The sequence below is a fragment of the Haemaphysalis longicornis genome, unplaced genomic scaffold (assembly GCF_048455015.1).
Source record: "Haemaphysalis longicornis isolate Haplotype H1 unplaced genomic scaffold, Haemaphysalis longicornis Haplotype H1 scaffold_4, whole genome shotgun sequence".
Lineage (NCBI taxonomy): Eukaryota > Metazoa > Arthropoda > Arachnida > Ixodida > Ixodidae > Haemaphysalis > Haemaphysalis longicornis.
Window position 1 is genome coordinate 196,460,057 of NW_027526361.1, and position 72,089 is coordinate 196,532,145.

Sequence of the window (72,089 nt, forward strand, 5' to 3'; positions counted from 1 at the left end):
TATAAACAAAGGAAAACACTTTCGGTAAAGAATATACCGGAAGATCCTCCAATACGTTTTCATTGTACGTTCAGTGAACATATCGTACGCAACTGTATTTGTTTCGCAGAGCTCAGAAAACCTGCAAGGCGCTTGGTAAACTTAATTTGTTTTCACCATGTTCCGACCGCTCTGGTACTGTGGCAGCGACTCAAAAAGATATCCCGAAGATAAAGGTGGTTCTCAACGCACGCATTGACCGGGGGCGGCTGCCATACCCAAGATTGCAGTTTCTCGAGCTTCTAAGCCACCCCGACGGAGGTCCTAGAAACGTGGCACTTCAGTTATGGTGAAAACACCGCAGTCTGTGAAAAGGTCGCGGTTGATTGGTGCTCTCTTCGCTGAAAAAAAAACACTGTGTTTCCGAAAAAGAATATCTTACACGAACACAATGGCCCTGTTGGGCCGTTTATACAAAGTTGTGCCTTCGCTATGAAATTTGCACTATGCATAGACGAGCTTCAAGTCAGCAGAACGCTGCTCCACGTAAAGCAAACGTTCACAAAGTTTCCGCATATTTAAATTCACGAAAATGCTCGAAAACAAACAATGCCAGTCGACCACGGGGATATAATATGGTAGCAGTGGGGCTTACTTGTGTACATTGACGTTTGCATTACTAAGAAACGGTTCCAGACTTAAACGCAAAATCTCATTGCTGGCGGGTATTATTAGTAGTGATCGTTACAATGGACATTGATTAGTGCGACCGCTAGTTTTCATGCAAGCATCCGCAAGCCGCACTGCGAGCGAAGCGAAGCTGGTGGGTTTCGCGATTAAACTTAGCCCAACCTGACGGAGCGCGCCATCCCTACACGGCAAGTATCCAAGTATCCTCCAACTATCCTGTCAGGACGTCTCCCGAACCTTAACATAACAGTAATTATTATTACTGTTAGGTAGGCCAATATAATTCACTTGTTTACAAACCTAGAGAGTTTATTTTCGTAACACGTAGCAAATAATTTGTGGTTGCGAATTCTGAACGAGTAAAAACTGTGTTCGTTTACCAGTTCTCACAAAGGAGTTTTTGTAGTGAAAGCAACGTCGGGCAGCCTTCGCGGGGTGACCAGTTTTGACCTTGAGAGCTAGAGGTCAAACCACTCCACCTTCCGCAAGCGCCCGTGTTGGAGCAGCACCCGATGACAGGGAGAGATGGGCGATGAGGGAACGGATAAGCGCGGGACTCGTGCCGCCGCTTGGCGAAGGAAGCGGAGGACGCCGCTGCCGCAGCGATAAGTGCGCCCGACGAAGGAAGGCCGCGTGCGCGCAGAGCCGTGTGCGATGGAGTAGGACGAACATCCAGCTGTGGTCGCTCGTACAGCGGCGATGCTTAAAAACGCCGTGAAGCGAAAAAGAGGAAACACGCTACTGTTGTGTCCACCTTCGCTACCTTCAAGTCTTGCGCGTTATTGCGAGCTTCCTTCATTTTCTTCTTCCGCCTCTGAGCTACAAAGTGTCCAGGTACGCGCACACGCTCAAAGTCGACATCTTGCTGCAAGCTGTGTATGGCTAGGGTTCCTGGAATTTGCCTTGTGAGACAGACAAACGCCGCGAAAAAAACTCCTCGCGACAAAAACAACTTTATCATGAATATTTGTCAGAAAACGGAAGCAACCATGCTTTTATCTCAATCTCCGCTCCGCGCCCCAAAAAAACACATGCTTTGTAATGGGTAGCTACGACGACTAAAACATTACTCCAAGTTTTATTTACTTGTCATGATTAGTTATTTCACAGGGAAGTTGGAAGCGTCATTGCAATGGCATCTAACGTAGGAGTATGGTTGCATAAAACGGCTGCAACTGTGGTTTATCAAAAGTTTCCCTGAACGAATTACCGATCGGCCGTTAAGACGGCTTTATCATTAAGCGAAAATTCATTTACTTGTAACAATTATTTAAGAGGGAAGTTGCAAACATTAAAAAAGTTCTAACGTTACAGTATTGTTTCTGCTGTTAATACGTCATCGTCTACGCAGGGTGTAGGCTAGAGAAAACGATGTAACTCTCGTTTTATCGAAGCGATCTAGAAAGAAATATTACCTGTATTAGCAGCTAAGATTAATCGAACGTTACATATAACTTTACAGACATAACTTTACAAATAGTATTCACCAATCCAGATTTATTGGTTTTTCATCTCTACCGTAGGGTAACAGCTTTAAAGTAATTAGTTTTAGTGTCGGATTCACGTTTTAAACTTGTCTTGTCGTTCAAGAGCAAATATTAGGACATCTAAAGAAGAGCTTAGAAGATTTTGCGTTGAACACACTGCCTCCCAAAAACGTTGTGCAGTTTTTCTATCCCCTGCAAAGGTTGGCAGAGGGGGATTACGCCGTAGACAGCGCCTGTCACACGTTCCCCGTGCCGTCAAAAGAATCGGACTCAACTGCCGAAGCTCTGTATTGCGTCTCTCAAATGGGGTGTCTGGGATCGGGTGTTAATCCCAGGGTCCCTTAAGAGCCGCGCACATGTTTGTGTGTTTTGTTAATGTCGACCCCAATTTGAAGGTATTGGTGCCGACGAAGGAGACGTAATCTCCAGAGTGGTCTTTGTTAATGTTTTTTGTCATGATGTCAAAAAAGCACGGCTGTCTTAGTGAAACGGCTTCCCTTCAGTGAACCGAGCGGTGCGTTGCGTTTTTATGAACTCCATATTGCTCCTCTGTACGCCGGGGCCAATCTCCAAATGTCATTGTAGGACGTGAACCTTTAAATGTACCTCTTAAATGTGGCTTTCTTTATTAGCCATGAAATTATCCTTTACAGTTTATCCTTGCAGCTTATTCTTGCTACAGCGTAGCGTTGTTGGATATATGGGTGCGACTCGCGTACACACTAAACTTTTTTACGCCCTTTTGGCCAAAAAAGGTGTAAAATAATTGAAAAAAGGGTGTTGGGAGGCCCTCACACCCTTTTTCTCGAATCTCCACACCCTTTTTCGTAGCTCTCCACCCTTTTTGCGTGAAAAAAAGGGTGTTGACCAACCTCAACACCCTGTTTTTAGGAAGGGTGTTGAAAGGGTGTGGGAAAGGTGTTCAGCTCTTCATTGATTGAGGCCATGCATGCAATATAATTTCAAAAAGACATCCCATTGCACCATCCTCCCAACCTCGTCAGAAATGTTCAAAAGAAAAAAAAAAAAGCTGCCAAATTCAATAAAAAGCATCGGCAGCACCGACGTTGAAACAGGAAAAAATATCAGCCCTTGCTTGTTACGACTTCGACAGAATAACACTCCCCCTCCCACTTTTTGTTTTCTACAGCCTTGCACGGAGCACAGCACAGCCTTGAACTGTGACATCTGTATCATCATTCCGTCGTTCCCTGTTCCTCTCCTGCCCCACCAGCACAATCATAGCCCTCTCTGACTACAGTCATTCTCGTCACTCAGTGGAGTTATAACGTACTAGCAATCACAATTTTATTCCATTCTTATTGTTAGCGACCGTAAATATTGTGTACAAATGCAATAAACAGACCACATAGTTTCTCCTGCAGAAACAACGTTGGAGAACAAGGCAGATATCAAAAGAAAACAAAAGTTGGGGAGGTAGGGGCATGAAATCGGGCGCTAAATAAACAGACGCCAAATAATAATACGATTACTTACACTAGAACACTGCCAAATTTCATTGCGCAGTGTTATCTTACTATCTGCTGCTTTTTTTAACGTTCAAATCGAGCGCCAAAAGCTTCAGTTCGCGTTTTGTGTTTGTAAACTTTAAATATCTAAGCTTCTTTATTATAATACACACAATAAATAATAAACCTAAAGATTATGTTATATTCAGTAAAAGAGGCAATTATTTGTTGTTGTCGTTTTAATTTGTTTACGCAACTCCCTGCCAACGGCCGATTCCCTGAGTACGGCGCGCGGCGGCGTGGCCGGATTCCGGAACAGATACCCCGTGACCCGTCTTATGTGTTTACAGTGGTGTGCGGTTAAACAAGCGCAGTTATTATGATTAATTGGGCACCTCGTCGTCTTCGGTTGTGTCTGTCGTGTTCGACTTCGCGATGGAGTATTTGAGAACAACTTTGCCACCTGAAGACGGCTAATTTCGTTGGCGCTTGCCTCTGAACGTCGCTCGCTCTTCTGCGTCGGCTCCTCTCGGTAAGCTGTCTCGTCACATTTGCCGCCTTTCTTTTCACTGGATGTCGTTTGTAGCTGTCATCGCCGCTTTAAGGATTCGTTAACAGGAGCACGCGTGTGTGAATTGTTTAACTGAACTGGCGAGGTTGAACCTAGAGGGCTCGTCTCTAGAAAGGCGATGTGCGAAAGATTGTGGTGCTTGCATTGAGCGCTAAACGCACTGGCGCTCAGTAACGCCGTGGCGCTCAGTAACTCAGTAACGTTTCCCATTCCGCAGCACTATATTGAACAGCTTCAGAGTTCACCACTGCGAACCACGTCTTACGCGTAGTTTATCAGAACACGGGCGGCTACTCCTCTAAACTGTGCTGCGCAGCGTTTTCGGCTTCGTTGATCACCGCAGTCGTTTGTGCCGTGTTGGGAATTGCGAAGGAGAATCGTTTGCGAGCGAATGTGCGCGCCTCGCAAGCTTCGTTGCGTTTGCGGCGAGCCACCTCCCCATGTGTACGGTGCCGCGGTACGCGGGCAGTGATTTTGGCTGAATGTTGTGTTGCCCGAGACGTAACATTCGTGCACCTAATCATTTCCATTCTTGCATGTGTGGTAATCATGTGTCATCCCGTTTTAGATCTCTGGACGGTCTGAGCGCATCACGTCCCTCCATTCAACCGGACAAGAGCCACAAGCATTGTCAACAGTGTTTGGCCGCCAGAACGTAAGTTTTCAAACACAGTTTTGGTAGCACAGTGGGCTATCATACTTGAATATTGTTCGATCACTTGTATGTACAAGTTCTCTCCCCCGTAACAATTATTGGTGTTTCATGCATAACCTAACATGTAGGCGCTCAATGGCAACCTTTATTGTTAATTTCGGAAAACTCAAAGTTTCACCCAAAATCATAATGTGGGCGTAGCAGTTAATCACCATGTATACGAACTTCCTGGTGTTAGTCATGTTTACGGTGAAGCCATATTTCTTAGGTGGTGACACAAAAATGTTATTACCTTTGTAGTTTAGTCTTCGATAAAGCCTTACCAGTTCTGTTTTCAGCTATTTTTTGGATGTTTATCATGTGAATTGACAGTCCTTGCAGTCCACTTTTTCAAATAGTTATGTAACTGCCTGTACCATTTAAACATGCCTGATTGGGGTTCTGAAGGCTGCGATTTACGCACGCTAGTGCTGTACCGCCAATAAACAAACATCCTTCCACAAAGAAAAAGATTTGAAAAATGTAAAGTATCCGCAGCATTATTCTTAACTGGAACATGCTAATTGTTAGGCCTGGGGCTTTTCCTGAAAGCACTGTGGATGTTATGAGAGAGGAAAACCACTCAAACACATCTGCCAAGGCTGTTGCTGCTCCAAGATGCGTGCAAGCATTGAGTCTTCTGAGCAATACATTACACCCTTTTTTTTAAACAACCGACGTGCATGCTGAACATACTCCTGATTGGGCGTTTGCCAGGCGCAAGGAATTTTTTTTCGGGGGGGGGGGGGGGGGAGCCGTGGTCGACCAAAAGATGGGACGGGGAAATATGTAGGCAAGGCATCTTGCGCGTTGTTTTGCAAACGATGCTAGAAATAACTGACTTTAACATGCGATTTGTGTATGCTCAACGCTAACTGTAAAGCCCACCTTAAAGGAGCCATGAAGAGAAAATGCAAGTTGGTTTTATTCGAAAGATTTGGGGTTTTATAGTGCCCCCAGCGCTTGTCTGGATACAAACGGTGCTTTATTCACTGAGAAATTAAACAATTTAGGTTAAAATTTTGATTTTCCCGCTCAATCGTGCGTTTTCGTGGTCCCAAATGACATCACAGGAACCGACCGCTCTGCAGCCTAGAGTACCTTCATTCACGCATCCGCCGTACAGGGCAGAGACACGTATACGCTGGCGCTGCCATTTTCGGTTGCTCGCTCGCCGCCGAAGCAAGTCATTGTGTCAAAACCGCGCTAAAATTATCGCCGCAACGCGGTTTACTGAAGAAGTTTGAATCATATTGTCTGTTTCGCGTTGCTAGGTCTCGTGGGAAACGAAAAGAATAACGCGTTGAGCCTGTTGGCCCAATTGCGGCGGCACGGGACCGTTCAAAGGTTGTCTCCACCCTGTACAGCGGTGTTGGTTTGTTCCCGCGTTTTTTTTACGTTCTGTAACCTAGATGGCGCCACCATACCGTGGCAAGCGTTTGGTTTGTTTTTGCCCGCATTTAAATCTGGCTTGTTTTTGTTCTGGGAGAAAATATTCGTTCCCTGAAACAGTGCTCGCTCGACAAATGGGGTCACGTAAGACACCGTTGCTTGCGTCAATCGGCCAGTGTCGTCTGAGACAACCCCAAGCCCCGCAGTGCTGTGCACAGCTAAACCAAGCATGCTGTGCGCAGTACGAACAGCAGAACGCATCAGTACTTCTATGTTTACATGTGCTTTCGTAACTTCCACTGTTTGTCCCATCATTCTTATTGCTTTGTAAAGAATGTGCCCTAAATTTAAGCGCAAATCGCCCATTCGTCTAGTTTGTAAGCTCTACCTAATTGGCGTCTGCTTCTGCCAGCCTCCGCCAATCCCAGAGCTTAGCTCATGTGACATTATAGGTTCTGTTGCGGGAAATGAGCTGGTGGGTCGCATCACCATTCCCGTTTTTCCTAATTATGTAGCTTATTTGAGCGAAGTTTACGTTAAAAGTGGTGTCAGTATGATTCTAACGAGACAATCTTTTGAATGAACCAAACTTGTGTTTTCTCTTCATGGCTCCTTTAAGGAGCTTAGATGGTGATGATAATTAGGATCACCTAAATTCCCGTTCGCTGGTCTATGGGCAGACCACGGGCGAATCATTCGTCCGCAGAGCAGGTGGTTAGGCGGACCCGCGCTCGTGAGCGTGATCATGAGTGCGCTCGTGAGTGGCGCGCGGTCCCCGAAGTTCGTCGGGAGGAAGTGGAGGCCAACACTGAATGTTTGCTATCAAGATTCTCGTGTTTTAGATTTTCCTTTAGAAAAGGGACTATTAAGTTTTCTTGTCAGCTATGAAGTACAGTCGAGCACGATTTGAAGGTTATCGCGCCAGCATCGAGCGGCCAAAAGTGCCACCAGCCCACGGTTTCGTTTCGGAACCATGAAAATCGAGATTTCGCACTCTTCGCTCCCTTGTTGGCTGTTCCATGATACAACAATGGCCCGCACGACTGACTTGCCACCCTTTGGGTTTCAAGCTGTACATTCGTTGTTATCAAGCACAGACTTGGACTTGGTTGCCCTTTATTACGCCGACGATAACGAAACTTGCATGGAATATTTGCTAAAGCTGGTGTTCTTTCTGCTTCGTTTGAAAGAGTAGCTTTCCCGCGACAACCATCGAATCGCAGTGGACTGTACATGCGGCGCATTCGTATATTATGGCGGTGAAGCTAGCAAACGTGCGTCTTCGTCCTTAAGTAATCGCCTTTTGTTATTTTTTGTGCTAGTAACGTGAGTAGTACACTTGCGCTAAGCAGAACACCTTATTGCACTGCTGTTGAATGTTGAGGTTGTTGCACGTTTCTTAAATTTCATTATATTTCTATCTGTTAAATCGAAACAGACATGGCTTCAGTAAAATTCCGGTTAAGCAAATACAGAATGCTGATTCTAACCAAGAGGGAGGTCAAGGAAACAGTGGAATAGTGCCAAAAAAACAAAGCTCCGCAATAAGGAGAATTGTGTAGTTTTGTTGATGTGGAGGAAATACAACATGGGCAGAGCAATGCTTTTTATGCAGCAGAAATTATGGATCTGCAATAGTCAATGAAATGCGATGTCAGTAGAAAAATAAACATATCAAGGATTGATAGTTGACTGAACAAAATACAGCGACATGCTCTGTCATGTGATTATACTTTGTACCAGTGTAAAGACAAGGAATGACACGCTCCCGACCACATGTAAGCCTATATGCGGCTTTTCCTGCTGTTCTGCCATTCCCCGGCCGTGCTGTTCCGCCATTGAAACAGTGGGGCTGTTTTGATCGGCTCGCGGCAGCTTCCCGGTGCTTGTCGGTGTATCCGGCGCGAAATGCAGCCGGGCTGTATATATTGACAGGTACAGCATCTGGAGCGGGCGCAGGGATCAGACGTTGACATAGTCCTTGTTTTCAGCTTTATGTGAGCAAGAATGTCCTTAAAACTGCAGGTAACTTCAGGCGGGTTTTCAGGCTGCCTAAACCGCACCCCAGCCTTGGCATAAAACATTATGAAGAAGGGGGGGGGGAAGCACCTGGACCCCCCCCCCCCGGCTACGCCCTTGGCGTGTGCTTATTCTTTCTTGCATCCACCACATTCGAGTCGTCACGTTGAATTGGGAATGCTGGAATCCAGCATATGCTGGCAAGATACGAGAGCTTGAACACAACCCACTTGCCCGCAATGAGTTTTCAAAGATCTCCACCACCTGAAGGTACTGAAGTGAGATGTAAGCATTGCCTGAAAACCATTCCAGATAAGGGTACGAAATCATAGTTATGGGCCTTTCTCGCCCATTTACGTGTTTTGAACAAAAAAAGTGCCATTTAAAGGTAACACGTCGTTCCCTGCCGATTTCTGATGCCTGATTAAGTTTGTGGGCATAAATGTAGCAGCTTTCTCACATGTCTAACGTGTATGCAGGCTTGTTAGGAGTGAAGTAGGTAAAAATTGAAAGGTTTGATTGTAGTTGTGTATAGATTACCTACATTGTTTTCATTCCTAGAAAAGAAAAATTGAGGTAACCTGCCAATTGTTCTGCATTGCTGCATTTTATTATGCTTGTATGATTCGTAGAACCTGCAGGAGTTCAGCTGCTTGTTAAAGGAAAAATGAACAATGGTACAAAAAGAAGAGCATCTACTAAATAAAAATCTTCACAATCGCAGGATGCCAACGGTCCACCTACCAACTTGCGTCCTCCATTGTTTCTGCTGGCTGGAGCGGCGCATGGAGCATTTTTCAGCTTCTCGAAGTTTGTGATCAAGCGGTGCCCCAAGTGAAGGATGCCGCAGACGGATCTTCTGTTTTAATGCCACAATTTCATGTGCTGAGCACTTACTCGTAAGGCATTTTAAATATTCATCATCCCAGAGGGTATGTTACCTTCGTCTTGGGTGGAATGTGGCTGCAATCAGGTTATTTGTGACAGAAACAAGTGAACCACGTGGGGAGAGTCATTGAGGCCTTGTTGATTGCGCATGCTTCTGAAATAACGTTTTCATTCAGCTGAATACTTTCTAAATATTACAATTTGTGAACAAAATATGATAAAAGTCATGATTAGTTGTACTACAGTGCAGGAAAGAAATGCCAGCACATGTTTTAAGAGCCTCTTATATTTCAGGTCATTGGCTGGTGAGCAATAAAACAGAACTCAAAATTGTTTAAAGTGAAATTAAATATTTGTTGTCACCAGTGCATGACCCGTAGTAAAAGCTATCTGGTCTCCCAATTTCAAATGAGACAGGAAATGCCAAAAAAAATAAGGAAATAAACAAGACAGCTTGCTATAATAAACTATAATAACTATATTAATAAACTATAATAAACTATAACTTGCTATAATGTCCATAAAGTGGTTGCTTGCTACAATAAACCAATTCAAAGAATTGCTCAATGTCTATAAAGTGGTGATTCAGGTGGGTTAGTTCGGTGTTGATGAAATACAAGCAGGCACTCGCCTGGTCAAAAACAAATAAAGACATTTTGGGGCCCCTACTGGTCCCTTGATCACAATGAAAGGGGGGTGAAAGGTCTCGATTATTTATAGGTTCGGTGGCGCAGAGTGCGCATGTGTATCTCGGGGAGATTACCCCGCGACCGGTTAATCGTGTTTTTAGTTGGTTGAATATGCACTGATTCTAAAAGTAGTGTCGACAGGCGCTTCTCTGATGCGATTATGCTTGCGGAATCCCAATTGATGACGTGGTCAGTAGCCAGGTGATGATCCGCCAAGGCATTTCAGCTTACATTGCCATTTTTGACATCGTTCTGGTGCTATTGAATTCTTCTTTTAAAAATTTCCAGTGAACTATGTAGGATGCATCGCTATCCTTGCATGGAATTTTGTAGGCAACTCCGGGGAATCTTGAATTTTCTAAAGGGTCCTTCACGCGTACCAGCTTCTGCTTAAGCCTTTTCGTTGGCACGTGTGCAGTTTTAACGCCATATGTGCCAAACACCCTTGCAAGAGCTTCACTGATGCCTTGCGTGTAGGGGACGGCAGCGCGTTTTTGCCTGTCTTCTTCAGGAACCCTTTCGGAGGAGGCAACTGAAGCCCGCAATTGTTGCGTCCTCACAAGCTTTGAAGGGTAGCCGTTACTGCGAAGGTCCTTCCTTACCACGGCTAGCTCTTGCTTGCGCAGACCAGGCTCAGAGCAGATTCGTGATGCGCGTGAGAAGAGTGCAGCGGCGACGGAGCGTTTTTGGCCTATAGGATGCGCAGAGTCGAACCCCAGGTATCTACCCGTGTGGGTCGGCTTTCGATACACAGTGGTTGTAAATCCTTTGGCCGACCGTCTCACAAGTACGTCGAGGAAGGCGATCTGTCCATTATTTTCCTGTTCCATGGTGAACTGGTTGCTTGGAACACAAGAGTTTAGATGCTCAATTAAAGGCATTACGTCTCGGCGGTGGATCACACAAAAACAGTCGTCTACTTAGCAGACAAAGATCTTGGGGCCGTCTTGTACGAGCATAGCGCAGAATTTTCTAGAGCCTCTAAGGCAATATTCGCACAGACTGCTGAAATAGAATCTCCCATCGCTGTTCCAAACTGCTGCTTGTAACATTATACGTTGAAAACAAAACGTGTTCTGCAGGCCAAATTCCAGGCAAAATTACGCGTTCCGGAGTTGCAAGGATCTACTCGAGAACGATGCATCTCTGCCTTCACGTTCGCCAATTGAGACGCAAGACTTATATTGTCTCCTGGAATTTGGCCTGCAGAACACATATATTTTGTTTTCAACGGACCAGCGGTTTCGAACAGGGATGGGAGCTTCCGTTTCAGCAGTCTGTGCGAATATTGCCTTAGAGGCTCTAGAAAATTCTGCGCTATACTCGTACAAGACGGCCCCAAGATGTTTGTCTGCTACGTAGACGACTGTTTTTGTGTGATCCACCGCCGAGACGTAATGCCTTTATTTGAGCATCTAAACTATTGTGTTACAAGCATCCAGTTCACCATAGAACAGGAAAATAATGGACAGATCACCTTCTTCGACGTACTTGTGAGACGTTCGGCCAAAGGATTTACAACCAGTGTGTATCGAAAGCCGACCCACACGAGTAGATACCTGGGGTTCGACTCTGCGCATCCTATAGGCCAAAAACGCTCCGTCGCCGCTGCACTCTTCTCACGCGCATCACGAATCTGCTCTGAGCCTGGTCTGCGCAAGCAAGAGCTAGCCGTGGTAAGGAAGGACCTTCGCAGCAATGGCTACCCTTCAAAGCTTGTGAGGACGCAACAATTGCGGGCTTCAGTTGCCTCCCCCGAAAGGGTTCCTGAAAAATACAGGCAAAACCGCGCTGCCGTCCTCTACACGCAAGGCATCAGTGAAGCTCTTGCAAGGGTGTCTGGCACATATGGCGTTAAAATTGCACACGTGCCAACGAACAGGCTTAATCAGAAGCTGGTACGCGTGAAGGACCCTTTAGAAAAAACAAGATTCCCCGGTGTTGCCTACAAAATTCCATGCAAGGATTGCGACGCATCCTACATAGGTGAAATCGAGAGCATGATGGAATCCCGTCTGGCCGGGAGGGTACGTTAGGAACGAAAAAGAGACGCCGACCAGTCCAAAAAAAACGTACTGACGTTTGGGCTTCCAGCACCGAAGCCTTGTTCACAATAAATGCATCACCAGAAGTGGGTCGTTTAAGTGGGCTTCTATAATCGCTGCAAAGAGCGTGAGTAGATCGGGTTTATATTTCCGTCGTTACGATTGACTGTGTTAGATGTGGTCTGAATGATTAGTGATTCCAGATGTAGCCGTGATAGTCACTTTTTCTGTAGCGACGATTCTTGCATTGTCCTAATCAATCTTGTGGTCATTCACGATGGCGTGTTTGGCTAAAGCATTGTTGCGGACGCTTTTATTCTTTACTTCACGTGCGTGCTGCTGCCGATGATTCTTATAATTTCCTGATTCCCCGATATACACGCCGCTGCAGTCTGCACAAGGTATCTCGTATACCACACCTGGGAAGCGCTCCTTGTGCAAGCGGTCCTTGACTCTCACGAGCTCATGGCGCATCTTTTTGGCTGGAACGTGGGCCACCTGCACGTCATATTCCCGTAGGATACGTGCCAAACATTTACTTGTTCCTGGAAGGTAATGCACAGGAGCTCGCTTCATCGGGCAGGAGGCACGTCCAGTTGTCCCCGTCGTGTCAGTTGGCGTTCTGTTGTGTTTATAATGTGCCTCGGGTAACCGCAGCTAGCCAGGTCGTCCCGTACCTTTGCCGTGTCCACCGCCGCATCCTCGGGCTTCGAGCACGATCTTTTCGCACGCTGCAGTAGCGTGCTAACAACAGCCGTCTTGCGGGAAGAGGGGTGCACGGAGTTGAAGTTCAGGTAGCGGTCTGTGTGCGTTTCCTTGCGGTACACGCTGAAACGTAGCCTCTGGCCCTGCCGAGACTCGAGGACGTCCAGGAAGGGAAGTTTGCCATCGGCGCCCTCTTCTGACGTGAACTGAATGGCACGTTCCATACTGTTGAGGTGGGCCAGCAAGCTGTTCGCCGCGTCTTTCTGAACGACGCCGAAACATTCGTCGACATAACGCAAGAACACTTTTGGTTGAGGGGCAAAGGAGGCTAGCGCGCGTGCTTCCAGCGCTTCCATGGTCAGGTTCGCCGCCGTGACCGAAATAGCGGCACCCATTGGAGTCTCCTGCCTTTGCTTGTAAAAATGGCCTATAAAGAAGTACGTATTGTTCAGGCAAAAATCTAGAAGCCTGCGTAGTTCTGGCTCATCCATCGGTGATCTCTTGGGCGTTTGATCAGCCTCGAGAGCAGCGGTGCATAGGTTGACAGCCAGGTCAATCGGAATGCTCGTGAAAAGGGACTTCACGTCAAAGAACACCATCAAGTCGTCTTTCTCGATCACGGTGTTGCGAGTCTTCTCGACAAAATCGAAAGAATTACGAATGTGAGTGGTCCCTTTACCGACGAGCGGAGCCAGAACTTGGTGCAGGGCCACCTGTCGAAGTTCCTGCACTAAGTTCTGGCGCCGCTCGTCGGTAAAGGGACCACTCACATTCGTAATTCTTTCGATTTTGTCGAGAAGACTCGCAACACCGTGATCGAGAAAGACGACTTGATGGTGTCCTTCGACGTGAAGTCCCTTTTCACGAGCATTCCGATTGACCTGGCTGTCAACCTATGCACCGCTGCTCTCAAGGCTGATCAGACGTTGCCTAAGAGATCACCGATGGATGTGCCAGAACTACGTAGGATTCTAGATTTTTGCCTCAACAATACGTACTTCGTCTTTATAGGCCATTTTTACAAGCAAAGGCAGGAGACTCCAATGGGTGCCGCTATTTCGGTCACGGCGGCGAACCTGACTATGGAAGCGCTGGAAGCACGCGCGCTAGCCTCCTTTGCCCCTCAACCAAAAGTGTTCTTGCGTTATGTCGACGATTGTTTCGGCGTCGTTCAGAAAGACGCGGCGAACAGCTTGCTGGCCCACCTCAACAGTATGGAACGTGCCATTCAGTTCACGTCAGAAGAGGGGGCCAATGGCAAACTTCCCTTCCTGGACGTCCTCGTGTCTCGGCAGGGCCAGAGGCTACGTTTCAGCGTGTACCGCAAGGAAACGCACACAGGCCGCTACCTGAACTTCAACTCCGTGCACCCCGCTTCCCGCAAGACGGCTGTTGTTAGAACGCTACTGCAGCGTGCGAAAAGATTGTGCTCGAAGCCCGAGGATGCGGCGGTGGACACGGCAAAGGTACGGGACGACCTGGCTAGCTGCGGTTACCCTAGGCACTTTAAAAACGCAACGGAACGCCAACTGCCCCGATGAAGTGAGCTCCTGTGCCCTACCTTCCAGGAACAAGTGAATGTTTGGCACGTATCCTACGGGAATATGACGTGCAGGTGGCCCACGTTCCAGCCAAAAAGATGCGCCATGAGCTCGTGAGAGTCAAGGACCGCTTGCCCATGGAGCGCTTCCCCGGTGTGGTATACGAGATACCTTGTGCAGACTGCAGTGGCGTGTATATCGGGAAATCAGGAAATTATAAGAATCGTCTGCAGCAGTACGCACGCGACGTAAAGAATAAAAGCGTCCGCAACAATGCTTTAGCCGAACACGCCGTCGTGAATGACCACAAGATTGATTGGGACAATGCAAGAATCGTCGCTACAGAAAAAGTGACAGCACCATGGCTACATCTGGAATCACTAATCATTCAGACCACATCTAACACAGTCAATCGTAACGACGGAAATCTAAACCCGATCTACGCACGCTCTTTGCAGCGATTATTTAAGCCCACTTAAACGACCCACTTCTGGTGATGCATTTATTGTGAACAAGGCTTCCGTGCTGGAAGCCCAAACGTCAGTACGTTTTGTTTGGACTGGTCGGCGTCTCTTTTTCGTTCCTAATCCTACATAGGTGAAACTGGAAATTTTTAAAAGAATTCAATAGCACCAGAACGATGTCAAAAAAGGCAATGCAAGTTGAATTGCCTCGGCGGATCATCACCTGGCTACTGACCACTCCATCGATTAGGATTCCGCAAGCATAATCGCATCAGAGAAGCGCCTGTCAACACGACTACTTTTAGGATCAGAGCCAATTCAACCAACTAAAAACACGATTAACCGGTAGCGGGGTAATCTCCCCGAGATATACATGCGCAATCTGCGCCACCGAACCTATAGATAGTCGCGACCTTTCACCCCCTCTTCATTGTGAACAAGGGGCCAGTAGGGGCCCCAAGGCGTCTTTATTTATTTGTTTTTGACCAGGCGAGTGCCTGCTTGTATTTCATCAATGAATCACCCTCCCCTGACGAGTTTTCGTCGAACCTTGGACTCTGTTTGGTGTCAGTGGGTTTACACAGCCAACTTGTGGGGACGCACATAAGCTCTTAACAAATGAGCTGCGTAGTGGCTATGCACTAGCCATGGTTTTTATTAGTTGCCTTGATGTATATGATCTTCTGTCGCAGTGTTTTAGGTAGCTCACTCGCACATTATTCCTTTGTTTTTGGACATTGTGGAGTGTCCAATGTATATTCGTTCTATTTCTGATTTTTATTGCAACTGTAAATATGTCAGGAGTCCCGTACTGTGTGCATGAAGGCAGCCTAAATAAAAAAAATTGGCTGCCTTGTCTTTGCTTAGAGGGGCCATGCAGACAACACACAAGTTTGATTCATTCGACAGATTGCCTCGTTAGAATCATACTGACACCATTTTTAGCTGCACTTCACTCGAATAAGCTATATAATTAGGAAAAAGGGAATGGCCATGCGACCCACTAGCTCATTTCCCACAGCAGTACCTATGATGTCATATGTCCCCAGCTGTGCGATTGGCTGAGGCCGGCAAAAGCAAACGCAAATTGGGCAGGCCTTATAAGCATGCCGAATGAGCTATTTGCGCTTAAATGTAATGCATATTCATTTTACAGCAGTAAAAATGGGGCAGTAAACAATGAAAGTTACGAAAATACGCGTACACATACAAGTACCGATGCGCACTGCTGTTGGTACGGCGTGCACTATGCTTGTTTTAGCTGCACAGCACTCCGCCGCTTTGGAGTTGGCTTGCACGGCCCTGGCCGATTGGCATAGGCGATGTTGTCTTACGTGACCCTGTTTGTCGAGGATACCTCATGTTTCACAAAACCATTACTTTCTACAGTAACGAAAACAAGCCAGGTGCAGACGCGGTCAAAAACAAAGCAATGGCAAACAACGGTTTGGGGATGAGTATGGTAGCTCCACCTGGGAGGACTGATGGCTAGCAAGGCTGCAGACCCGAGTGACGCAGTAGTTTGTTTGATTACATGCACTTATGGCTTCATTGCTGACATCCCAAAAACACACGATATGGTGGGAGAATCAGACTTTTAACCTAAATTAATTTCTCAGTGAATGCAGCATCATTTGCTGAAGCGGTGGGGCACTATAAAACAGGAAATATTTCGAACGAAGCGAACTTCTATGTTGTCCGAATGGCCCCTTTAATGCACTGTATTGTATTTTTGGTTCCTGTAGTGATGTCACCATGAAGGAACCGCAGTAGACAAAGTTAATGTTAGCGCTTTACCATGCATTTTTTTTTGTGTTTGATGGAAACAAATATAATACTCTAACCAAGGACTTTATCCGAAGCGTTCCCAACGTTTCGGAACCTACTCGGCTCCTTCATTAGAACTGTCTATGTTTGACCAAGAGCCATAGTTCTACATATAAACAATTTTTTTGTTTGCTGCAGCGGATCAGAGGCTAGGGCACAAATAGGGGGTAGAACAGCTAGATATCTGTTCATCTTTCGCCGGCTTGCTTTGGTGTGACAACTGTATCTAGTTGTCAATTCCAATTTGTTGTGGTCAGTTTTTCTCAACTAAATTGTAGCTTTTTTAAAGATTATGGAAGGTTTTGTGGGCCTAAAGGGTTGCCGCATTGCATGTTTGGCCTATGTAGCGTTGAAAGCGGATATTTTGCTTCAAAGTGGAATGTTGGCCTAGCATCATGGTCCTGTGGTTGCTGCTCACTTTCATTCATGCCGTTATTTTTTATATTATCACTTAAAATTAAAAGTTAACCAATCTGCTGTCATTTTAATTTTGTCACCTGCTTTATACTTTCTTTTTTTTCAACTGTGTAAGGAGTGACAATTCGTCTTTTTATGATACCAAGGCATCGAACTGTGCTAGTTGGTACATGTTTCAATGGATGAAAAACCAGTGGAAAACACAGGGTACGGAAGAGAACGACGGGATAAGCTTGTCCTGTTGTTCTCTTTTAACTGTGTCCTGTGTTTACCGCTGGTTTTTCATCCATTCAATTTTCATGAATTTGTTCAACAGTGATTAGTTTAAGTGCTCAAGCAATTTTTGGCTTGAAGGTTCCCTGTAGCATTTTTATAAGTGCTCTCTGCTCTTTTTTTACCCAAGACCCCATTACCAGCCTTAATGAGATTGTCTTTTGTAGACATGAAGTTGAAATAAGTATTTGTTTGCATTGCTTTGCATATTTTGAAAGAATTGCTTGCTCACTTTCTTTCAACCCTGTTTCTTAATCCTGCTTAAAGCATTTTTCCATGTTTATTTTTTTTCAGAACCAGGAAGGGTGCTCATCCTCGGTTCTTGCTGAAGCACCAGTATCTGTACTTCACACGTGAGCTTTGAACACACAGTAATTATGGTATGAAACATTTTACCAGTATTAGCTTGCTTTGTAGATGTCAAAGCTCTCGACAGTGTAGTACATTGTCTGGTGTAGTGCACAATCTCTCTATAACAGCACCCGCTGGGTGCTGTTGTAGAGAATAATTTTGTGGCTATAATACTTGAGATTATTTTAAAATGTACATCAAATACTAGTAAGAATAGCTTTCTAAATTGGTGGCCATTTTCCTGGTGGAGGCAGAAAGTGAAAATACCCATGTGTGGAGATTTAAGTCCACAATAAATATCCCAAAGTTGCAAAGCTAATCCAGAGCCCTCCTCGCGGTGCACTTAATATCCCATGTGCAGCTTTGTGTAAAAACAGCCAGAAATGTATGATCAATTTAAATTGATTTTAATGTTTCTAAATGCAAGTATTCTAAGTTTAAGCTGCCTTATTTAGTAAAATATTTTCTAACAATTGCATAGCTACCAAAGGTTTGCAGAAAAGCTTTCATTGGTTTTGCACCTTCTCAGCGAAACAAAAATGTCATTAAGAAAAGCAGAAAAAACCTAAATATGGCAAGTAGCAACAGTAAAGCTGCTAATAAAAAAGATGCTAAATGTTTTATTGATAATATTGCTGATTTTACTTCTAGTCAACTCTTAAAAGGGCTATAGACGGGTTTGATGGTTCCCATGACGCACCTCGTAATACTAGACGAAACTAATGGGCACTGGCTGTTGGCTTTTCATTTGCAACATCCAAAAATGACCCCACATCCACCAGCAGGGACATAATGCAAGGCACCATGCACAAGCTAGACTCATGATAAAATACTGCTATAACAACAATGTCATCACATTTCAACCAGGGAACCCATATGCATTGTTCTGTGATGTTTACAGTTCTTGGTATTGCTATGTGGGGTCATTTTTCATGAAGCAAAAAGAATAATGTAAAATAAAATAAGTGGCAGTGGGGACCCAACTTTTATGGGTAGAATAAAGCCACAGTACGTGGGGAAGTATACATATTGTATTTGGTCTGCCTTAATATTGAGCTTTTCTGCTCAGCTCAAGAATAAGGCACTAAACATTGCGAGTAGCTACCGTGATTGGAAGTTTGATAAAATGCTGAGAAGCCAAGGGTTTTAAGGTTCGAAGAACTTTTGTGCAGTTGATTTGTTGCACGCCTTCTTGCTTTCACTGCATAACACGTTTATGCTGTGCAGTGAAGCTCGAAGGATGTGCGCGGCAGTATAGCAAAATGAACATAAAATTGAATTTTTAACACCGTTTCGAATAATCAACATCCTCTAATGATACAACTTCTGTACTGCGATTTGGCTGTAATATTAGACTTTATAAATGGATGTTTCAAAAATCGGTGGGTCAGAAAGTTCAAGTAAATTATCAGCTGACATTGAGCTTTAATGGAATGTCTCATAGAACGGAGCTTGGAAAGCACGAATGTTTCAAACCGTAATTGTGTGTCATACTGTGCCATATGTGGCTGCACACCTGCAGCGCCATTTGTGAACCGAGGATGATGCACCCTTTTTGTACCCCTTTAGGTGGGTGCTTTTGCAGGAAAAGCTCCTACCTATGATATTTCGGGCAGAAAAGGGTGCTCCTGCGGCGAAAGAATCCAAGCACCCTAAAGGGTGTGCTTGGATTCTGGCGGTACTTGTCCGTGCTAAGCGCATGATATGGTTTGGACACTCCAAGCTCTAGCCCGCCGAACGCAAAGTAATGCCTTGACTCCAACGCGAGTGCTTTTAATAACAACTTTGATGACACCACTGTTGAGAATCAGTTGAAACGGAGCAGGCGACGCACGTCGGTGTTATATTTTTCTTCGGCGTGCGGCCGCAGTGGCACGAGCCGTGCGATCAGCCATGTTCGTGGCTATTTTAGTGTTGCCAAACGAAGAAATTGACAGCTAAACTTTTCAATGAATACCCGCTATAGGATGGGTCAAAGGTAAATGTTCTTTATAGTTCAGACTCCTGTGTCCACCTCATTGCATTCGGAGGGAAGGAAGTTCATAATTGCTTGTGTCTTGATATTTGGTATGTGCTTGGCTGTAAAGTTTTAAGAGAAGTTGCCAAAATGTTTATTAATAGACACCTCAATCATAGTTTATGGTTGTGAATTAGTTTTAGTCTCAGGATTCATGCACAGAATTTTGCAAACATTCTTGTTTCTTTTTTTGTGTTGCAACATTTACTGTCGATTGTAAAAGTTTGTTCGGAAAACGTGGTTTCATTCGGCTTGAGTCTCAAGATTTTTGACACAAAAGAAATTGTGCAATTTATGGTCAATAGAACTTATAAATGTGGTTGTCTGCCTTTCAAAAAAGTTGTGACGACAAATACCAATATAAGTTCTTTACGGGTGCACATCACATGGGATATTGTTTTTGGAAGCTACCACCAGAAAACATGATTGCAATTGTGGTGGGGGTCCAGTTCTGTCTAGTTGTATCACTTGAATGCTAATGTGTAGTGAGCACACTGATTACGGTTTTCAGTGGTCCCTCTAGTGCACCAATGTTGTGATCGTCACGTGCATGAAATTGGGAAGTTCTATTATTTCTTCTTTTTTGGTTCAGACTACTACGTTTTTTTTGTGTGTCATGTCAAGTTAACCGATATTACAAGATATCCGAGTTTGATGCCACGAGGGATCACTGTATATATAACTTAAAATTGTGCCATTAGTCATAAATTGTTGCATTTCATTTACTTACAGAGCCTCCAGACATACACCTGTCGCCATGAATTGCATTAGGACACCATGGTGATAGGTCGCAAGCCTCCAAGGCTATGGTGATGACATGCGCAACACCATGGTACTGCGCATGCCATCACCTTTAAAAAACGGTGTGAGGATGCTCAACACCCTTTATTTAGGGTGTTGAGCGTCCTCACCACCCTTTAAGGGTGTTGAGCATCCTCAACACCTTTTTTTTGTTCTTACACCCTTTTTTCGTCCGTACACCCTTTTTTGGCGAAAACACCTTTTAAAGGTGTTAGCCATGGGACAAGGTTTTTACACCCTTTTCGGCCAAAAAGGGTGTAAAAAAGTTTAGTGTGTATGTGAATCTAGCAAGAAACAATCAAGGCAGCAAGATGGGGGCATAGTGCGAACCAGTGCGAAACCGGCCGACACAACTGCCGTTGAGCAATTAATACCGGTGACCGGTTCTGCCTTAGTATGTTTGACGCAAGTTCCAAACTGCGGTGATCTTTGGGGACAACCAAAAATGGCAGCATCTCCACTCCGTGGATGATGGCGAGAAAGCGGAATACAGGGACTCGAAATGACATCCAATTTGCCCCCCGATTGACATCAGATTGGCGCCACGACCGTCATTCTATTTGAGCCGTGAGTTGCACCTTGATAATTCCCTAAAGAGAAGTGCAACTCACGGCTAATATCGCATTTCGCTTGATGGTGGAGTGCAAACGGATGTACGCGGACGGACATCGGGAGGTCCCATGGTACTCTGCATCGTTACAGCCGAGTGAGTAAGCCGTTTGGCTTTCGCTTATTAACTAACAGGTAGTAGCCCGATGGGTAAGACGACTGACACTAACTCTGTCTGGTCTACCAGGCACAGGCTCGAATTCTCCATGTGCCTGCTTGATTTTTTGCGATTGTAAATGCTATGGGAACGGACCCGGACGGATATTGTGCGGTCCTTAGGTACTCCGCACCTAAAAGCGGTGTTTGCACACCCCGTACTTTAAATAAGAGGCTGCCCGAATGCTGCTAGGGGTAGGGGTGAATTTTAGTGAATTTGTACACTAACATTCAATAATTGTTCCAGATACTGTCTTTTTCTTAAAACAAGTCGTCGCTAACAGGAAAACAGGTTACAAAGAACGCATACGAATATTTCAGAAATATGCTATTGTCTTCCACGCAATGGAAGTGAGGATTCTCGATGTGACTACACATTAGATTCTTGATGTGACCGCACATTGGATAATTAGTTTCCCCTGGCAGAATTATGTCCCTTTGTCATGCCGAATACCAGGCACTACCTCCGGTGCTAGTAGGTGTATTTATTACTTTCTTCGTTTACAATACAAGGAAAGAGTAAAAGAGAAAGCCCGGATATTAAAGTTTTATCTTGCGGGCCATTCGCGGGTCTCAATTTTTTTTAATGGACGCATTCTTGGCTCCCGCTCCCCTGACTATAATATTGTTGTTAACATATATCTTTCATGTTAAAATCCTATAATAAACGCAAACCCAAGAACCGAAACTGTTTATTGACATCTAAATATTTCGGCAATGCAGCCAAAAAGACTACACAGCCTTAGCGAAGGGTCTGCGGCCCTTACGGGAAACTTTCCTTTTGCACGAAAAAAGCCTAACTGAAAATGCAATGTTGAACAATACCACACTAAAACAGAGTTAAGAGCAGAGCATATATATATATATATATATATATATATATATACATATAGGGAGTAGTAGAACTTTGAAGATGGTAGAGAACACAAAAGAAGAAAAACTTCGAACAAGGTAAAAGCACGATTGTGGCCTACGTTTCAGCAAAGAGAACTTGCTTTCCTCAGGGAACTGCCTTTCCTCAGAACTTGCTTCCCTGAGGAAAGCAAGTTCTCTTTGCTGAAACGTAGGCAAAAATCGTGCTTTTACCTTGTTCGAAGTTTTTCTTCTTTTGTGTATATATATATATATATATATATATATATATATATATATATATGTAAGTATATATATGTAGCGAATCAGAATAGGAAATGAGGGGCTCGTTCAAAATAACACACAAATAAGAGTTATATATAACGCAGAAATAACTCTTAGGGCTGTGTATATATATATATATATATATATATATATATATATATATATATATATATATATATATATATATATATATATATATATATATATATATATATATATACATACAGAAAGATAGGTCGGCAGTCTACAACGCCAAAGGGGGCATAGGGGTGTGGTTAGGTTCTTTTTTTTGTACTACGGTTAATGACGTTAATATTTTTTTTAAATATACGGAAGAAAGAAAGAAAGAAAAACACGCGCCCAGAGTGGGGACCGAACCCAGGCCTTTCGATTAGATCTCGAATGCCTTACCTATTCGGCTATCTGGGCGACTGTGTTCTCCTTCACTTTCTGGGCTATTTATATTTTACTAGAAGTGTAGCCCAGAAAGTGAAGGAGAACACAGTAGCCCAGATAGCCGAATTGGTAAGGCATTAGAGATCTAATCGAAAGGCGTGGGTTCGGTCCCCACACTGGGCGCTTGTTTTTCTTTCTTTCTTTCTTCCGTATATTTAAAAAAAAATTAACTTCATTAACCCTAGGACAAAAAAAAAGAACCTAACCACACCCCTATGCCCCCATTGGCGTTGTAGACTTCTGACCTATCTTTCTGTATTTCCCCAACGAGCCCCTCATTTCCTTACTATATTATTCTGCGAAAGCCTAGTGAGGGTCTCGGTTCTGGCAGCCTTGATGCCTAGGTAGCATAAGAGGGCTTCCCGCCAGTTGCCCGCTCATGACAGGCTGTAGACGTTCTAGTCACGCCCCGGGGGTTGAAAAGAAGGTCCCCTTCTGCCCGTGTAGTCTGAGTGGCGCTGGCTACCACCCTCGAGCGTCAGATACACTTCTAGTAAAATATAAATAGCCCAGAAAGTGAAGGAGAACACAGTCGCCCAGATAGCCGAATTGGTAAGGCATTCGAGATCTAATCGAAAGGCGTGGGTTCGGTCCCCACTCTGGGCAAGTGTTTTTCTTTCTTTCTTTCTTCTGTATATTTAAAAAGAAATGAACTTCATTAACCCTAGGACAAAAAAAAAGAACCTAACCACACCCCTATGCCCCCTTTGGCGTTGTAGACTGCCGACCTATCTTTCTGTATTTCCCCAACGAGCCCCTCATTTTCTTACTATATTATTCTGCGAAAGCCTAGCGAGGGTCTCGGTTCTGGCAGCCTTGATGCCTAGGTAGCATAAGAGGGCTTCCCGCCAGTTGCCCGCTCATGACAGGCTGTAGACGTTCTAGTCACGCCCCGGGGGTTGAAAAGAAGGTCCCCTTCTCCCCGTGTATTCTGAGTGGTGCTGCCTACCACCCTCAAGCGTCAGATAAACTTCTAGTAAAATATAAATAGCCCAGAAAGTGAAGGAGAACCCAGTCGCCCAGATAGCCGAATTGGTAAGGCATTCCAGATCTAATCGAAAGGCGTGGGTTCGGTCCCCACTCTGGGCGCGTGTTTTTCTTTCTTTCTTTCTTCCGTATATTTAAAAAAAAACATTATTTTCATTAACCGTAGTACCAAAAAAAAGAACCTAACCACACCCCTATGGCCCCTTTGGCGTGGTAGACTGCCGACCTATCTTTCTGTATTTCCCCAACGAGCCCCTCATTTCCTTACTATATTATTCTGCGAAAACCTAGCGAGGGTCTCGGTTCTGGAAGCCTTGATGCCTAGGTAGCATAAGAGGGCTTCCCGCCAGTTGCCCGCTCATGACAGGCTGTAGACGTTCTAGTCACGCCCCGGGGGTTGAAAAGAAGGTCCCCTTCTCCCCGTGTAGTCTGAGTGGCGCTGCCTACCACCCTCAAGCGTCAGATACACTTCTAGTAAAATATAAATAGCCCAGAAAGTGAAGGAGAACCCAGTCGCCCAGATAGCCGAATTGGTAAGGCATTCGAGATCTAATCGAAAGGCGTGGGTTCGGTCCCCACTCTGGGCGCGTGTTTTTCTTTCTTTCTTTCTTCCATATATTTAAAAAAAATATTAATTTCATTAACCGTAGTACAAAAAAAAGAACCTAACCACACCCCTATGCCCCCTTTGGCGTTGTAGACTGCCGACCTATCTTTCTGTATTTCCCCAACGAGCCCTTCATTTCCTTACTATATTATTCTGCGAAAGCCTAGCGAGAGTCTCGGTTCTGGCAGCCTTGATGCCTAGGTAGCATAAGAGAGCTTCCCGCCAGTTGCCCGCTCATGACAGGCTGTAGACGTTCTAGTCACGCCCCGGGGGTTGAAAAGAAGGTCCCCTTCTCCCCGTGTAGTCTGAGTGGCGCTGGCTACCACCCTCGAGCGTCAGAAACACTTCTAGTAAAATATAAATAGCCCAGAAAGTGAAGGAGAACACAGTCGCCGAGATAGCCGAATTGGTAAGGCATTCGAGATCTAATCGAAAGGCGCGGGTTCGGTCCCCACTCTGGGCGCGTGTTTTTCTTTCTTTCTTTCTTCCGTATATTTAAAAAAAATATTATTTTCATTAACCGTAGTACAAAAAAAAAGAACCTAACCACACCCCTATGCCCCCTTTGCCGTTGTAGACTGCCGACCTATCTTTCTGTATTTCCCCTACGAGCCCCTCATTTCCTTACTATATTATTCTGCAAAAGCCTAGCGAGAGTCTCGGTTCTGGCAGCCTTGATGCCTAGGTAGCATAAGAGAGCTTCCCGCCAGTTGCCCGCTCATGACAGGCTGTAGACGTTCTAGTCACGCCCCGGGGGTTGAAAAGAAGGTCCCCTTCTCCCCGTGTAGTCTGAGTGGCGCTGGCTACCACCCTCGAGCGTCAGATACACTTCTAGTAAAATATAAATAGCCCAGAAAGTGAAGGAGAACACAGTCGCCCAGATAGCCGAATTGGTAAGGCATTCGAGATCTAATCGAAAGGCGTGGGTTCGGTCCCCACTCTGGGCGCGTGTTTTTCTTTCTTTCTTTCTTCCGTATATTTAAAAAAAACATTATTTTCATTAACCGTAGTACAAAAAAAAAGAACCTAACCACACCCCTATGGCCCCTTTGGCGTTGTAGACTGCCGACCTATCTTTCTGTATTTCCCCAACGAGCCCCTCATTTCCTTACTATATTATTCTGCGAAAGCCTAGCGAGGGTCTCGGTTCTGGCAGCCTTGATGCCTAGGTAGCATAAGAGGGCTTCCCGCCAGTGGCCCGCTCATGACAGGCTGTAGACGTTCTAGTCACGCCCCGGGGGTTGAAAAGAAGGTCCCCTTCTCCCCGTGTAGTCTGAGTGGCGCTGGCTACCACCCTCAAGCGTCAGATACACTTCTAGTAAAATATAAATAGCCCAGAAAGTGAAGGAGAACACAGGCGCCCAGATAGCCGACTTGGTAAGGCATTCGAGATCTAATCGAAAGGCGTGGGTTCGGTCCCCAATCTGGGCGCGTGTTTTTCTTTCTTTCTTTCTTCCGTATATTTAAAAAAAATATTATTTTCATAAACCATAGTACAAAAAAAAGAACCTAACCACACTCCTATGCCCCCTTTGGCGTTGCAGACTGCCGACCTATCTTTCTGTATTTCCCCAACGAGCCCCTCATTTCCTTACTATTTTATTCTGCGAAAGCCTAGCGAGGGTCTCGGTTCTGGCAGCCTTGATGCCTAGGTAGCATAAGAGGGCTTCCCGCCAGTTGCCCGCTCATGACAGGCTGTAGACGTTCTAGTCACGCCCCGGGGGTGGAAAAGAAGGTCCCCTTCTCCCCGTGTAGTCTGAGTGGCACTGCCTACCACCCTCAAGCGTCAGATACACCTCTAGTAAAATATAAATAGCCCAGAAAGTGAAGGAGAACCCAGTCGCCCAGATAGCCGAATTGGTAAGGCATTCGAGATCTAATCGAAAGGCGTGGGTTCGGTCCCCACTCTGGGCGCGTGTTTTTCTTTCTTTCTTTCTTCCGTATATTTAAAAAAATATTATTTTCATTAACCATAGTACAAAAAAAAAGAACCTAACCACACCCCTATGCCCCCTTTGGCGTTGTAGACTGCCGACCTATCTTTCTGTATTTCCCCAACGAGCCCCTCATTTCCTTACTATATTATTCTGCGAAAGCCTAGCGAGAGTCTCGGTTCTGGCAGCCTTGATGCCTAGGTAGCATAAGAGGGCTTCCCGCCAGTTGCCCGCTCATGACAGGCTGTAGACGTTCTAGTCACGCCCCGGGGGTTGAAAAGAAGGTACCCTTCTCCCCGTGTAGTCTGAGTGGTGCTGCCTACCACCCTCAAGCGTCAGATACACTTCTAGTAAAATATAAATAGCCCAGAAAGTGAAGGAGAACACAGTCGCCCAGATAGCCGAATTGGTAAGGCATTCGAGATCTAATCGAAAGGCGTGGGTTCGGTCCCCACTCTGGGCAAGTGTTTTTCTTTCTTTCTTTCTTCTGTATATTTAAAAAGAAATGAACTTCATTAACCCTAGGACAAAAAAAAAGAACCTAACCACACCCCTATGCCCCCTTTGGCGTTGTAGACTGCCGACCTATCTTTCTGTATTTCCCCAACGAGCCCCTCATTTTCTTACTATATTATTCTGCGAAAGCCTAGCGAGGGTCTCGGTTCTGGCAGCCTTGATGCCTAGGTAGCATAAGAGGGCTTCCCGCCAGTTGCCCGCTCATGACAGGCTGTAGACGTTCTAGTCACGCCCCGGGGGTTGAAAAGAAGGTCCCCTTCTCCCCGTGTATTCTGAGTGGTGCTGCCTACCACCCTCAAGCGTCAGATAAACTTCTAGTAAAATATAAATAGCCCAGAAAGTGAAGGAGAACCCAGTCGCCCAGATAGCCGAATTGGTAAGGCATTCCAGATCTAATCGAAAGGCGTGGGTTCGGTCCCCACTCTGGGCGCGTGTTTTTCTTTCTTTCTTTCTTCCGTATATTTAAAAAAAAACATTATTTTCATTACCCGTAGTACCAAAAAAAAGAACCTAACCACACCCCTATGGCCCCTTTGGCGTGGTAGACTGCCGACCTATCTTTCTGTATTTCCCCAACGAGCCCCTCATTTCCTTACTATATTATTCTGCGAAAACCTAGCGAGGGTCTCGGTTCTGGAAGCCTTGATGCCTAGGTAGCATAAGAGGGCTTCCCGCCAGTTGCCCGCTCATGACAGGCTGTAGACGTTCTAGTCACGCCCCGGGGGTTGAAAAGAAGGTCCCCTTCTCCCCGTGTAGTCTGAGTGGCGCTGCCTACCACCCTCAAGCGTCAGATACACTTCTAGTAAAATATAAATAGCCCAGAAAGTGAAGGAGAACCCAGTCGCCCAGATAGCCGAATTGGTAAGGCATTCGAGATTTAATCGAAAGGCGTGGGTTCGGTCCCCACTCTGGGCGCGTGTTTTTCTTTCTTTCTTTCTTCCATATATTTAAAAAAAATATTAATTTCATTAACCGTAGTACAAAAAAAAAGAACCTAACCACACCCCTATGCCCCCTTTGGCGTTGTAGACTGCCGACCTATCTTTCTGTATTTCCCCAGCGAGCCCATCATTTCCTTACTATATTATTCTGCGAAAGCCTAGCGAGAGTCTCGGTTCTGGCAGCCTTGATGCCTAGGTAGCATAAGAGAGCTTCCCGCCAGTTGCCCGCTCATGACAGGCTGTAGACGTTCTAGTCACGCCCCGGGGGTTGAAAAGAAGGTCCCCTTCTCCCCGTGTAGTCTGAGTGGCGCTGGCTACCACCCTCGAGCGTCAGAAACACTTCTAGTAAAATATAAATAGCCCAGAAAGTGAAGGAGAACACAGTCGCCGAGATAGCCGAATTGGTAAGGCATTCGAGATCTAATCGAAAGGCGTGGGTTCGGTCCCCACTCTGGGCGCGTGTTTTTCTTTCTTTCTTTCTTCCGTATATTTAAAAAAAACATTATTTTCATTAACCGTAGTACAAAAAAAAAGAACCTAACCACACCCCTATGGCCCCTTTGGCGTTGTAGACTGCCGACCTATCTTTCTGTATTTCCCCAACGAGCCCCTCATTTCCTTACTATATTATTCTGCGAAAGCCTAGCGAGGGTCTCGGTTCTGGCAGCCTTGATGCCTAGGTAGCATAAGAGGGCTTCCCGCCAGTGGCCCGCTCATGACAGGCTGTAGACGTTCTAGTCACGCCCCGGGGGTTGAAAAGAAGGTCCCCTTCTCCCCGTGTAGTCTGAGTGGCGCTGGCTACCACCCTCAAGCGTCAGATACACTTCTAGTAAAATATAAATAGCCCAGAAAGTGAAGGAGAACACAGTCGCCCAGATAGCCGACTTGGTAAGGCATTCGAGATCTAATCGAAAGGCGTGGGTTCGGTCCCCAATCTGGGCGCGTGTTTTTCTTTCTTTCTTTCTTCCGTATATTTAAAAAAAATATTATTTTCATAAACCATAGTACAAAAAAAAAGAACCTAACCACACTCCTATGCCCCCTTTGGCGTTGCAGACTGCCAACCTATCTTTCTGTATTTCCCCAACGAGCCCCTCATTTCCTTACTATTTTATTCTGCGAAAGCCTAGCGAGGGTCTCGGTTCTGGCAGCCTTGATGCCTAGGTAGCATAAGAGGGCTTCCCGCCAGTTGCCCGCTCATGACAGGCTGTAGACGTTCTAGTCACGCCCCGGGGGTTGAAAAGAAGGTCCCCTTCTCCCCGTGTAGTCTGAGTGGCACTGCCTACCACCCTCAAGCGTCAGATACATCTCTAGTAAAATATAAATAGCCCAGAAAGTGAAGGAGAACCCAGTCGCCCAGATAGCCGAATTGGTAAGGCATTCGAGATCTAATCGAAAGGCGTGGGTTCGGTCCCCACTCTGGGCGCGTGTTTTTCTTTCTTTCTTTCTTCCGTATATTTAAAAAAATATTATTTTCATTAACCATAGTACAAAAAAAAAGAACCTAACCACACCCCTATGCCCCCTTTGGCGTTGTAGACTGCCGACCTATCTTTCTGTATTTCCCCAACGAGCCCCTCATTTCCTTACTATATTATTCTGCGAAAGCCTAGCGAGAGTCTCGGTTCTGGCAGCCTTGATGCCTAGGTAGCATAAGAGGGCTTCCCGCCAGTTGCCCGCTCATGACAGGCTGTAGACGTTCTAGTCACGCCCCGGGGGTTGAAAAGAAGGTCCCCTTCTCCCCGTGTAGTCTGAGTGGTGCTGCCTACCACCCTCAAGCGTCAGATACACTTCTAGTAAAATATAAATAGCCCAGAAAGTGAAGCAGAACCCAGTCGCCCAGATAGCCGAATTGGTAAGGCATTCCAGATCTAATCGAAAGGCGTGGGTTCGGGCCCCACTCTGGGCGCGTGTTTTTCTTTCTTTCTTTCTTCCGTATATTTAAAAAAATATTATTTTCATTAACCGTAGTACAAAAAAAAAGAACCTAACCACACCCCTATGCCCCCTTTGGCGTTGTAGACTGCCGACCTATCTGTCTGTATTTCCCCAACGAGCCCATCATTTCCTTACTATATTATTCTGCGAAAGCCTAGCGAGGGTCTCGGTTCTGGCAGCCTTGATGCCTAGGTAGCATAAGAGGGCTTCCCGCCAGTGGCCCGCTCATGACAGGCTGTAGACGTTCTAGTCACGCCCCGGGGGTTGAAAAGAAGGTCCCCTTCTCCCCGTGTAGTCTGAGTGGCGCTGGCTACCACCCTCAAGCGTCAGATACACTTCTAGTAAAATAAAAATAGCCCAGAAAGTGAAGGAGAACACAGTCGCCCAGATAGCCGACTTGGTAAGGCATTCGAGATCTAATCGAAAGGCGTGGGTTCGGTCCCCAATCTGGGCGCGTGTTTTTCTTTCTTTCTTTCTTCCGTATATTTAAAAAAAATATTATTTTCATAAACCATAGTACAAAAAAAAAGAACCTAACCACACTCCTATGCCCCCTTTGGCGTTGCAGACTGCCGACCTATCTTTCTGTATTTCCCCAACGAGCCCCTCATTTCCTTACTATTTTATTCTGCGAAAGCCTAGCGAGGGTCTCGGTTCTGGCAGCCTTGATGCCTAGGTAGCATAAGAGGGCTTCCCGCCAGTTGCCCGCTCATGACAGGCTGTAGACGTTCTAGTCACGCCCCGGGGGTGGAAAAGAAGGTCCCCTTCTCCCCGTGTAGTCTGAGTGGCGCTGCCTACCACCCTCAAGCGTCAGATACACTTCTAGTAAAATATAAATAGCCCAGAAAGTGAAGGAGAACCCAGTCGCCCAGATAGCCGAATTGGTAAGGCATTCGAGATTTAATCGAAAGGCGTGGGTTCGGTCCCCACTCTGGGCGCGTGTTTTTCTTTCTTTCTTTCTTCCATATATTTAAAAAAAATATTAATTTCATTAACCGTAGTACAAAAAAAAGAACCTATCCACACCCCTATGCCCCCTTTGGCGTTGTAGACTGCCGACCTATCTTTCTGTATTTCCCCAACGAGCCCATCATTTCCTTACTATATTATTCTGCGAAAGCCTAGCGAGAGTCTCGGTTCTGGCAGCCTTGATGCCTAGGTAGCATAAGAGAGCTTCCCGCCAGTTGCCCGCTCATGACAGGCTGTAGACGTTCTAGTCACGCCCCGGGGGTTGAAAAGAAGGTCCCCTTCTCCCCGTGTAGTCTGAGTGGCGCTGGCTACCACCCTCGAGCGTCAGAAACACTTCTAGTAAAATATAAATAGCCCAGAAAGTGAAGGAGAACACAGTCGCCGAGATAGCCGAATTGGTAAGGCATTCGAGATCTAATCGAAAGGCGCGGGTTCGGTCCCCACTCTGGGCGCGTGTTTTTCTTTCTTTCTTTCTTCCGTATATTTAAAAAAAAATATTATTTTCATTAACCGTAGTACAAAAAAAAAAGAACCTAACCACACCCCTATGCCCCCTTTGCCGTTGTAGACTGCCGACCTATCTTTCTGTATTTCCCCTACGAGCCCCTCATTTCCTTACTATATTATTCTGCGAAAGCCTAGCGAGAGTCTCGGTTCTGGCAGCCTTGATGCCTAGGTAGCATAAGAGAGCTTCCCGCCAGTTGCCCGCTCATGACAGGCTGTAGACGTTCTAGTCACGCCCCGGGGGTTGAAAAGAAGGTCCCCTTCTCCCCGTGTAGTCTGAGTGGCGCTGGCTACCACCCTCGAGCGTCAGATACACTTCTAGTAAAATATAAATAGCCCAGAAAGTGAAGGAGAACACAGTCGCCCAGATAGCCGAATTGGTAAGGCATTCGAGATCTAATCGAAAGGCGTGGGTTCGGTCCCCACTCTGGGCGCGTGTTTTTCTTTCTTTCTTTCTTCCGTATATTTAAAAAAACATTATTTTCATTAACCGTAGTACAAAAAAAAAGAACCTAACCACACCCCTATGGCCCCTTTGGCGTTGTAGACTGCCGACCTATCTTTCTGTATTTCCCCAACGAGCCCCTCATTTCCTTACTATATTATTCTGCGAAAGCCTAGCGAGGGTCTCGGTTCTGGCAGCCTTGATGCCTAGGTAGCATAAGAGGGCTTCCCGCCAGTGGCCCGCTCATGACAGGCTGTAGACGTTCTAGTCACGCCCCGGGGGTTGAAAAGAAGGTCCCCTTCTCCCCGTGTAGTCTGAGTGGCGCTGGCTACCACCCTCAAGCGTCAGATACACTTCTAGTAAAATATAAATAGCCCAGAAAGTGAAGGAGAACACAGTCGCCCAGATAGCCGACTTGGTAAGGCATTCGAGATCTAATCGAAAGGCGTGGGTTCGGTCCCCAATCTGGGCGCGTGTTTTTCTTTCTTTCTTTCTTCCGTATATTTAAAAAAAATATTATTTTCATAAACCATAGTACAAAAAAAAAGAACCTAACCACACTCCTATGCCCCCTTTGGCGTTGCAGACTGCCAACCTATCTTTCTGTATTTCCCCAACGAGCCCCTCATTTCCTTACTATTTTATTCTGCGAAAGCCTAGCGAGGGTCTCGGTTCTGGCAGCCTTGATGCCTAGGTAGCATAAGAGGGCTTCCCGCCAGTTGCCCGCTCATGACAGGCTGTAGACGTTCTAGTCACGCCCCGGGGGTTGAAAAGAAGGTCCCCTTCTCCCCGTGTAGTCTGAGTGGCACTGCCTACCACCCTGAAGCGTCAGATACACCTCTAGTAAAATATAAATAGCCCAGAAAGTGAAGGAGAACCCAGTAGCCCAGATAGCCGAATTGGTAAGGCATTCGAGATCTAATCGAAAGGCGTGGGTTCGGTCCCCACTCTGGGCGCGTGTTTTTCTTTCTTTCTTTCTTCCGTATATTTAAAAAAATATTATTTTCATTAACCATAGTACAAAAAAAAAAGAACCTAACCACACCCCTATGCCCCCTTTGGCGTTGTAGACTGCCGACCTATCTTTCTGTATTTCCCCAACGAGCCCCTCATTTCCTTACTATATTATTCTGCGAAAGCCTAGCGAGAGTCTCGGTTCTGGCAGCCTTGATGCCTAGGTAGCATAAGAGGGCTTCCCGCCAGTTGCCCGCTCATGACAGGCTGTAGACGTTCTAGTCACGCCCCGGGGGTTGAAAAGAAGGTCCCCTTCTCCCCGTGTAGTCTGAGTGGTGCTGCCTACCACCCTCAAGCGTCAGATACACTTCTAGTAAAATATAAATAGCCCAGAAAGTGAAGCAGAACCCAGTCGCCCAGATAGCCGAATTGGTAAGGCATTCCAGATCTAATCGAAAGGCGTGGGTTCGGGCCCCACTCTGGGCGCGTGTTTTTCTTTCTTTCTTTCTTCCGTATATTTAAAAAAAAATATTATTTTCATTAACCGTAGTACAAAAAAAAGAACCTAACCACACCCCTATGCCCCCTTTGGCGTTGTAGACTGCCGACCTATCTTTCTGTATTTCCCCAACGAGCCCATCATTTCCTTACTATATTATTCTGCGAAAGCCTAGCGAGAGTCTCGGTTCTGGCAGCCTTGATGCCTAGGTAGCATAAGAGAGCTTCCCGCCAGTTGCCCGCTCATGACAGGCTGTAGACGTTCTAGTCACGCCCCGGGGGTTGAAAAGAAGGTCCCCTTCTCCCCGTGTAGTCTGAGTGGCGCTGCCTACCACCCTCAAGCGTGAGATACACTTCTAGTAAAATATAAATAGCCCAGAAAGTGAAGCAGAACCCAGTCGCCCAGATAGCCGAATTGGTAAGGCATTCGAGATCTAATCGAAAGGCGTGGGTTCCGTCCCCACTCTGGGCGCGTGTTTTTCTTTCTTTCTTTCTTCCGTATATTAAAAAAAATATTATTTTCATTAACCGTAGTACAAAAAAAAGAACCTAACCACACCCCTATGCCCCCTTTGGCGTTGTAGACTGCCGACCTATCTTTCTGTATTTGCCCAACGAGCCCCTCATTTCCTTACAATATTATTCTGCGAAAGCCTAGCGAGGGTCTCGGTTCTGGCAGCCTTGATGCCTAGGTAGCATAAGAGGGCTTCCCGCCAGTGGCCCGCTCATGACAGGCTGTAGACGTTCTAGTCACGCCCCGGGGGTTGAAAAGAAGGTCCCCTTCTCCCCGTGTAGTCTGAGTGGCGCTGGCTACCACCCTCAAGCGTCAGTACACTTCTAGTAAAATATAAATAGCCCAGAAAGTGAAGGAGAACACAGTCGCCCAGATAGCCGACTTGGTAAGGCATTCGAGATCTAATCGAAAGGCGTGGGTTCGGTCCCCAATTTGGGGCGTGTTTTTCTTTCTTTCTTTCTTCCGTATATTTAAAAAAGTATTATTTTCATAAACCATAGTACAAAAAAAAAGAACCTAACCACACTCCTATGCCCCCTTTGGCGTTGCAGACTGCCGACCTATCTTTCTGTATTTCCCCAACGAGCCCCTCATTTCCTTACTATTTTATTCTGCGAAAGCCTAGCGAGGGTCTCGGTTCTGGCAGCCTTGATGCCTAGGTAGCATAAGAGGGCTTCCCGCCAGTTGCCCGCTCATGACAGGCTGTAGACGTTCTAGTCACGCCCCGGGGGTTGAAAAGAAGGTCCCCTTCTCCCCGTGTAGTCTGAGTGGCACTGCCTACCACCCTCAAGCGTCAGATACACCTCTAGTAAAATATAAATAGCCCAGAAAGTGAAGGAGAACCCAGTCGCCCAGATAGCCGAATTGGTAAGGCATTCGAGATCTAATCGAAAGGCGTGGGTTTGGTCCCCAGTCTGGGCGCGTGTTTTTCTTTCTTTCTTTCTTCCGTATATTTAAAAAAATATTATTTTCATTAACCATAGTACAAAAAAAAAGAACCTAACCACACCCCTATGCCCCCTTTGGCGTTGTAGACTGCCGACCTATCTTTCTGTATTTCCCCAACGAGCCCCTCATTTCCTTACTATATTATTCTGCGAAAGCCTAGCGAGAGTCTCGGTTCTGGCAGCCTTGATGCCTAGGTAGCATAAGAGGGCTTCCCGCCAGTTGCCCGCTCATGACAGGCTGTAGACGTTCTAGTCACGCCCCGGGGGTTGAAAAGAAGGTCCCCTTCTCCCCGTGTAGTCTGAGTGGTGCTGCCTACCACCCTCAAGCGTCAGATACACTTCTAGTAAAATATAAATAGCCCAGAAAGTGAAGCAGAACCCAGTCGCTCAGATAGCCGAATTGGTAAGGCATTTGAGATCTAATCGAAAGGCGTGGGTTCGGTCCCCACTCTGGGCGCGTGTTTTTCTTTCTTTCTTCAGTATATTTAAAAAAAATATTAGTTTCATTAACCGTAGTACAAAAAAAAAGAACCTAACCACACCCCTATGCCCCCTTTGGCGTTGTAGACTGCCGACCTATCTTTCTGTATTTCCCCAACGAGCCCCTCATTTCCTTTCTATATTATTCTGCGAAAGCCTAGGGAGGGTCTCGGTTCTGGCAGCCTTGATGCCTAGGTAGCATAAGAGGGCTTCCCGCCAGTGGCCCGCTCATGACAGGCTGTAGACGTTCTAGTCACGCCCCGGGGGTTGAAAAGAAGGTCCCCTTCTCCCCGTGTAGTCTGAGTGGCGCTGGCTACCACCCTCAAGCGTCAGATACACTTCTAGTAAAATATAAATAGCCCAGAAAGTGAAGGAGAACACAGTCGCCCAGATAGCCGACTTGGTAAGGCATTCGAGAACTAATCGAAAGGCGTGGGTTCGGTCCCCACTCTGGGCGCGTGTTTTTCTTTCTTTCTTTCTTCCGTATATTTAAAAAAAAATATTAACTTAAATAACCGTAGTACAAAAAAAAGAACCTAACCACACCCCTATGCCCCGTTTGGCGTTGTAGACTGCCGACCTATCTTTCTGTATTTCCCCAACGAGCCCCTCATTTCCTTACTATATATATATATATATATATTTTCACGTTGCCAAAGCCGACGCTTGTGTCTTCAAGAAAAAGAAGTTTATTTGAGCGAACTTGTGTTCCCCTAACAACTCAAATAATCCAAGGGCGGCGAAGCAGCAGTCAGCAAAGGGACGTACGCAACCGAGCGTCGGAGACCGAATGCCGCGGCGTCTGCTCTGCAGGCTTTTATCTTTCGGCGCAAGTGTTTCTGGAACCGTCGATTCACATCCACAACATTGTAGATCACAGAAGATTATTCTGGGCTAGTGACGTTAGGGCGAAATAGTCTCCTTATCTGAATGTGATAGCCCGTGCGGAATAGCAGTAAAGAATGGAAGACGCGCTTCGTTTGGAAAGCAGATAACACAGCCGGGCGTGGCCCGGCAGTAAAAACAAACAATAAATATAAAAACCCATACATAATTCACGGAATTACCCTTCGTTTAATAGTGCATCGACCCGATGCTAAAATGAAAGACATTCCGAACAAACAACACAAACGTCCGTCATCTTGCATAGTAAGGTATCAAGCGAACCACGTGGACGACTTCGTGCCGCTTGCGTCGTCGTGATGTTCCAGAATCACCATCGGGGATCACCTCGTAGGTAAGTTGGCTTACATGTCGTAGAATCTGATAGAGTCCGAAATACCGTCGCAGAAGCTTTTCACTTAGTCCGCGTCGACAGATGGTATTCCAAACCCACACATGATCCCCAGGGTGGTACTCGGTGTTTCGGCGTCAGAGGTTGTAGCACCCGGCATCCACCAGCTGCTGGTTCGTTGTGCGAACGCGAGCCAGCTGGAGGGCCGCCTTCGCACGCTGAAGGTACCCTTGGACGTCGGCGTTGAGGTCATCGTCTTATACGTGCGGAAGCATGTCGTCGAGCATCGCAGTAGGCCGTCTTCCGTAGACAAGCTCGAATGGCGTCATCTGCGTAGTTTTCTGGATAGCCGTGTTGTACGCAAAGGTGACATACAGGAGCACTCCGTCCCAAGTCTTATGTTCAACGTCGACGCACATTGACAGCATATCCGCGATTGTCTTGTTCAGGCGTTCCATTAGTCCGTTCGTTTGGGGGTGGTACGCCGTCGTTCTTCGATGATCCGTGTGGCTGTAGCCTAATATCTCTTGCATCAGCTCCGCAGTAAAGGCCGTTCCGCGGTCCCTGATAAGGACTTCCGGAGCTCCATGTCGCAGCACAATTTGGCTTATGTAGAACTTTCCGATTTCTTGTGCAGGCCCCCTCGCAATAGCGGCGGTCTGTATGGTCATTGCGGATGGACATGTGGACAACTTTGCATGTATTGTCATTGCGGGTGGACACATAATGGGCGGGAAGAATCTGAGTTGTTGAAAAAGACGAATTGGAATAGTAGAGAGAATGAAAAAGGGACAAATTGAAACATTTTCGGCGAGTGCTCAGATCAGGAAGGTTAATTAACTGTTTTAATGCCGAAACTCTATGATAAGGAGAGTAGGTGCGCAAAATGAAACGGGCCGCCTTATTTTGGATGGATTCGATACAATCTGCAAGGAACGTGGTGTGAGGGTGCCAAATAACTGAGGCGTAGTCGAGTGTAGCTCGGATAATGGAAATGTATGGTTACAGAACGAGGACACGGCGCTGCGAATTTGTTTCAGGTACTTTGCTTATGGATCGAAAATATCCTTTTTTTGCAAATATTTACGTATATATTTCAATATACGGTGCAATTATTAAAACTATTGTAATGAGTGTATTTGCGAATGCCGCTCTTACCGAGCTTTGGCTGGATCTCTCTTCAGAAGGATGAAGTCGTTCGGTACGCATGTATGCGTATGCGCTTCAGCAGACGGGCTTGTTCTGTAGATTGTCGTCTTGGACATCAATTCTCCGTAAGTTGTCTAATCCAGGGCGTGGGGACAAGCACCAGTCAAGAGACACAACTAGGTGCTAATATTACGGGCATGGACTGACGCAGCGCTTTTGCAACAGCTCACTTCGTTCCAAGGTGAAATGCTCCACCAAAAAGGCGGGCTGTACAAAGGTGTCTAGTGATGCAGAGCACCTCTTTCCCAAGCTCTCCACAAATTCGTTTATCTCTCTTGAACTTTTTTCAGGATCTGACAAATTTTGAGCAAGGATTGGCCTCTCGTGCAGAAATATTACCGCCGGCGAAATTTAGAAATGCCATTTAGCAATTCAAGAGCTACAAACTGCGAATTTTGAGCTTGTCCGTAGGGTCAGGGCAAGGGCGATGGGTGCTTCCTCAGATTCGTGTGAGGTTGTGGTGCGGAAGAGGCAAGTAAGGGGAGTGTCCGTTGCTCCTACGACTGCGAGAACGAACACGGGCATATGGCGAGAAGCGGCTGCGTTTACAAAGACTCGAAGCGCGGTTAAGGGTCGATATTTAGCAAAATATTGCGCTGGGACGTGGCGCCTACCCCCATGGATTTGCAGTGAACATTGCGTGGAAAAGGGAAATGAGGAGATCCTGCCGCATGCCTGGGGGAAGCTTGGCTGTTGAACGGGAGGATAGTGAGTAGTAGGCCAGTTCCTGTCTAGGAGGGCACGTCTTGCGGCAGTGGTTAGCAGGTGAGTGCGCTGGTTAGTTAATAAAGCTTGACTTTATGCTAGTTTGGTACACCTGATACCTTCGAAAACCACGCAAAAAACTTGGGCAGCGAGAGGGCAAACAGACACGAGCGCTGACGGGCGCTGACGGGCTGGTTAGTTAGATGGCACAGTAACGCACACACAGAATAACGCACCCATGTACATGCTCACGCAAACATTAGGATAATGAGCCCTGCACAAGCGGACACGCGCCCACGACTAGTAGGAATATATGAAATGCCTTTTATCACTTTTGTATGTATAAAAACAATTCCAGCCTGAACTGCGCCTCCGTGGCTGCTTTAGCGGCGCTAATGGGCGATGCGAGCATGTCAGCCATTTCTCGAGAAGGCTGTTTTCTTTTATCTCTTCTTATGTTCGGCAGCTAAACTCTTCGGTATTTTGAAATCAAACAGGACTTGTACCTTCGCTTGAGCACCTATGTTTTCTTTCTAATGTGCCCAGAGTTTTCTCAGCGGTTATAAAGTTGACAGGTATACGCAGTGTCAGAGGTGTTAGTGCTCGCTGAAGTTGCTTGCCAGCACGTATTTTGTTCTGTTCGTTCGCGCTACTGTGGCAGAACATGTTTTGTAGAAATGTAGTTCCTTTCGTAGAACTGTAGTGACTTTCCATTACTCAACGTACGAACCACAACGCAAAATACAGAACATAAGAAACGAATACAAAAAGTGACACCTTAACGTTCGCCAGCTTTCGCGAAGGCATGGTTTACGAGTAAGATTATGCCCATCAGAAATACAAGGGTTCAGAAATAAAAGTTAGATACAGATCGACCCTTCAAAAAAAAACAGCAATATCATAATGGCATGTGACTGTTCCGTTTCCGAGTGACGTGTAGAATACAGCAACGGTGTAATTTACGGTAAACGCTCGACCACTCAGAGATCGGCTTTTTTCGCGCCGAGCAGAAAACAAGAGTCCCATCTCTTATTTACGGCAAATTTCCCTTCTCGAGAAGACACTTCGAAGGGACTGGGCGAGTCCAATAGGGCGTATATCTTTGGTTCATTAGAACGGCCAGAGTCCCCTTCGAAAGTTGCCATAAGTTTCAAGCTGCGTGTTTTGTGCTCTTTCCGTTTTTATTCTGGATAACAAAGAAAAAAACGCTGAAAAAAAATGGCGCAGTCAAAGTAAAAGGACCACCAGAGCCACGTACTTATGGGGCTCCTGTTCGGCGCAGCAAGCGTGATCGGAGTTACATATGTGTATTTCCGAAATCATAGCGCGATAACGCAAAAATGGTGTTTGATGTGGGCAAACGAATTTTACAAAGCTGGAGCAGACGGACGAAAATTCACGGCCATAGAACAGCTAGGCTCTAAAGGCTCCCCGAATCTGCTTCAGAGGGCTGCGTGAAGACCACCGTGAGGAAATAAATGGGCATTTCCTCCACAAGAAAACGTCATGATGACGTTTTTGTGTAGCGTGAGGTACACTGGCTAAGGTTGAGCAGTTTGGCGTGGCTCCTGGAGAGCAGTGCTGCGCATGCGCGAGGAGCAGTGACGTCTCATGGCGCACAGCTTTTGATTTTTATTTTGGTAGAAGAAGTGTCGCCATATTTTACTCTGTTGTTTTTTTCTTTCAGACATTCACGTTTCTTTTTTTTTATGATTCCAAAGCTTGTGTTGGCTAGAATGGTGCTCTGCATTTCTCCGAGAAACCGCACGTATGCCATATGAGTGCAACGTTATGCTTAATAACTGATGTTTGCTTACTACTTGTAATAAAATATTTTTAAGCATTCGTATATAAAAACAAAGTTTGTGTCATATTTGTTGATGGGATAACAATCAAGAGCAGCTCGTTGCGGGCATAAGCAAAGCCATTAACACGTTTTTTTTCGCTCGTCCCTCTCGTCGCATTACCACACCTTTGGTAATTACTCTGTTCAGGGCGGTACGTAAAACACTGGCCGGTCGAAGTAAAACAGCCGATATTTAGTCATAGTGCACCTGCAAAGTAACTCGGCGATACGGTTACGGCAGTACGTGTAGCCCAAACAACGTTTCAAACCACGCTCCCTCTGATGCGGCCAATGTGTGAATGAAAGCGACTTTAGTGGCTTACCGCACAATATTTCTGGGCTGCCTCCACTCTTTTCGGAATACATTGACAATATTTTGGACGCATGGTTCTTAAACGCGTCACACCACATCGACGTAAAACAGTGGTCACATTGCGGTTCACATTGGCTTCATGTCGCGCTTTGTCTAAACAGAAATAAGGAAGGTTCCTCGGCTGCACTTTGAAGATGACAATACTTTTGGCACAACTGTGGATCACTTATCAAGTCGAGGGGATCGAGCGAGATTTACCACACATTCAGTTGTACCTTTCAACGCCAACAAAAACGCTAGCAGCCTCCAATAGAACAATAACTGGATTTTTCGACCGTGCTTGCTGCTGGTGCCGTTGCAGTGCTCTGCTAAACATGGAGCGCGCCCGTGGTGATAGCCTACGAGGGTCGGTCGGCATCAGGTTTCTTTAACTTCTTGCACGAAGCACGAAGCCCGCTTTATGTGTGAGTTTTTGATAAATGTTTATAGGTTTCTCGATAGCGGTTACAACCGTAGGATAAATAAGCCGATTGGGCAGCAGCATAGAAATGTCAGCCCGATTAAGATTTTGGGCCTGGCATGCCCACCGCAATTGTCATCGGAGTTAACTCAAATCACAGCGAGCTCACTAAAATTGAGATCCTGAATATAGCTCCCCTGGAGGAAGAGATGCGCGCATCCATCCGTCATCTTGAGTTACAAAGTCGTGCGGAATAGACCCCAGCCACTCATTTAGGAGCCGCAGCATCCTAATATCCATAGTTAAAAAGTTGTGGCCCCCGACCAAAGGTTTATTAAGAGCCTTTAAAGGGGGACGTTCCGGCTTCCGTACGGGAGCCTTGTTCACTGAGCAAATAAGCCCGAAGCACGAAGCTTTTACGTGTGCGGAAGTAATCGCCCCAGGCATCTTGCATATTTCGGAGGAAGATTGCCTCCATTGTGGCTCAGGGTTTTTTTCTGTGTTTTGTATAATTAGGGACTCGAGATATCGGCGTGACAGCCATTTCTTCTCTTTGGCGAACGCCGACGGGGCTTCCCAGTCTATTTCGTGTGTCGTGGCTTCCACGTGCTCCGCTCGCGCGTTCGAAGCTATCTTCTTGTTTCTGACGTCGTTCTTGTGCTCGCGCAATTGTCTTTCCATATTTCCTCTCTCACCAATGTAGCAGTGATCGCAGTCTGCGCGGGGAACTTTGTATACTACCCCAGGAAACCTCTATGTGTTGATCGTATACTACGCCAGGAAACGTCTGTTTGTTGATTCCAAGAAAGGATCAACAAACAGAAGTTTGAAATGTACAATCCTTCGATCAGGGTAACGGCCCTATTTAGCAGAAGAAATAGAAGCGGCGATCGCAAGACGTGAATTATACTTAAAGAGACGATGGAACAGGTATCTTACAATAATGATGATTATAGTAAGACGCGAAATCTCGTGTGGATGGGTAAAAGGTTCATAGTTAGGAACTTGTGGTCACCGACCAAAGGTTTATTAAAGGCGTAAGAAAGGGGACGTTTCGGCTTCCGTACGGAAGCCCTGTTCCCTGAGCAAATAAGCCCAATGGATGAAGCTTTTAAGTGTGCCGAAATAATCGCCCCAGGTATACAGCGTGCGCACCGCTATATATACTGCTAATGACGTGAGTGACTGAAATGTTTGAACTGCAGTTTTGCCACTGATATTGAACGCAGGTCGGTGTGAAGAAGATCCAAGGATACATTGAAATAACGAAACGCAGGTGAGGCTGAAGCAATGCTGTGGGTTATCAAAACAAAGAATAAGTTCATTGTTGCTATGTGCTGCAATCCATGTTATACTACTTTGTAGTCGTTTTAAGTATACTTGTGCTTTGTGATACGGGAATGTTTTAGACATGTGAAAATTGTAGTTTGTTTTGTGCAATGTGCCTTCATACGTGTATTACTCTGGCACTGTTGTCTATTGTATGTATTGTGCGTTGGCAATGCCTTCAATGACGTGAATGTTCTGCGCTGCGAAATGTTTCTTCCCAATCTGGGGCCGCAACCTGACGCCTCTGTAACGTTACCTGCGTTAGGTACAGAGGAAACGCCGTGATGTAAGCCCCACAGATACTGTTGCTTAGTAGCTGAACCCCCCCCCCCTTTCCGCACTTTTTTTTAGCGTCATCTATCGGTTAGTTATAAAGACTTATGATTGGTTTACTTCCACATCACTAGATGCCGAGTAGTGCCATCTGTGCATTCCTTTGTGTACTGGCGTCTTCGCCCCGACGGATGCGACGGATCCGCTTTTCGCGTCGCCTGTGCCGCCTTTGCGCTGAGATACACGTTAGAAGACCATTTGCGTGTCGATCAATCGGTTGTATCTAGGTGAGAGGACTAAGAAGTGCCCGCATGTGTGTCGGGAATGGCGGGGTTACAAGCCTGAAAGAAATAAAAGCGTCACTCTGAATGCAATGGTTGTGACTTCTGCAGCTTTATTTACGCCGGCTCGTTTTGGACGAATGGAAGTCGCGCGTACGGATGGCGTCATGTCTTGCTGATCACAGCTCTTGTACTCGGTATGTCATGGTTTCAATATTTTAACCCGGTTAAGCACACACTACTACGGCAACCTACCTTTGGTATTTCCTCGATCGTCGAACCTATCAGCTCGCTAAGCCTTTGTTCCATAACAAGTCTTGCTCGGGGGTAGCGCCCTTAGCGGAGGAATGTTTCGCCATCAGCTCCCTAAAGGGTGAAATCTTCCTCCACTTCCAGGGGGAGAAACGTGCTTCTTACTCTTAAAATCAGAAACTTCCTACATCTTAGGGAGCAGTATAAGAGAAACTCCTGTTTCGTCCTTAAAGGAGAAACCCACACCCCCTTTTTTAGAGTGTTTTAAAAGCACGGCAAAATATTGTCAGGTCGCTATTTTCTTTTGATTTTTATTGCCGGAGTGAAATCCCGATGAAGACAATGTTTCAATAAATTTTTGACGGCCATTTATTTCACACTTGGGCGTTAAAACGGGCTGGATTGTGAGCAATCGTGTTTAATTACTACCGAAACACTCAGGAAAAGCCGGGTCCCATAATCCGCCCTTGTTCTGGTGAACTTTTTTACTCTTACTAGTAAGCAATTACTTAAAGAAGGGCTTGCGTTCGGCCTATTTGGTATTCCATAACGTTCCCTTTGCGCGCATAAAAACACACAGACAAAGAAGACAAGGACAAGCGCTACTTCCAACTGACTTTTATTGAAACGGGGTGAAATATATACAAGCAAAAGGACAAGAGATACAGAAGAGGTTACGATTATAGAGAGAGTAGAATAACGGAATCGCGTGGCCCTGACCCACACGTGTCAGTCATTACCATAAGAAGTTCTTTTTTATGAACGCGGCCTCCTTATCTGACAAGGCTTCCGGTGTTGTACTGACACATTGGAAATCGCCTAGTTGCATTTCAGCTGCCTCGGCTATCTTACGCGTGCGCTGATCAGAGTCATGAAACATAATCACAGAGTTTTGAAAGTACGGCTCACACGAGGGACATTCAGTGCAATCAGTTGACAGGTTCTCTTCCTTTCTTTTCTGTACGGTATTTTGATGTTCGCGTAACCCGGAATTGACACACCATGCCATCTGTTCTACACACACCCTTCAACAGTCCTACAGAACTCGTTATGCAATCCTTCTATCGCTTTCTACGCACTTGTTTCCGTGCCCAATGCTACAGCCAGTATTTTCTTATGTACAGGACATGTGTCTCTGCAAAGCCTCGCGAACTGGAGTGGAGCGGACATTACAACCAGAACTCCAGCTCTGTGCCCTATTTTTTTTAACCGATGTGCGATACCGTGCAAATACGGTAAACCAGCTGTCTTACGGTGCTCACTGCCGTCACGGGCACTGGTTTCCGTCGCTTTGTTTGCGTGCTTCTCACTCCTGCGGACAGCCTCAACGACTGTTCCGGATACCCTGACCGCCTCAGCCGAGAGACCTTCGCCTCCACAGCTTTTTGCACGTGATGGACACAGGACTGCCTGAGGGCAATGGTTAATGGCATCGTCGCTACTGAGCGTTTGACCAGTTTGGTGTGCGCGGAGTTATATGGCAACAGGGCTTCTGGCGGCGGAGTGCGTAACTCCAGCAAACCTGGTTGTCCGAAAACACGAGGCTTATTTACAAAAACTTGAGAGCGTTACCTTCTGGTGCTTCGTGCATTAACTGAAGCGGAATCAGGCAATCTTCGAACACTGCCACTGTTAACCGCGCATCGTTCTCAAAGCTAGACGCACCCCTCCGAAAGACAACCAAAACATTATCCACGAACCTGTATACTTTGATGACATTTGTTCACATAAATCTAACCGCCAGCATCCGGTCGACATAACCCAGAAAAAGATCGCTCAGCACTGGAGCAACAAAATACCCTATACTCCCACCCACTTTTTGTATGAAGGTTTCCTGTCGCTGTTTTCACTTAAATTCGCTTCGCCAAGCAGCTGTGAATCCCTTCTGGTAGAAGAGAAACTTCCACAGTTGGAACGCTGGCTTGAGCCTATATTTCTTTTTCAGCTTAGAAGGCCTTCCGAGCGACATATTCCTAGGTGTCTCTCACGCTTAAGTATGCGCCATCACCGGTTGTCGGTTTATGCGTGCACGGTTCACGTGTATAAAGGAGGGGGGCGTGCACGCACAGCTACATATAATGCCGCCACCTTTGAAATGCCGGTTGTGCTGGTGGGAGCTTTAGATGTCTAAATTACATGGCTCATGTGGTTAGTCGGCTGTCCTCCTCAGTCGACTGCTCGGGGTGTAGGTTGATGTGTTACACAGACATCTTAGGCACACACAAAGATTCATAGGAGGGGAAAGGAAAATGGACAGCCACGTGTTTGTACCCAAGAATAGAGGTCAAAGGCTTCCAGGTTTTAAATCGGTCTGGGGCGGATGCATGCCGTTCATTTGTAGGAAAAAGAGCAAGAATTAAAATGTTGTCCCGAACACAAGCGCGAATGACTGCAAAATCAAAGAAACGCTGCTACACCGCCTCTACCGCCTCAAGTTCTGCTCATCGAGTAGCTGCGAATCCCTCCCGGATGAACAGCGAAATGCCCGGTTGGAACGCCGGTGTGAGCCAATATCACTTCTTCAGAGGGCTTTCAGGGGATATTTTGCACGGCGTCTGTTACATATTCAGTTGCACATGACCGGTTGCCAGTTTATGCGTGCGCAGGTTTGTAGTTGAGACTAGAGAGAGGGAGTGGAAAGACGTGCACGCGCAGCTATTGGTTTCATGCCCGTCCAAGTCCTTGTCCTTTGTCCATGCCCGTCCAGGCATGTCCTTTGTGCTGGAGCGAGGTTTAAACGCGGAAGATAAACGGCCCAACGGGTCCTGTCCGTAGTCCTTAGCGGTAGAGCGGATTGCGTTTGGGTGCTAGGCTGTGTTCAGGTTACCGACCTAAAACTGGTGTCGTGATCTATGCACGTAAAAATGCCATTTCACGCAGTTCGGGTGATTCACACATGGAATGACGCCATTCTTTAAAGTCATTACGACAGTCGCGGCAACAGTCTGAACACAGCCCTACACAAACACTAAGTTGCGTACGATGCGGGAAGTACACAGGCAGTTCCATGTTCATCTGCAAGAACAAAGCCTGGATCGGTCAGAGGTTCATTCAGGTAATTCGCTAGGTAATATGCTTCATCGGAAATTACGATAAACGTGTTTTGTTTCGTGCACTCCGTGGATTGCCCCCAGATTTGCAGGTCATCCTTCTTCACAGAGTTGAAGGGCACTAAATTTAGCGAGAGTTTAAAACACGATATGCAACAACATGCTCGCTGCCACTTGTGCGAGGCTAATCCGAACCACGTGACATTCGCGCGGGAGCTTCAAACACGATTTACAGCATGCTGCCCCTTCGGCGGAGGCGCACTACGAGGTAGCAGCAGAGTAGCGCACGCCACCATACGTTCGCTGACCACGCGAACACTTCCTGATACGCAGCAGAAATGCGCCGTGACCGAAAAGATGCAGCTCGCTCTGCGCACAAATTTCATATCGGGAAGTGTCGTAATAGTCAGTCCTTTTTTACGCCAATCCGTGCTTCTATTTATTTTCCGCACCGATCTGATAACCGCACTACCGCCCTTAGCTGCCGACTGGGTAACTTGCCAAACGGGCATCGGTGGAGGCGAGGGGGAAAATAGTCTTGAAAGATGTGTCAGCGGTGGTGGGGAGGAGCCCCGGAGCGGCGTCGGATAAATCGATGACAGCGGAATGAAAACGGGGGGAATTAGACATATACTGATTTGACCTAAAACCTTGCAGAAGAGAATGATGTTGAAAGTCTTATCTCTGCACCGTCAAAGCTAAAAGGTATGTGCGGAAAAGTAAACGGAAGGCAGAAAGGCGAAATAGAATGTGGCTTGAAACACAGGCGAAAATTTGTAAACTGTTAAAGGCGCGTGGTATACAAAGTACCGCTGGCATGTGGGAAAGTGTATATCGAACAAAGCGGAAGGTGCTTCAACGAATGCCTCAGAAAACACTGGTAAGTAGACCAGCAAACACAGCCAACGAGCAGTCTGTAACTTCATTGCAAAGCTTGCAAAACGTGCGAGTGCACACCGCAGTTTCAAGACACGCACATCTTGGCACGCGCTAAAGACAAGATCACGTGCGAGATCATAGAAGCCTATCACGTAATAAAATAAGCGGTTGATTGCGTTAGCACTCCGTCAACCCTGCTGGCTCATGAAGAATGAAAGATCATTCAAAGAGAGCCACCACCATGAGAAAGATATCATCGTGCATGCAGTCATTCCCACACTTAAACTGCCGGTGTTTACGTGCATTGTTCTCGTTTAAGTAGGTGGGTTATCTTCCCTTTTCAGCTCTTATTTGGTCTTATAGGGTTTTCTTGCGGCGCAAGCGCAACGTCGTGCCCTTGTGCGTATACACTGTACGTGTGCCCCGTTTATATTGTTTTTATTAAACCGTTGCAAGTTTGCACTTCGTCTCAGTTCCTTTCTTGTCCATTTTGGGTTTTCCAAGTATACCCGGCGCATTTTCAGCATGAAGCAGTACCAACTAGCCCCATTCCAGGACCTTTAGAACGTCATAATACCCAATAATTTGGAACAAACTTTCATAAGTTACTGTCGGCGCGCGAGCATAAATGTGTACTAACCGTTACGATACGCTATTTCTTTCCACCCGGAGCTGAACCGGAACGAAACAATTTGTTATGAAACGAAAGGGCAACCAGAAATAAAAAGATTTCATTTCTACGCCCTGTCAAAAAATGCCCACAGCCCGGAACAACGTCAACATAATTTTGTTTCACAAGAAGAGGGATACCACAGACCTTGAAAACTACCGAACCATCAGCATATCTCAGTTGTATACAAGCTGTTAGCCAAGCAATAGTTATTTGATAAGCGCCAGCTGAGATTTTCAACGACCCCGCTGACAGGCTGCGTTAATGAAAAGCGTACTCTACAATTGATCACACCCATGTAATTAATCAAGTAATATGAAATTCCTCAGAGCACCTTGGGCCCAAATTATATGGCTTTTATAGGCTATCAAAAAGCGTTCGAGTCAGTAAGCACCGAAGCCGTGATGGAAGCATTGAAAGAACAGGGATTAGAGGATGCCTACATAAAACGTTTATACGACGTATGTAATTGATATACGTGCCGGATAATGCTTCACAAGAAGAGCGAAATGTTCCTCATCAGATACGGAGTAGGACAGGGAGGCACCATCCTGCCGAAATTGTTCGCAGCAAGCCTGGAGGGGATATTTAGGAAGCTTCACTGAGAAAACGCAGGATTACTAATAAACGGATAATACTCGAGCGCACATGCAAAAATACTTGAGGAACTAAAGTGAGAAAACTTGGCCTTGCAATACAAGAAAATATGAATAAGTTTAAAGCACCATAACTAAGAATGCTGAGAGCAGCCTCTCCAGCTCAGTTAACTCAACGCTAGAATAACTATTTTAAGTAGGTGGTCAGCACTGATACAAGCCATCAGAAAGAAATCCGCTATAGAATAGGTGTGGACTGGGCTGCAATTTATAAGCACTACCGAATAATAAAAACTAAGCTACCTCTGCCACTGAAGCAATAGTATGCAAGCAATGCGTGCTACCCCTGATGACATATGCGACGGAACCTTAGCGCCTTACTAAACAACTGGAAAAACAGGTCAGCTCAACCCGCTATGCAACAGATATATGGGTAACGCTCAGAGCCAGGAAACTAGCCCCTGGTTCCGAGAACAAGCTAGAATGGAAGATATCATCGTCCAAATTAAGAAAAAAATAGACCTGGGCAGGGCATTTAGTGAGGCAACCGGTGGGTGGACCGGTGTGGAAACGGAGCGGATACGGAGAGACGGTAATAAAAAAATGGGAATGCCATTAACTCGGTGTATGGGCGAAATAGAAGGCAAATATTGTACTCGGGCAGCTAAGCATAGGAGCGTTTTGATGTCAATGAGAGAGGCCTTCATCCTGCAATGAACCTAAATGGGCTGATGATGATGATGATTACGATGACATTGATGGTGATGAAGATTGCACCGCTCTTGTGTTCGCAAGTGTTTGTTGTTTTCGTTGATGCGCTCTCACAAGCGTCAAACTTACTCAAACGGCGCCGAAAACAGAACAGGTACGTTACACTTTGTGGCCACACGTTGTAGACTGTGAGCCACTACACCTGAATGATACACGCCTGGGGTATTTCTTTAGTGGTCGCCATGGCATCCAACTGCTTGCGCCTCACATTTGCTGTGGAGACTCAGCTACAGCTTACAGTAGGGCACGAGGAAAACCTTCCTTTTTACTACAAGAAAACCGAGCATCGATACTCGCCTATGTGCGATGGGCCCGCGATCTGACTGGGGCACACTGTAAGCTCATGATGACGATGGCTCGCCTTGCAGTTTTAGAACTGTTAATGAGGAGGAGCCTTTTTGTTCTACGTAGGAGTGCATACAATGCACTTTTTTCTGCGGTGCCAACGTTGATAAAAAAAACAACTAAAATTCTACCCTTAAAAAAAAACATTCGTAATGTTTACACTACGTCCAACATGCTTTATGGACCCTAGGGCCTGCTCCACACTGTCATGGTATCTTCAAGATTACCCCTGCATCAAAATACAGTTAAACGTGGATGTAACGAACTTCTATGTAACGAATTACTGGGTTTAACGATGTTTTTTTCAATTCCCCATTGCCGGCCTATTGAAACCCATGTGTTTGCGACCTATGCGCAACGAAGGCGTTGCGACGGTTAACCTTCCTGTAATGAACTCTCTTCGCTGGTCAGTCATTTTTTTCTTTAGCTTTTTCTGAAAAAATTGGCTGGAGAAATGCACTAATTTAGCGAACTTCTCCCGCACCGCCAACTAACGTGACGTGCGCTTGCAGTGCGAGTGCGGTGTCGGTTGGGTGCCAGAACTCCCTGTCGGCGTGTACAGTCGCGCGCTTGCTCTGCCACCTGTGGTGTCGGTTCTTCGGTTATGATTTCTGCGGCCAGAAAAGGAAAAGTTTTGTCTTCTCAAGAAGAACTCGTATTGTAAATGGCGGCTCTGCCGGCGAGAAAGGTCGCCGCCCGATAGAATGTCCAGCTAGCATCATCGCAAAAACATTGAGTACGGCAAAGGGCATGAAATTCACGAATGGCGCCATTGCAGAATACGTTTGGTCCTTGATACGGGTTAAATTAAGACACCGAAAAGTGTCAATAGGCGAAAGTGATACTTAAATTGCACTTTGAATACGGGGCTAAGTGACCTTCCTCCTTCTCAGGGTAGTGTTGTGGCAGGTTTGTGGCAATGACGCAGGCGCAAATCACGCAGATTTTCACTGTGAAATGAATTCTTTAAAGGGGAGCTCCTCATCCCTGATGTTGCTCATCACTGAAGCCACATTGGTTTTGTTGCTGCTTAATTCACGGGAGCCTATACTCGAAACCTGCTTGTAGGGAAATCCTGCATGTAACAAAAACTTGTGAATTTTTGTAAACTTTGGTAAATCCAGATTTAACTGTATATTTGGGTATGCTTTATTTCAGAAAGTATTTCACAAAAAAATTCCCTTGAAATGGAAGTACAGTCGGCAAAAGGCTTGTCTATACAACTCGAGCGGCGTGCTCCGGACTGCGCGGGAGACACCTAGTGATAACGCCTGGTTTGAGATAGGTAGAAAGTAAGCATGCGGGGGCGGTATCAGCGCGATGGCTGTGTCCCTCCTCACTGTACCTGTCGCCTTGACTTCCATACCTTCTTTGACCGTAATAAGCGCTGCATGCTTGCGCTGCCGAGCCGGGAATCCAAAGGGGAGATTACTCTTTCTAGCACACGCTGCTGCATTAGTTTTGTGCACAGCAGTTCATTGCGTCATCGTTCTGCCAATGCACTGCATGAATACCGCCTGCACCATACACGGTTTCTGCGCTTGGCTTTGCACGTCACTGCTGACGGGCTAACGCCACAATACTTAATACACTGTGCAAGCGATCACGAACCGATAGCTAGTCACTCCAGAACGCAGGTAGTGATGCGTTTTCACCGATTGTTGTTTGTTTTCTCGCATACAGGAAAAACAACTCCTGCCTAAATTCCGTAGGGCGCTGCGAAAATTATGCGGCGTTGTACGTAAACGCAGCCAACTCTGTACTAACAATCGCTAATCTCCACTTTTGTTTGCCGGCCCGGAAGCGCAGACAGGCTTCTCATGACGAAAGAAGGTACAGAAGGCAAGGCGACGGGCACAGCGACAAGAGAAACAGCCATCGCGCTTATGCGGGTCGCGCATGCTCACATCCTACCGGTCTCAAACCAGGCGTTATCACTAGATGTCTCCTGCGCAGTCCGGAGTACGCCGCTCGAGTGTTATAAACAAGCCTTTTGCCGACTGTACGTTGAGGCACCATATAATATTAACGACCAGTGCGCTTCCTCCTATTCGCATGGGTAATTTAGATGTGCCTAAGCAATGCTTTAAAACAACACGGCCAGAGCACAAGACCCTTAGTTGAGAAAAAATACTGGGGTCGATTCCTCTGTTGCGAATCGGTAAAACGCGAAAGCGAAATGTGCAGCGAAATCTGCAGCTGTGCATGGTTTGCGGTGTGCTTGGCGAGCGACGTCCTGCTGGCAGGTGGCTTCGGCAAAGGTGTACTGGCGTCATTTCCATGACGGATATGACGTCAAAAAAACCTTGGTGTATCCCGGCATAAAATACTTTCGTGTTAAACCATAAAACCCGAAAACGAACAACCCGAAGTTTAACGCGCTCTTTACAACTAAACGTTGCTTCCTCGCAAGGCCCTTTGTGCAGGGGTGCACCCGTTACATGCCGCTTGCTTCGTTGTACTGGCGTCACTTCTGTGACGGATATGACGTAAGTGAAATCTTCGTAAATCCCACAATAAAACACTTTCTTGTTAAAAAAGTCACACAATGCGCCCGTATTTAGTATCTCCAATCAATTATCTTCATCGGCATGGGCCACGCCATTATACATCTATGTCATGAGCAATAAACTCAGCCAGCGGCGCGTCCAGCACGAACAAAACAATTAAACTAAATCTGAAGCGACAACTGCAACTCGCACGTATAACATTATTAATTAGGCCCGGAACCGCGCCCCACCGTGACGTAAACCTAATTAAGGCAACGACGGCGTTATTGTGCTTTCACAATTTCGCTTACTGAGTGCGCCTGCGAGTGGCAGGATTATTAATGAAGTGTTCGACGGAACAAATGTTTGAGGAGGCTAAAAACGAACTTGCGAGAAACTCCCAGTAATGGTAAAGAAACCAGAGTCTGGGTGGTCGATGAAATTACTCTGGATACTTTGAAACTGGTAATACACTCAGTAGAAGGTAACGACGTGTTTTACTACCGCAACAACAATTCATGCCAAAACTTGTTCGTGGTCGGTATAGTGTTTGGAATCTGGCATTATTGCCTACAAGAGAGGAGCAGAAAAAATTCACAATAAAGACGTTACTGGACTTGTCCAGGATACTCTACTTGATTGCCGGTGTATTTCTACGAGCACGATATATGGCGTAAAGTGATCATACTCGGTATGGAGTTAGGGCAAGGAATTTGGGACGAAAAGATATGGTCACCAACGTAAGCTGCACAAATCATCTGCTTTCACTCCGCTGTCGTCATCATCAGCATCATCATTATCCTGGCAACATCCACTGCAGGGAAAAACCTCTTCCATAAATATACAATTCTCCCGGTCCTGTACTAAGTGCGACCAAATTATCCTCGCAAACGTCTTGATGTCCTTTGCCCACCTAACTTTCTTCCGCCCCCTACAACGCTTGCCTTCTCTAGGGATCCACTTTGTAACCCTTAATGATAAACGACCTGCAAAATACCCTTCATGTCATGTTTCTTATGTTGCACATCTAAATTTTCGCTAACACGTTGTCAGTTTTATTCAATCTAGGGTATTGTTACGGCGCGCGCGATGTTAGACCCTCCCTTAGATGTCCGTGCACGACGCTTTGACGCGCCGCATACTGTTCTGATGCGACCGAGTTCTTTCAGTGCGCAGCACTTTATCATCCCAGGTTGTGGTTTGGGGGCTTTGTCAGCCTCGTAACCGAGCGAATGAAGGACACACGGAAGACGAAGAAAACGGAGGAGGAAAGTGTGGCGAAAGTGTGAGGTGGAAGGGCGCTATGCCGAGGCGCTGCCACAGAAGCCCAGAACACGCGGTTTGATGCACGTACGTAGGTCCTTCAGGGTCTTCTTCACTGCTCCTTTCTTGTTGAATAAAGCCTCCCTCTCTTCCTCCTTGTGTGGCTCATTCGACACACGCGACATCTACGCGGGAAGTTCAAGCACGATTGACACAACATTCGGCGGCGGCGACACGCTGTGACGTAACGGTAGAGTTGCGTGCGCTGCTGTGCGCTAAGTCTTGAGACTCAGCAGCTATTCGCCGTGAGTGATATGACTGCAGTTACTTCTGCGCACAAAGCTTGCATTGGGGGTGCCGTAAGGGTGAGTCATTTTTGTTTGTTTCAATGAAGAACGCTTGCGGGAAAACTCTCGGTTCCTCGTCGAAGTTCTGCGTCCCTGGAAGCGGAAGGATTTGCGGACGTTGCAAAGACGTTGCTTCGTACTCGTGTGTATGGGACCGGCTCGCCATTTTAAGCCGGCGTCTTGTAGGCAAGCACCACTACAAGCAGTCTTGGAGAGGGTACTTGCTTCCTCCAAAACGGCACGGTTTTTGAATGAAGAAGCGATATCCATTGGATGGTTCTGTATATGAGAAACATGAATTCAAGGCGGCGGCGTGCTACAGCTTGCTTAACAATAACGACTACTGTTTCTCTGTTGTGCCGAAGAATGAACTGACGCCTCTTGAGCCAGAAAGAAGGATCAATGACAGCTACATGCTGCTGCCGCTCTGGTACACTTTATGCACCTATGTTTTGGACGGCTATGTTCTGCAGTGCCACTGTGCACACAACACCTAAACTCTACGTGTGAGTTCGCTTGCTAGCGAGTAGTTGCTTTAATAGGTCTGAGTTGGCTTTTTTTGTAATCGCATTGAAAGGAACAACAACAGATTATAGATTTTAGATGATCAAGGGCGCAAATTATACAAAATATTTTTTTTTCTTTCTGCAATTGGCAGTACCTACTGGTTTTAAAAGAGTAGTAATATTTGGTTGGGACCCTTTGACAACATTGTTGGGTCCCTGTGTATACTGTACGTGTATCTTTTTGGTTTAAAAAAATAAACTTCAAATTTCATTTCACCATCACCATAGACTGAGTAACTTCCAGGCCACACTAGGCTGCAATAGAAGACGTCTAGAAAGGACACTTCATTATTATGAGAAATACCCTGGCTAACCGGCTTGGCTGGTGCAAATAAAACTGATTTTTGTTGTTTATTCCCGAGAAATTCTGTCTTAATAAGTTATACCAAGGGTTTGCTAAAGGTAGTGCCGGCGATTTATTTTATAAGAATTGTAAGACATGTTCAGAACAAAATAAAACCACACAATAAACCTAAACATCAGCTTCGTACAGCAGTTTTTAAATTAACCTCAGGAATAATTGTGCGATTTTGCCAGCGACGGTAGTCACTAGCGCGTAAAAATGTAAACCCGCAAGGGATCACGAACTTACAGTTGCGGCAACGAAATTCGAGTCTGGAAAATGCGGCATACGTACCTTCCCTTCCAAGTGTTAACTACGCTCGCTATATCTTCAATATAACTTTTTTTTGGGGGGGAAGAAGGGCGGGAGGGGGGAGAAGACAGAAATTTACTCTTGCAGGCACTAAACCACTCCCGTACAGTTGAAGTTGTAGGATAAAGAATCAAAGTTTAGCAAAATTCCCCTGTGTCATATAGACCGCGTTGTGATTAACGCTTCCATTGAAATTTAGCACAATGCGAAACGTCGCTGAAGCCTTCAGAGAGAGTGCCGCCATCCTGCTGCTAGAGATATTGTATTCATAGCGCACACTCTGAAATTGCAAAGCTTCAGGTTACTATCGGTATTCTCCCTTTATTGTTATTCATAGAGTCAAAGCTTATTGCCAAAAAAGAGGTGAAGGCTAATATTGATTTAGAGTTGCTATTTTCTTTAGTTAAAATAATAATAATAATAATAATAATGAAACTTTATTTCTGTTTCATAAACACAGATATGGATACATAAACACAGATACAGAAAAAGGAACCGCGGAAAAAAGCTGTCATAGACAGCTTGACGAGGCCGCAGCCCCCTTTTTTCTCAGACAGCAGCATCGCGACAAAAGAAAACACACAGTTATACAGGCAACCGAAAAAAAGCAACAATAAAAGCTAAAACCCGTCATTTTCAACAGGTATAAAAAGAAAAGTTAAACAAGAAAGCAAATGAGAGACATAGAAAGGTTAACGCAGTTTAGTACACATGAGACGTAATTGACGTTTAGAACATTTATAGATATCAAAATCGGCGCACTGAAATACATTTAAAAGAGAAGGCAGGGTACACTGTATGCGCTCTTTCCCAGTGTTTAAACGGGATGTAGGGACCGCCCAAGTTTCCTTATTCCTGAAAGGGTAACTGATTTTTTTCTGTTGCAACCGGGCCAAATTACGCATGTAGTTTATGTTTATCTTGGTTTCTATTTTGAATCGGTTACTCAAACGATAATTGTACAAATTGAAGATTTTGATTACACCACTTTTAAGAAAGAGGTCTCTGGTTGGCTCCCTATAACCTTTGTTATAAACGTGACGAAGAAATTTTTTTTGTAGTAAATAAACTTTATGTAAAGAGGAATACTTTGCGGTACCTTAGACAAGTTGACAATAATTTAAATTAGAATAAAAAAGAGAATTGTACAGAAGCAATTTCACAGATTTGGGGAGAATGTACCTTAAACGACCAACGACACAGCAACGAGCAGTCCGAATCGACTAGAAGGGGCCAGAAGCATGTCGGCTTTTTGCCGAATCGAAATAATTATGTTTCGTCGCCAATCAAAACACTCCGTGGTTTGACTCTTGTGTGATTATGCATTGGGATTCCAAGTAAGGCGCGTAGAAATATGCCTTGTTCGAGCGGAATGGAGAAACTCAAATAACAAGACAGAACACTTTTAAAGCAAAGCTTTCTACCGCTACAAGCCAATGGTTCCTTCGTGGCGTGCACGACAGGAGACCTCCAGCGCGGGTGGGGAGGCGGAGGACGCTTTTCACTCACGGAGCACAGTGTAGGTGGCGCGGCGGTAGGACGCTATTACCCAACGTTCCCCGCGCTCACAGCCGCGGGCACGTTGGCGGTACCGTTCTGTGGGCTTTGTCGTCTGCTTTAGCGACGGTTGTTCTGGGCCTCCTATTCTGGCGCAGCTTCGCGTTCATGGCGCACTGCCTTCGCACGGCTTGATTAACTTGCTCGTGAGCACCTCGTGGGTAACCCGGACCCGACAGAATTATATGGTCGTACGATAGGTTACGGATTGGTTTTCAGGGCGGGAAAACAAAATATAGAAACCACATACAAACATCTCGCCCCTGGAGAAACACTACAGAAACGCACTGCTTGCAATCAATGGGAGTCCGTTTTCTAAATTGGTGAATACGAATGTTTTACCAGGTATTACAAAAGGCAAAAAGAGCAACTGCTTCCGATAAATAGCGATTACAAAAGTTCCCTCAGCTTTCACGCAATTTTCAGACGTACCGAACTGACTAGTTTAAATCGGTATAAATGGGAATCAGTTAGCTCATATCCCGAACTGTTTCGGCGTACGCCCATGTGTCGCGCGGTTGTGTAGCACCGAGCTAGTACATCACGATGGCTAGGTTCCACTGTCTCACCATTCGAATGACGCTCTTCTCTGTTTCTTTCTCCCGAAGCACGGCCGGGCTGCAGCGGCGGCCTTCGCCGCTCAAGCCCGGTCGTTGCCGACGCTACTGCGTTCGGGACGGCGCCCCTGCAAATCCCAGGTAACGGCTGGCAGAATCTCTGGTTTTGCTCTTTGTAGAGCCCCGTGTGTGTCTTTAAGTGATGTCGCATGGGGAATTGTTGTGGGGGTCGTTCGTAGCTTTGCTTTGCAACCACCTTCACAGCGTGCATTAGAACAAATTTTATTGAAATACATTTTCTGCCTGAGACAAAACTGCGATGCCGGAGGACCGTCGATCGCATGTCAAATATCTCAGTATTACAAGAAATGAAATTAACCAATAAAATAACACCTACGCTGTGTTCCTTGTGCGCTTTACATTTCTGTGACCTATGGGCAGCTTCACGCGTGCAAAGCAGAGGCAGAGGGTTGGAGGCTTCCGGGGGATACAAAAAAAAAATTGGACAATTGGCTTTCGTTCAAGCCTCCTCGTATTCTAGGAGGATGTTTTCTTATCATCGATTCCGGCCATTGGAGAGTAAAATACTCGAGTATCGCATACCAGAGGCCATGAAGCCAGCCGACTTCATGTCAAAATAAGTTTCAAATTTTCAGCTAGTAGAGTTTTCAGAAGGCGATGGCTAAAAAGCTGGAAAGCGTTCTATAACTTCTCAGAAAATATTTCATCAGGAGTTATTCCTCAGCAGCTTGTTCAGGCTCTCATGAACGCCACATGAGAGGACAGGATTTCTCTGACTAAGTCATGACTGGCCACCTAGTTTTGAAAGCTACTTGTCCAGCAATACACAATATGGAATGTGTATTCCATTTTTGAGAACGAATTACCGAATATTGTTAACAATTACGGGAATCATGTTCATCTACAAAACCCCGCCAAAGTCAGGTATTTTCTTTAGCAAAAATAATGAACATTACACACTTGCATTTTGATGTTATTTCACCGCTGTTGCAGAGAGTATCTTCGTTTCGAACACACCTTGTAAACCCAATTAATAGACGTATAGAATTGTTAGTGTTCAGAAAACTGAAAAAAAAAAGAAACCAGGCGGAGCACAGCGACTTCCGAATACGATCCTATGTTATATAGAGCCATAGCCTGTTTTGCTGCGAATAGAATTTCACCCGGATTAACTTGCGAATAAGTAGAATTGATAATATGGGATTACTAGGACGACCGCAGGCCAGTGCTGAACTCGACTTTGCAGAGACAGCAGGCGACCACCGGGACATGCATAACTTTCGTACACGCGATACTTCCTTAGCACTCAATACCGACGAAATAGGAGGATCGAGTAGAAAAAAATGATGTGAGCAGTTACCAGTCATGATTGGCGTAGAAACAATTCTGTTCAATATAGTGCCTCAAGCTCCAACACGGTGAACTATCGCGCGGACAATGCAACCAGTAGTTGCGGTCGCTAGCCACAAAAGAAATACTCAAAGTATTATTCCCAGGTTATAAACAGGGCAACTGTCGCGGGCCGTAAACGTTTCCGAATGTCACACGGACAGCTCGTTCCCGTTTCGCTCGTTGGAAGGAACTTACTTTCAGACTGCATTAGCCATGACTCTTTCACGTTACCCCTAAGCATACAAAATTAGATTAGCGCGGGAACCAGCACTCCGCCGTGACTGCCGAAGCTTATTAATTGCGCCCGTAATTTTAATACATGACAGGAAGGGCAAAATGCAAAGGAAGTGTCGCTGGAAATGCACAAAAAATTATTTGCATTTCCAGCAAATAGTTGATAGGTTTTAGTAACGACTAGAGATCATTTGCTTTCTCTCGAGTTAAACTCGTTCTAGTAAAGGCTGTCCTTGAGGACCAAGATATATCCTCTGCTGTCCTCTTTAACATTTGTACCAAATTAGATGAGTACGAATATTTTTGAACATAGTAACAGATTCAAAAAAGAAGATAAAACTAACCACACTGTCACGGAAAACGTGGTAGAAAATTTGACCTTTCCACGGACCGTTAAGTTTGAATAACTACGATCCTCCGAAGTAAATCAGGCGTCGTACCTCTTTCAAGTGGGAGCGACTTTTCTTTTAAGCTAGAGAATTCTTTGGTTTTTATGTGGTCCCTCATGCGTTTGGTGATAATAGTGTTGTTGCAGGAAAAGATATAAGGGGCATACGACTAGCTGCTAAAAAACGCAGAACTCACGGGTTTGCTTTGGGATGCATGTTTTGATTTGGTTTGATTGTAGCGTTTAACGCGACGACGCAACGCGGGGGATGAGGCGCGCCGTAGTGGAGGGCTCAGGATTATTTTGACCACCTGCGGATCTTTACGTACGCCGAAATCTCGTACACGTGCGTTCTTGCTTTTCGCCTCCACCAGAAAAGCGGCCGCCGCGGCCGGGAATCAAACGCGCGACCTCGTGCTCAGCAGCGCAACGCCTTAGCCACTAAGCCACCGCGGCTTTTTTTTCTTTATTGCCAAAAAGGACAAAATAACACATATACAACAATACCAGCCACAGTGACTGATAGAACAAGAAAGGAAAAAAAGGAAAGCAAAAGGGGGACGGCATCGCTATGAGCGAGTATTTAAACGAAATGTACTTTCATGACAGCCAAGTCATCCATTAGCGACAATATTTCTTTATCATAGCCTGCTCTATGGAACACCTCGCGTAATGTACATGTGCTTTCTACAAAATAACAACATACAGAACGAGCATTTACATCTGCATTACGTACATTCATACGGCTCCTCCATATAGCATGCAGGCCCAGGAGGAAGAACAGGTCATAGGGAAAAACATCTGGACCTAAAGCGAGGTATCGAATTCCATGGGGCGTCAAAGGCAGTTCTTTTTTTAAGGTGCGCTGCAGGACATCCCAAAAAATACTGCGTCCCAGGAGTCCAGGAATACGTGTTCAATGCTCTCCGGTTTCCTGCAAAGCGAACAGTCCGCACTTCACGGGAAGAAGAGCTCCTTTGCCGCAATCCACGTCGTAAGCGGAAGAATTTATGAGTTAATCTTAAAAAAAGAAAGTCTTAATTTCCCCCAGCAATGGCATTTTCTTAACTCTCTGCAATATACCTTGGCCCGCATTGTAAAAAGAGCGATACAAGGGTACGGGAAATAAACATTCGATCAGATCCCCCATCAATTTTTTGCGTGTCACGGAAGAAAGAAAATCACGCGAGAAGCGTGGCTTGAGAAACCGATAAGAAAAAACCACTTCCTTCAAAAAACGACTGACGCTGTAACGAGCCACAACAGCAGAAGTAACCAGAACGTCAGGAAAAGCATCACCCAAAAAAACTGCATAAACGTTCGAACAAACGGGTTAGACTGGTCAAGCAAAAAGAAAAAAACCCGACGCTACCTGTCTTAAAAAGAGATGGCGCAAAGCTGGCCCTCCCGCTTAGAGCTTTCTAAAAAGGTTGTTACGACTACTTCTTTCGAACGTTGAATTCCAAACGAACACCGCAAAAATGCGGTGAAACTTCTAAATATTCAACCGGGTACAATACAAAAGCCTGCATAACAAACCAAATCTTGGCCACTAGAAAAACATTACAGATTGTGACACACCCGCCGCGGCGGCTCAGTGGCTAAGGCGTTGCGCTGCTGAGCACGAGGTCGCGGGTTCGATTCCCGGCCGCGGCGGCCGCTTTTCTGATGGAGGCGAAAAGCAAAACATTCACAGCATATCCACGGGGTGAATGATGATGAGTGGGCGAAGCTCCTGAGGGGAAATCATCGGTAAAACCGTGACTCTTCAGTGAAAGTTCGCCCACTACATCTGTGTCCGAACGTAACGTCTAGAAAGTCTCGCTTAAACCGCGCGTCGGCACCTTGGGGCTGAGCTCGCCTGATGCGTTTTGCAGACGCCTCACGAGCTCCCACTGCATCGGGGTCTGCCTTCCGATACGCGCGCTTTCTCGCCGCTTCCCGTTCTCTGACGTTTTGGAGATCCTCTTTGCGCCGCAGCCGTGCCGCTTCGCGTACGGCAGGGTCCTCGCGCCGTTGCCGTGACGCTTGGGCCTCTCGTTCTCGAACGCTGGGATCTAGGCGGCGTCGTCGCGCAGCCAGACTACACGCTTCGGCCTCCCGCTGTCGTACGGCAGGATCTTGGCGGCGGCGTCGCGCAGCTTCACGGAGCGCTTCTGCCTCGCGGGCTCGCACATCTGCAGCCTTATCCATCGGGCGACTCCGAGCGCGCGCCAACAGCGAACGGATTTTATTACAACGCTCCCCGCCATCTAGTAAACAATCCAAGAACTAAACTAGAGGTAGCCACGCCATCTAGTAAACAATCCAAGCGCATCTTTTCATCATATACAAGTACCGCGATCTAGTAAACAATCCAAAAACTAAACTAGAGGTAGCCACGCCATCTAGTAAACAATCCAAGAAATAAACTAGAGGTGGCTACATACATACGTCGAGGATGGACAGACCCACGCCTTAAGGAGCTTCGCCCTTAAAACGCCCGTGTGTACGAGATTTTGGCGCACGTTAAAGATCCCCAGGTGGTCAAAATTAATCCGGAGCCCTCCACTACGGCGCGCCTCATCGCCTGCGTTGCGTCGGCGCGTTAAACCCTTCGATCAATCAAATCAGATTGTGACACGAGCAAAGATGGACAGATTAGGACACACCCTTCCCCCGTTCCCTGTCCGTTCTCGTATTTCCTGTGCCTTTTCACACCAGTAAGTTGTGTTATCACGGTAATGCTGCAGCGGTACTCCTAGATAAGACGTTGGTCCTGATGACCACGTGACACCCTTGAAAATGCGTGAAAATTGCAGCCATTCTCCATGTCAGAAGCCGACACACTTCTTGTAATAACTGAACTGCCCATGACATCACAGAACTCCTGTGTTATGGTCAAGCCAATTGAAACACTTTGTTTGTTAACGCACAAGAAAGCAACATAATCAGCGTATACCATTACTCTGACTCTGACGATTCTAGTGTAAAACCCTGTATGCTGGTGCTGTTGCTAATTCTTCTACATAATGATTCCAAGTAAAGCGCGGAAAGAAGAGAGGAAAGTGCGCAGCCTTGTCGTATTGAGCAACACACATCTATAATCTGTGTTAGTCGTCGGTTTACTAAAACCTTAGTTGTGCACTCACGGTAGGCCATTTTAACTCCGTCAAGTATAACTTTTCAAAGTCCTGCGCATTCCAAGATTTTGAAAAAAAATTGAATGAGACACCTTATCAAACGCCTTTTCAAAGTCAAATTGTAACAATCCCACCCTTCTAAAATCCATGTCACATGCTTCCATAATGCTCCGTGCAACATGGATGTTTGTATAAATGGTTCGTCCTTTTATTCCGCAAGTTTGATGGGCCCCGAACAAAGTTTGGATAACCCCCTGAATTCGCCTTGCCAGTACCTTCGTGAACACTATGTAATCAGTGCTAGTCAGGGTAATGGGCTAATAGCCAGCGACTTTTGACAATTGTTCTGCATCGTCCCTCTTGGGAATCAGCATTGTATGCGCTTTTGAGAAGGACGGAGATAAGAAACCAAACCTGAAGATTCACGGAAAACATTATATAAAATAAGCTTCACATCCTGCTTGAACAATATATAGAACGCACTACCTAACCCGTCAGGTCCCGGCGATTTTCCGTTATTAAAATTGTTTATCGCGTCTTCGATTTCCTCCACGCTTATGGGACTAAAACTCTCAGTAGTCTCTTTTTCTAATGGGAGCAAAAGGCTAAGAAAGGAGCTCTCATACCCATCCTGTGCCTCTTACTAGAAAAAAGATCTTTGTAGTGTTCGAAAAAAGCCTTTTCAACTTCAGCTATTCACGGACTTCGGATCCTTTGTATTCTATTCTCTCAATTTCATTATTTGCGTACCTTGTTTCGTCTGACAGTGAGCGCTTCGTTGGCATTTCCCCGGCTATAAGGTTCTCTGAACGGGCCCTCATTGCCGCCCCCTTGTACTTTTCTACTTTGATGGCTTCTATTTTTTTCTTTTACACTGCGCATGTCAGCAATAAACAGACCTGGCGTTTTTGTCTCCTCATCGGTCAGCTGTTTAAGCAAGTTGCGTAAATCGTTCTCTTGTTTTTTTGTTCTTCATGTCGGATTTCAGTAGAACGCTCAATAGCGACAATTTTCTCTTCTTGCTTAAAGCAGTCCCACTTCTCGATACAGTTCTTGCTTTCCGCGTTAATTAAAAAGATCATCTCGCTTTGCGTTCATCATGAAAACAAACTTGTCGTATTTGGCCAGCTTATCATTTAAGTTCCCAAGGGTCCAGTTAAACATTGTCCTGCTTTGTTTTTTGCCTCCGACACGCGCGGTAACCAAACAATGATCTGAAAACGAGACGGGTTCCACCGAATATTCTTTGCACGAGGGGCCTAGCTCAGACGCCACATATATATATCCCATCTAATCTGGCATGGCTAGCTCCTTGAAAACGTGTGAATTTTGCGGCACTGCGAAGCACGCAACGTCCTCGAGCGACAAGCGGCTGATGTTTTCTAACAAAAAACTTCCAGCCCATCTCCCCGCGAGCGGGATTCGAGTAAATGCGTCGCATAGGGGGTGGGTGTACTGAGTTACCGTTTAGTGTTTGGTGGTAGTGAATGCGTTGTATCAGCAGCTTCTTGACGTAGTTTGAATGAGTCAAGGATATAAGGCGCGTTCGTAGCCCTCTATTCTGTGTCGGCTTTGTGGCGCGCAGTGGGTAGAGCACCATGTACCTTGTGTTCCGCCCGCAGGGTCGTGGGATCGAAACCAGGCGCCAGTAAGTATTATTTTTTTTATATAGTGTAGGGAGAGGGGTGCGGACTACGATGGACAACTAGAACTGGTGACATCATGATTTAAAGAAATGCTCTGCATTTAAAAGTAGCACTTGGATCAGAGGGGGCGTTTTCGTTCGAATGGTCCCTGTGTCTACAAGCAGAGTTAAATTAACGAAAAACATCGCTTCCTGCCACAATCGAGAAGTTTAACTATATGTTCAAAAAAATACGACTTTCTTTGGGCTTTGTGGGCGCATAAACTCACACAAACCTAAAAGGCTGTTGGTTACATACGAAATCACAGCAGACGAAACGCCCCCCAGAGCAGGCTTTAACACTTTCAACCACGCAGTTTTTCGCCTTTCTTATAAACAAACAGCAGCCTACTGCTGTTCCAGCCACATGGCTGACGCACACGTAATACGCATCAACGAAAGGTTGCACCATGGCATCCGTATGCTGCACAGATTCAATTTTATTTTCTTGTACAGCTAGCAAATCAATTTGCGTTTCCTCCATCTGCTTCCGAACCTAAAATTGACCCTTCCTTGAACCAGGGCCTCGTACACTTAGCGTCGCTACTTAAAGGGGCGTATCGGCTGTCACTGATAATGAGTTACACACAGGCACCATGGTTTATATTTTAACGGAAAACGCAAGACTCGGTGCTTCTTAAAACGCGTCGCGGACTGTGACCGCGGTTGGTGCGATTCAAACTTGCCCTTTTTTTGTTGATATATTCCACTCCCTCTCTAGGCGGGCGAGTCGCCGCTCTTCGCTGAATGTTGCATCCCGGCGTGGCTTTGCCGACGCGTCTAGGCGTCCGGTGTTCTGTGCCTTCGTGCTCTCGTCCTCCGTCATATACTCTCCGCTATGCAGTGTCCGTGTGAAACCACATGAGTACTGGCTTACTCCGTCGTCGTCGTCCGCGCTGTCTTCGTGCTGCTGCTCGATGGGTGTGTCCTCCTTAGTGGCCTCGACTGTACTTGCAACCCCGTCGCTGGTCTGCGGCTCCAGCTGTGACCCGTTGGCGGTTTGCTCCTCGCATACTTTTGCAGTTTCAAGGGGCGTTTGATCGCCAGCCCCGTTCACTTGGTTTACGTCGTTCTCCTCCGCTGCGGCGGTCAAAGCTGTCGACGCCGCTGCCCTCTCCGCTTCTTCGTTGTCCATTACTTCAGGATGTACTTCCGGTTCATCAGCAGCACGGGTGACATTGGTGTAGGTCCTTACACATTCGTCTGACAGGTGACCAAAAATCTTACACTTCGAGCACCTCGGTGTTCGGCACTCTTTTCAAATGTGTCCTCTACGCTTCCACCGCAGACACTGAAGCGCACGTCCCAGCACGACGACGAGAACGGAGCCTCCGTAAAACTTGAACAAGTGGGGCAAATCGGCGGTGGTGAGGTACTCACGCAGAGTCATGCGGACGAGGCGCGTCGTCGACTCCGCCGTCTCAAAGCCGGCTGCCCCCCATGTGTCCTGGCGAACGTCTTTCCCTTCACCAAACCCTGCGTATCGAGGCATCCGGAACGTGAAAGGGCGCCCAGTGTAGGTTGACGGCAACTTCCTGTTTAATGGGGTCTATGACGGCGCAGTAACGCCCCTTCACTTACAGTCCTCCCACGTCCAAAAGCAGTTAGCGCCTCCGGTGTCTTCAGCTTCATCAGGCAGACATGACCCATTTGAAAGGGCCCTATTCCTGCGATGTCCTTGAGCACGCTCATTTTGTGGAAAGGCGTGCGCAAGTCCTCAATCTCCCACCGAGGTCACAGTTAAGAATTAAGCAAAATTTCATCGAGTCTTCCGACGGTATCGTCGGAAGCAAAAACCTGTAGTCCGAAGGCGCACAAGGAAACCGGTCACCGCGGCCAGAAAGGCCGCTGAAACGCCTGCCGCGGAGTGGAACCAGCCATCCGGACGTCCATTTGCTGAGCGAGCCGGAAGTGAAGTTCACTGAGCCACCGCGGCGGGTTGCATGAAGAAACATGCAACCCGCCGCGGTGGCGTTGCATGTTTAGTCAGCTTTTGAATGAAACTACAGTGAGTACGACAATTTCTCTGTAATAATCTTTGCTTGAGGTGTTGTTTGCCGTGTTGTTGCTGCATTTGCAGAGAGTAGTTGATTTAATTAGTTAGTGGGTGGGTACACAGAACTGCATTAGTTCATATCTCGTGTCATTGGTACGTGTACAACACATCCATAGCTATAATAATAAAGCAATGTCAGAGATTTAACAGCCCTCACAAACCCTAGAAATTGCACTGCTGGTTTTTTTATGTTTAAGCTCGAATGATTGATCAACGGAACATGCTTAGGAATACAGGGCAATTTCAACCAAATAAAGAATCATGCAAATAGTATGTGACGAAGACTGAGTAGATTCAAGCGTCCTGTGCTAACAAACATTGATGGAGGTCGCTGCAAAACCGCATACTGCACGGCTTTTTGTAAGTTCAGCATGTAGCCTTGTTAAAGGTGCAACCGTCAACAGCTACAAATCAGTGCTACAAATCTTTGTGCTGCAAAATAAATACCTTGCCATTTCAACAAAAATGCAGGCGACGGCATGTGTGCCAACTCGACAAGGTAGAGAAAACACCGGACAGCGTTCGTATTGTCTGTTCCCCACGTCATCTCGTGCTATCGCGCTGTTAGAAATGAAGCTGCCAAAAGGCCCGGTAACTGCTACCCATTCTACAACGCATGTTCGACATAAAACAATAAAAAGAAAAGCCCCAAAACAAAGCGCGCAGCCACAACTGCAACACAAAGAAAAAAACAGCCGGCAAAATTACATATAAAAACATGGACCGGCAGAGATTGACTCTCGGTAAACTAACTTGATTTTAGCACGCTGCGCGCCGACATTCGCACTTCAATCGCGTCTGATTCAGTCACCCAGCGCTGCCGCATTCACCATCGGTGCAGGACGCTCTGTGCAATGTTCGATTGAACACCCTGGCTTAAAAATATTCATTATTGCTTTTGTGTACACAACTCATGGGAAGTTGTGACGTGTACTCGAAATTTTAGATGTTTGATCTGCATTCCTGGTGTTCGTTTGGCGGTTGCGGGTTCTTCAATACCTGCATTTGAAGGAAACGAGTCAAGCGATCACGCGGTTTCTCTGTTATCAAACAAGCATCTACGAGGAATGACCAGACGGGAAATAGAACCACAAAGAAATTAAACAACATTTTCGGTGGTTCTATGCACTTTCTGTTGTCGTTGAAGTTGCAATGGCTATCTCAGAGACTTTGTAAGCTCCCGGTTGATGTTGACGATTCGTTCTTGTACGTCCTAGTTGATCGCAAAGTGTTTTAGGGGCCCTTTATTACACCCAACCTGTCTGTAACATAAAACCACAAATAAAGGGTACTATAACCTAGGAAGGATTCAGATTTAAACGGGCGGCAGAGGTATGCATTTTACTGAATCAAGTGAAGCGATGTTGTTCAGCCGGTATTAGAGTTAACATGCAGTCCGTGAGAGAAAAGGGTCATTTGACTCCGATGTTTTAGCTGTTCAACGAGAATGATCTCGTTGAGTGAATAATTCGGCACAATGCTCCTCTCTGAGATAAAGTAATCAGCAGCCGCTTTTTGTCGGCAAGAAAACAAAATATACAGACATCAGTTTGATGTCAAAGTATTGGCTTTGCATCCCTTGTGATCGTAAGGGTGAATACTTGGTAGCGGGCTTTTTTTCTTGAATGCTCTTAGTTTTCACCACACAGATGCTTGGCCGGGGAATCCTCCTGCCAAGGTTTATCCTCATGTTCTTTTATTGTAATTACTATTAGAGTTAGTATACGTGTGATTATTGGTTTGCACATGGGACTAGCATAAAAAGGAAATGTAACTTTTGATGTACCTATTACTGCAATGTCACTTACAGTTTGACCCATAAGCGCAGCGTATTAGATGCGGAGTACCTTAGGACCGCACAATGTCCGTCCGCGTCCGTGTTTATAGCATTTAAAATTGCAAAAAGTCACACAGGCACCGGCACGATTCGAGCCTGGGTCCGGTAGACTAGACAGAGTTAGTGTCATTCGTCTTACTCGTTGGGCTATGACCTAGAGTAAGCCACCGAGAGTCAAACGGCTTACTCCATCGCCTGTAACGGTGCGCAGTACCTTAGGACCTCCCAATGTCCATCCGCGTCAATGCCTGCGCACACCACTATCCAGCGAAAATCAAGCGAAATTTGATTTGAGCCGTGAGTGGCAGTTTCATTTAAGGAATAATAAAGGTGCAACTCGCGGCTCAAATCGAATAACTGTCTGGGCGCAAATGGGATGTCGTTCGGGGCGCAACTTGGATGTCATTTCGTGTCCTCGTACTCCGCACCCTCGCCGTCATGCACAGAGTGGAGGTGCTGCCATTTTTTACTACCCCACAATTATTTGTACATACAAGATATCGCCAGATTTTGTGAAACCTTCAAGTTTGGTCAACACTGGTTCCAGCTTTTCGCTGATGAGTACGCAGTGAATGACCAGAAAACTATAGCCAACTCCGTTCCCCGCCATCAACCTGCTACAACTTCCATCGACGCGCAGCCAACTTTCAAGTGAGTGAATTCGGCGCGGTGAATATCTTATCAAAACCAAAATTTCCGATAAAACCTGCTAGTCACACCTTAGCTCTGACATTCTGATTCCATGTCACAAAAACCGATGGCTATGGAGTGAACAAAAAACAGCTTTGGCATACGGACATATCGCAGACCTTCATAATATCGACCAGTTTGTCGCTCATAGCGGCGGCTGAAGAAAAAAAAAATTACACCATCTTCCCGAGGGGAACACTGAGGTGATGCAAAGCATCGCGGAGTTCTCTTTATTTTCACTTGCGTTGGTTACCCATATCGAGTGAACATTGTTGGAAACTCCGCGATGCTTCGCATCACCTCAGAGTTCCCCTCTTACAAACGGCTCTCTTAACTGGTTGGCTGATGCTGGCTGAACTTTGTCAGGCAATCCGCTAGCAGGACTCCCGTTACTCATCACACGCCGGAGCGAAACTCATCCGACGAAGCAACTGAGAAGCGGCGCGTGCACGCGGTTATATATGGCGCTGGCGGGGAGAGGGGGACGGAGGGAGAGGCGCGCATGCGCGCGCTATCGCGCAGCTGGCGTGGAGAGGAGGACGGACGGAGCAGAGCGCTTTCGCGCAGCTGGCGGCGAGAGGAGGACGGAGGGAGAAGCGCGCTATCGCGCAGCTGGCATGGAGAGGAGGATGAGCAGGAGAGGTGCGGACGCCAACGGACAACGGACATAGCCCCGAGCAAACGATGCTCTGCATCTAATATCGCTGAAATTAAAATAATTCTTTATGTAGTTTGTGCGTGCAGATGAGACCAAACTTACTCAAATGTAAATGACCCCTAGAATGAAAGCTAATAGGCTATATGTCGGAACAGGTGTGGCGCAGTAAATATTTTATTTATTGCTTTTGTTAGAATAAAAACGCGCTCGCAGGCAGTCGTTCATGCACTACGGTTAGCCACAGGACCAGTTGCTCAAACAAAAATGAGGTAGCCGGAATGCCGGAAAACGTAAGCCGTAAAAATGCATGCAGAAATTGTGGTGTTTTTATCACGACGGTTGCTTTATGTTTGCAGGGCGAATGTTAAAATTCGACCACTCAGTTATAACTTCTGAGGGATAACATGTTTTCGCTATGAGGAACTTTTTGCCCGTAGATAAAAGCAAGAAAAGATCTTTGCTTACACTTCCGACAGGAGCCCAAAAGTGAGGCTGCTACTTGTAATTTGGGAAATATCGAACCAATCGATTCAGTCCAGCCGAACAGAGCATAAATTCCTTTTTTTTTTTGTTGAGAAGCAATTGGCTAATCCCTATCAGTATGTGTCCGCCAATTGGACCTCTTTGATGTAGCGGACCACACAAATTCTTAGGCAGGGGAGTGTTCATATTTTTGTTACAGCAACGGATTGCAAAATGTGAAGTACAGCAATGGGCTAAAAAGTTTTTTTAATAAAAACGTGAGACGGAATCATAAACCAATGAACAACTTTTGTGACAACGCCGGCACATTGCTCTGTTTTCTAGTTTTCTTGTTCAAGCAGTTTCTTTTTCAAACTAAAACACTGACCTCTAAATTTTTCTAAAACACTTTTGGTAAGTGTGGACCGCCTGTGAAGCCTTAGCACACTTTAATTTCACTAAAACCGCTTGTTTCCGCTCTGTCGATGTTTTTGTGAAGTTCAGCCCACTACACGTCCTTACCAGTTGCACTGGCGATGTGTGAATCTCACTAAGTAAGAAAATGGCGACAACACAAGGCATTCAAAAAAACCTCGATAATGCACAAGGAAAACTCTGAAGATTAAAAAAGCTACGCCGGCATTGCACTGCACATATCTACTTGTTAATAAAACTTCCGAAAGGAGCAAAAGGAGTGAATCTGACGAAAGTGGACCATTTTCACAGCGCTTACGATGGCTACATGCCGGAAGGTAATGTCACGCCGATGTACAGATGGGAGGGAGGCGAAGGGACAAGGAGGCCAAGACATCAAAACAAAGTGCGGGAGGCCTTAAAACCAGTAGAAAAAAGGTTTTATTCAGAAAAAAATGAAAGTACATGTTCGGGTGGCGCGCCCCTTCACTTTGGAATTGTGCTCACCCTTTGGCATAGGATCGTACTTCTCGTTACAACAAAAGTATTGTCTCTTCAAGCTTATTCCTTCTTAAATCAGATAATGGCATATTTGCATGCAAATACAGTATTCGTTGAAACAACACCTGTTACGCAACCCTACGCAGCTGTTTCTTATTGTTTATAATATACTGCGATCATTGAAATAAACCTTCATTATCTTTTCGCGAGTGCTTCGTTCTGCTTTATTGTTTCGATTCTTGCAAGACAATAGAAATGACAGCTTCCCTTGTCACCCTTATGAGAAGGTGTTCTCAGTTAATTATGTTTTTTTTCTGGCACATGTTGAAGTTACGGTCTCTCGTTTCGTCGTTCTTGCGTACATCAGTCTTAACCTTCAATAAACCCTCGTTTAATTTGACAAAGAAAGGTGAGAGTGGCAAGTAAGAACTGTTCACTGCTACGGCTTGGCTGACAGCGCCAACCCCATATGTAGGACTCGGTCACACGAAATGAGTGGTTGGTGTAAAGCCTAAAGTGCACAGTAAAGAACGGGCGCGCATGGGGCACAAAATAGATTGAATAGCAGTAAATACTCAACCATTTCGCTTCTTCACTGTAAAGCTTACATGTTCACTCCAGCAGAGTTTAAACAAACAATACTGCGGACAGCTTACTTCAAGATAACGACAGTGCCCTTCCACTCTGTGAAGAAGGACGACCAGCAAATTTCTGGTTCGGAGCCCCCACGTGAGCGACAATACGCTTTGACCACGTCGGAGTGCAAGGGGCGCTATAACCAAAACATGTTCCTTTGTGATTTCCAATTGAGCATGCTTCCTTGTTAATTACCTCAATAAAACACTGAGGAAGCAGAGGTTTTTTTAAGTGGACAAAATCGGGTTGTGCGGTTCCCACTGATAGAGGCCCACGTATTGACAGCAGACGAGAATTCCACAATATTTACGGCTTCACTATGAACTACGTAATTTTGAAAAGTAAACAAGCCTTGGCGTAATGTCGCAGTCCTCTTAGCGGGAAATTATGAATTGGGCTACAATCGAGCCGTTTATCCAGTCCTTTCTTTTTAGGCATGTTTTTTACGCAAGTTTTTTGTGACGAGGCATTGTTTATTTAATGATAAGTAGGTGAATACTTTCGAAACACTCAGGTGGGTTAATAATCGTGCAAAGAATTTGGTCGGTACAGTTTTTTAATCTTTGAGGACGTGCGCCTGTGGTGTTGCCCTAGAGAAGAACCAATCATTCAATGATAATTGATAAAATGTTAATGCAATTTCGAATTAGAGCACGACGCTAGGAAAAATTATTGGTGCGAAAGAAGCGATTGCTTTCTTCTGCATAAAAAAATGGTTGTTGTATTTGTTTTTGTAGTCCGGTCACGAACATGACCACCGCTTCAATGAATCAAAAATAAAAATGGTCATGTTTTAAACGGGAGGAACTGTAACCCGGGGCTACACAGTAATAACCGGATCCTCCGCAAAATTTCAATCTCAATGATTTTTTTTCTTTAATCGACGCGAAATTTAAACGCACTCACGGTTACACATAACGACTAAGACACAATACATTCGTTAGCAGGCGTCTAAGGAGACACAAAGAAGTCAAGCAGTGGTTTGTGAGCCTTAAAAACCAGGAAAACCAGACACCGGCGTCCAAAAAATACCGCTACTCTGGTGGATCATTCTGTTCCGCGTAAATACTTCTTACAATGCAGCCAGCTCACAAAAATGAACTAATTTGGTCGCAGGAATCAACATGCCGGTCAGTCTTAGTGCGCTTCTACAAACTGTACAAACCCAGTACAATAAACACGTCGTATGGCACTCGCTTAACGTCAAGAAAACACAAGCATCGAATTGTATACGGAGTAACTCCAATATCATTTCAAGAGACCATTGGAAAGTGTCCCAAACAGTAACTCCAATCCACGCTGTAAGGGTGATTGGATAGCAACGCTTTAAACGACACCCACAACAATTGCCCAGGCGACGTCACTTGAATCCACACACGCGGCACCAGAAATGGTTAAACCAGAGATTCTGCCAGCCGTTAACTGGAATTCACGGA

General features: G+C 46.0%; 1 long non-coding RNA gene and 5 other non-coding genes across 6 annotated transcripts; all 6 read left to right on the top strand.

The window, feature by feature from the left end:
• The first annotated feature begins 4,765 nt into the window (after positions 1-4,765).
• On the top strand, positions 4,766-9,656 carry LOC144180731 (uncharacterized). Its single transcript, XR_013324531.1, has 2 exons — positions 4,766-4,851; positions 9,026-9,656. It is a non-coding gene; the product is annotated as an uncharacterized LOC144180731 (long non-coding RNA).
• A 13,555-nt stretch (positions 9,657-23,211) lies between these two features.
• On the top strand, positions 23,212-23,283 carry Trnar-ucu (transfer RNA arginine (anticodon UCU)). Its single transcript has one exon. It is a non-coding gene; the product is annotated as a tRNA-Arg (tRNA).
• A 3,313-nt stretch (positions 23,284-26,596) lies between these two features.
• On the top strand, positions 26,597-26,668 carry Trnar-ucu (transfer RNA arginine (anticodon UCU)). The gene has a single exon. It is a non-coding gene; the product is annotated as a tRNA-Arg (tRNA).
• Positions 26,669-27,564: 896 nt separating this feature from the next.
• On the top strand, positions 27,565-27,636 carry Trnak-uuu (transfer RNA lysine (anticodon UUU)). The gene has a single exon. It is a non-coding gene; the product is annotated as a tRNA-Lys (tRNA).
• Positions 27,637-30,466: 2,830 nt separating this feature from the next.
• Positions 30,467-30,538, top strand: Trnak-uuu (transfer RNA lysine (anticodon UUU)). Its single transcript has one exon. It is a non-coding gene; the product is annotated as a tRNA-Lys (tRNA).
• A 4,758-nt stretch (positions 30,539-35,296) lies between these two features.
• Positions 35,297-35,368, top strand: Trnas-acu (transfer RNA serine (anticodon ACU)). Its single transcript has one exon. It is a non-coding gene; the product is annotated as a tRNA-Ser (tRNA).
• The last annotated feature ends 36,721 nt before the right edge of the window (positions 35,369-72,089 follow it).